Below are 72,060 nucleotides of genomic sequence, written 5' to 3'. Positions count from 1 at the left end.
CAGGTGTACTTTTAGGGGGTGATATTACTTGTTAAGTTAGTTACCGGGTGCCCACTGTGACGACCCGGAAATTTCCGACCAAATTTAAACTTAATCTATATATGTTTCCGACACGATAAGCAAAGTCTGTAATGTTGAGTCTCGAAAATTTTGAACTGTTTCATATATTCAATTGACCTTCGACCATTCCTAATGATTCACGAACCATTATTTGTAATTAAATGTGTATACATATAAATATAAATATAACTATATGAATATATATAATAACTTAAAATAATAATATACAATATAATTAAATTATTATTAAAATAAATCTATATATATATATATATAATATATCAATTATGATTGTTTAATAATTGTAACGATTATTATTTAGAGAAGTTTAATTCGAGCTTATATGATTTTAAAATAAACGGTGATCCGAAAATGAGTTTTATAAATTTTAAGCTTATTAAAAATGTATTTAGGAACTAATTGTTGAATTTTAAAACTTTTTATATTTTACTTGGAGTTGGAAGTGAAAAATTAATGTAATTTTTATTTAACAAATTAAGGATCAAATTTTATACCATAATGACTAAAATAAATAAATATAGTTAATATAGAAATATGAGATTTTTCTGAACATTTTTATTCACCACTGAGTTAAACAACGGAGTACGAAATGATATTTTTAAATTAATCATGTCGGCAGATAAGTTAGTAATGTGAAAGGTTGCTATACTATTATTACTTTTGAAGGCACGTTCTTTTTATTTAGAATATTATATGAGATAAAAGTATGTGATCATCCACTACCATAATATTATACATATACATATAATTGAAAGAGTCACACTGATCAAAACTCACTTGAAAGACTACTTTCTATTTTAATTACTGATCCAATTTTTGTTTCGGTTTACCCACCACATCCATCTAAACCATGTTAAATCACTGCAAAATGTTCGATCACCAATCTCTTTATAGCTCTCTAATCTTTCTTCGTGAACAAACAATAATCACCACCACCTTAATCCATGAACACCCATCTTCATCACCACCGGAAACAATCATAAGTCTGCTGTAAGTCTTCTGTTTTCCTCCTTGTTGTCACGAGATCACAAACCCCATCACCATATTCATTTTGATACCTAGTGTTATTCCGGTTTATGTTTATGTACAACATTACCCTCGAACACCCCAAAACAAATCTACCATCTTTATTAATCACTAACGGCCACCACCATGTCACCTTGCATCACCCCACCATCGAACCATCATCAAACCCCGTCATCATTAAACATCACTTGCAAGCACCACCTTGAAAACTCACGATCCAACACCATCATCAATATTTTTTCTTCTTCTTTTCTTTTCGAACCAATAAAACAAGAACCACCATTCGATTGCAACCCATATTAACACCGAAAAACAATCGCCATCACCATGATTGTTCTTCCTTTCTTTCTTTCGCTACTTTGCAACCCACTTCTGTTTTTTATTGATACTCCTAACTAGTTGCTGCTAAGCTGTTTAAATTATACTTCCTGGCACCATATCCTACTTCAAACCGAAACCTTTATCACTCCTCTTAAATATGTAAAAGATGTCCACTTGATTGAATTGAAGTTATTACAAGTTGCATTATAAAATTGGCCCATGTTGTGCATGTGGGGCAACCACAAATTTCATGGCAGACATCTACAATCAAGTGACTTCCACTTTATCTATATGGTGTAATATATTACTTTATTATTCACGCATGCTCATTAGACCCATCGAAAGGGACGTCCTTTTTATTTTTCTTGTAAGGTTATCATTGAGCAATGAAAAAGTGATGAGAGCTACGTATTTTTCTTCTCCTCTTGCATCGGGCTACTAAGGAATACGGCGTAATTTTGTTCCTGCCGTTTCATATTATCAATACCACAAATGGTATTGGGCCATAATCTTATACTTGGGCCGAGACCCAGTTGGTACTTGCTGTTAAAAAAAAAAAAAAAAAAAAACCGATTCAATGATGATGATAGTTTGATTATTAGCGTTGATGATGATATTGATAAACCGATGAGGAAATTGAATGATTATGATTATGATTATGATTTAGATGATGGTTGTGATGATAATTAGGATAAATGAGATGATGATAAAATGGGTTTTAGGTTTATGAAGAGAAACATAACACGGGTTAAAAATAATCAGTCAGGGTATTTAGTCAGAAAAGTAAAAATGGAAAGGTGGTTAGGAGTGTTGATAGTTAAGCGAGAGGTCGTGGGTTCGAGTCCATGCAGAGGCGTTTATTTTTTTAAGGGCTTATACATAAAGGTAGCCTTTCTAATATTTTTACTATTATTATTACATAATTATTATTATTATTATTATTATTATTATTATTATTATTATTATTATTATTATTATTATTATTACTACTACTACTATTACTACTACTACTATTATTATTATTATCGCATCATTATTATTATTATAAATAAGTATTATTATTACCATTAACATTATTATTACTATGAGTATAAGTATTATTATTATCATGACTATTAAAATTATCATTTTTAAAACTATCATTTGTATTATTATTAGAATTATCATTTTATTTATTATTATTTTGTAACAAATAAATATTTTGTATATAAAATATACTTATAACATATACTATATTACATTAATATTACACAAATTGTTATAAAATATTATTATCCATAATTTTATATATAATTAATTTACATATAGTATAAATATATTTTTTTAACATAATCATACATATAAATATACATTTTGATACACTATATAATATTTTTAAATATATATATAAAATTTATAATAAATGACATATATATACTCTAACTAAAATATTTTAATAAGAATTGAATATATATATATATATATATATATATATATATATATATATAAATATTAAGTATAATAATAATATTTGTTTACTATCATTATATGTGTTAATACTACTTGAAAAATAATTGATATAGATTCGTGAATCCAAGGCCAACCCTGCATTGTTCCGTATCGTCGTATGAATATTTTTATGAAAAAATATTGTATTGTGAGTTTCATTTGCCTTTTTACCCTTTATATTTTTGGGCTGAGAATACATGTGAAATCTTTATAAATGTTTTACGAAATAGACACAAGTAATCGAAACTACATTATACGATTGAATGATCGAAGCCGAATATGCCCCTTTTTGCTTGGTAGCCTAAGAATTAGGGAACATCACTAATTTTGAGAATTAGTGCACGCCTAATTGACGTGAATCCTAAAGATAGATCTATTGGGCCTAACGAACCCCATCCAAAGTACCGGATGCTTTAGTACTTCGAATTCGTTTATATCATGTCCGAAGGATTTCCCGAAATGATAGGGGATATTCTTATATGCATCTTGTTAATGTCGGTTACCAGGTGGTCAATCCATATGAATGATATTTTTGTCTCTATGCATGAGACGTATATTTATGAGAACGGAAAATGAAAATCTTGTGGTCTATTAAAATGATGAAAATGATCGATTATGATAAACTAATGAACTCACCAACCTTTTGGTTGACACTTTAAAGCATGTTTATTCTCAGGTATGAAAGAAATTTTCCGCTGTGCATTTGCTCATTTTAGAGATATTACTTGGATTCATTCATGACATATTTCAAAAGACATTGCATTCGAGTCGTTGATTTCATCAAGATTATTATTAAGTCAATTATAGTTGGATATATTATGAAATGGTATGCATGCCGTTAACTTTCGATGTAATGAAAGTTTATCTTTTAAAAAACGAATGCAATGTTTGTAAAATGTACCATATAGAGGTCAAGTACCTCGCGATGTAACCAAATGTAATGTATTCGTCCAGATGGATTAGGACGGGTCCTTTCAGTTGGTATCAGAGCGATGGTCTTAGCGAACCAGGTCTTGCATTAGCGTGTCTAACTGATAGTTGTTTAGATGCATTAGTGAGTCTGGACTTCGACCGTGTCTGCATGTCAAAAGTTTTGCTTATCATTTCTAGTCGGAAATCATCTGCTTATCATCCTTAGGAAATTACCTGCTTATCATTCTTAGTCTAGACATGTCTTAGTGCCTCTATTGCATAGACAGTGTATAGATAAATTCATATCTTTGCGTATCTGTTATAGTTACCTTTGCCTGACAGCTTCCGTAGATTCCTCCGTAACTTATGGGATTTTAGTATTATATATGCATATGTAAATTATGTATTGCAGGGTACTAATCTACATCCTATAATCTATTTCTTATCGAAAATACTTCATCTGATCGTACGAGATGAATCCCTCAACCAGTTCGAGTCCCTCAGATTTCGATAGCTATTCCGATAGTTATTCCGACAGCTATTCCGACATGGGTATTCACCTAAGCTCCGAAAGCGGTGTCACCAGAATGAATCAATCAATCAGCCATCCCCAATTCATCTGATGGGTTCGTAGTCGACTTAATCAATGGAGACGCGAAGAAGGCGTCCTTTCCACCAACCAAATTGCCCTCTTGGCGAAGAACCTGAAGCACTTACCGGCGAATCTATCTGAAACACCATATTCACCCTCATTGCCAGGATATCCTACAACGATTATATGATATCCCAAATTCTGAACCTTATCCATCCGCTCGTTCCAACCGTCAATCATTCATGGGTAATAGAAGAAGTCAACGAACTTCGCGCTCGAGTAATTAATTTGGAGAATATGGTGCAAAACTTACCAGCTTCAGCAACATCACCGGCATCAACAGTACCACCAACAACCCAAGTTTCAACATCACATGCCTCAACATCTCATTCTGTACCTCGAGTATAATCATCGTTCTACATGACGTTCTATATCATTTATCTTCGTTCGACATGGCGATTATGTAATCTCTAATATTTTAGAGATTATATATTCTTGTTCTAACGGTAAATCAGATGAGTTAATGTCATAATACCTCATTAAATCCATGATTACATCTGAGGAAAATATATATGTAAGTATATTTTCATAAAGATTGTAATTAAATTTTTTTTTTTTTACAAACTGTTAATGGTGAAAAGATTTTAACGGGTAGGTAATACCCGAGGAATATTTAGATTTCATATTAATAAGTTACACTATACATTCTTCGAATCTGATTCAAAAGTCATTTACTATCCTACTTACAACCACAGAAGTACGAATCCGTTCATCACAGAATAACAATTTTCATTCAATTTCATATTTGGATTTTGATTTATCAGAATCCAACAAGTGGCATAATGAAGAAAACATTGGACGAAATAAAATTTGTTAGAAACAAACAAATTAACTATGAAAAATTTTGTTAAGAATCCACGCTAACTGTTTCCAGCTAACTGTTCCTAGCTAACTGATTACATTTTATTTATCGCAGTTTATTTATCGCAATTTAATTATTGCAATTTTATTTATCGTCATTTAATTTCTGTTTTTTACTTTACGCACTTTATTTATCGTCATTTAATTTCTGTTATTTATTTTACGCACTTTAAATATCAGGACACGTATACAAGGTTTTGACATATCATATCGAAGCATCTATATATATTATTTGGAATAACCATAGACACTCTATATGCAGTAATGCTTGAGTTAGCTATACAGGGTTGAGGTTGATTCTACAATAATATATATACTTTGAGTTGTGATCGAGTCTGAGACATGTATACAATGGGTCACGATACATATTAGTTAATTCGAATATTATATATTAAACTATATATGAATTGTTGAACTACAAATTGTGGACTCCTAACTATGGACTAATGACATTGGACAATTAAAATGAATTAAAATATTGATTATAACATATGAAACTAAACATTTCTTCAAGTTTGCCACTTGATTTCATCTTAAACCTCATTTGTATCTTGACGATTACAATCTGCATTCAAACCTTTCACGATTCTTGAAAACACCTCAATCGAGATGATGAACCAACCGCACTTCATCTACGAAAGAAAAGATTGATGAATATAGTTATGCACCTGAAAAACTCTCGGAAACTGAGTAAACGTTTAACACAAAGCTGTGCTAATTCCTTTAGCGTTATTATTACCAAAAATAACTTTGCAACTTCTGTTCGAGATAGCCATATTTGTCACAGTTCCAGCAAATCAACTTCGACTTTTCGTTCGAAACAACCTTATTATAACTTTGATATATATGCGTGCTCTTGTTACCGGGGAACCTTTTATATTCCACTATATTACCATCAGCGTTTAATCATCTAAAAACACAATTCTCCTGAAACCACCCTCGGATTGATAACCGATGATTCAGATATCGTAGCATTAAATGCAGAGGAAACAGAAAAATCGCTGATGGTCTAAATGGCTAAAAGTTTGATAATAAAGAATGGAATGTTGGGAACGCTCGATAGAAAATTTGGTACTGAAAAACAGATTGAGCTAACCATGAAGGAGACCAAGGACAAATACAAGGACCAAACCATATATTTAAAGAATCCAGGTAATTCGGGATCTGATGAAATCTTTAGAGAATATTATGCTCCGAAGTCATGTTAAAATCTTGCGGAAAATTTTTCCTTATCAACTTTCGAACTTAGAAATTCCAAAATATCATCATAAATATCTTCGATACTTCTGAAGATATCTTCATAAATATTCTTGTCCGATATTAATTATCTCTCCGCTCTATCTGTGTTATATCATAAAAGAAACTGTTTTGGTTTCTAAAATTCTAAAAAATTCGAGTTTAAATTATGAATGTTTTTGAAGTAGTGTTGGGAATTGATGCATGAGTTAGTATAATATAATGACACTTGATCAACGTGATTATATTACAGTAAGTCATGCTGAGTTTCTAATGAAACGTGATAATTCACATATTATAACATCATCATGTGACATGTTACATGACTCTTACATTCTATCTAATCTATAAACACATCAAGAACATATTTTCTTGATAGTCCTATCTTTTTCTTGAATTCTGGTAATTTGACAAATCAAATCCTGCTACTACCTTTCCTTTCTACCTTGTATATTATGATAATTCGAAACTCCATACCTACGAATTCTGGACCATTACTTGCGAAAAGAAAACAAAGGCATGAAGCTCCGAAATAGAAAGGGGGTATAAATTGCAGCAAATAGGAGAGAGAGCATTAACCGTGGATAACAATGATTATAGGAGACAGAAACAGAGACCTCGAAATATAAGGGGAAATATAAAACCCAACAACAACGCCGAAATAACAAACCGTATATATCGATGCATATAGCAATATAAAGACACTGTAGAATTAAGAATAGTATCACCCCAATGTAATTGTAGAAGTAAACAGATTTTTCTGGTGGAAGATTGAAAAGAAGGATGACAGAAATGATAATTAGAAAAATATCAAGGATTAGAACTGGATTAGGCATTTTTACAATCTTTGGGTGTATGAATTAAGGAAGAAAGTGTAGGAGTGGTAAAAGTAATGGAATGGAAGAAGTTAATTTATAGAGAAATAACGGATAAAGGAAACAAGGTAGATTTCCGTATTTAATTAAAAAGGATCCTAATTTCCTTAATTACCGAAGAATCAAATCTTTTAGATTTCGAAGATTTTCTTCAAATCCCTTGAATTCCGGAATTCAACCATGACTACGTCAAAAGTGAAGACGAAACTTTTCACTCTTTTGTGATAGCTTCACTCGTACGCTTCACATAATCGAATCGTTTTATCTATATTACTCAATGATGATAAAACTCTATTTATCAAACTCATATTCGTCATGAAAACATTTTTTATTGTTAGCCATGACCACCCCACTCAAATTTTGAGACGAAATTTCTTTAACGGGTAGGTACTGTGACGACCCAGAAATTTTCGACCAAATTTAAACTTAATCTTTATATGTTTCCGACACGATAAGCAAAGTCTGTAATGTCGAGTCTCGAAAATTTTGAACTGTTTCATATATTCAATTGACCTTCGACCATTCCCAACGATTCACGAACCATTATTTGTAATTAAATGTGTATACATATAAATATAAATATAACTATATAAATATATATAATAACTTAAAATAATAATATACAATATAATTAAATTATTATTAAAATAAATCTATATATATAGAATATATAAATTATGATTGTTTAATAATTGTAACGATTATTATTTAGAGAAGTTTAATTCGAGCTTATATGATATTAAAATAAACGGTGATCCGAAAATGAGTTCTATAAATTTTAGGCTTATTAAAAATGTATTTAGGAACTAATAGTTGAATTTTAAAACTTTTTATATTTTATTTGGAGTTGGGAGTGAAAAATTAATGTAATTTTTATTTAATAAATTAAGGATCAAATTTTATACCATAATGACTAAAATAAATAAATATAGTTAATATAGAAATATGAGATTTTTCTGAACATTTTTATTCACCATTGAGTTAAACAACGGAGTACGAAATGATATTTTTAAATTAATCATGTCGGCAGATAAGTTAGTAATGTGAAAGGCTGCTATACTATTATTACTTTTGAAGGCACGTTCTTTTTATTTAGAATATTATATGAGATAAAAGTATGTGATCATCCACTACCATAATATTATACATATACATATAATTGAGAGAGTCACACTAATCAAAACTCACTTGAAAGACTACTTTCTATTTTAATTACTGATCCTATTTTTGTTTCGGTTAACCCACCACATCCATCTAAACCATGTTAAATCACTACAAAATGTTCGATCACCAATCTCTTTATAACTCTCTAATCTTTCTTCGTGAACAAACAATAATCACCACCACCTTAATCCATGAATACCCATCTTCATTACCACCAGAAACAATCATAAGTCTGCTGTTTTCCTCCTTGTTGTCACGAGATCACAAACCCCATCACCATATTCATTTTGCTACCTAGTGTTATTCCGGTTTATGTTTGTGTACAACATTACCCTCGAACACCCCAAAACAAATCTACCATCTTTATTAATCACTAACGACCGCCACCATGTCACCTTGCATCACCCCACCATCGAACCATCATCAAACCCCATCATCATTAAACATCACTTGCAAGCACCACCTTGAACACCCACGATCCAACACCATCATCAATATTTTTTCTTCTTCTTTTCTTTTAGAACCAATAAAACAAGAACCACCATTCGATTGCAACCCATATTAACACCAAAAAACAATCGTCATCACCATGATTGTTCTTCCTTTCTTTCTTTCGCTACTTTGCAACCCACTTCTGTTTCTTAATGATACTCCTAACTACCTGCTGCTAAGCTGTTTAAATTATACTTCCTGGCACCATATCCTGCTTCAAACCGAAACCTTTATCACTCCTCTTAAATACGTAAAAGATATCCACTTGATTGAATTGAAGTTATTACAAGTTGCATTATAAAATTCGCCCATGTTGTGCATGTGGGGCAACCACGAATTTCCTGGCAGACATCTACAATCAAGTGACTTCCACTTTATCTATATGGTGTAATATATTACTTTATTATTCACGCATGCTCATTAGACCCATCGAAAGGTACTTCCTTTTTATTTTTCTTGTAAGGTTATCATTGAGCGATGAAAAAGTGATGAGAGCTACGTATTTTTCTTCTCCTCTTGCATCGGGCTACTAAGGAATACGGCGTAATTTTGTTCCTGCCGATTCATATTATCAATACCACAAATGGTATTGGGCCATAATCTTATACTTGGGCCGAGATGAAAGGACCCGTCCTAATCCATCCGGACGAAGTCCATATCGATTATAAACGATTCACAACAGTTGATTACATCGCGAGGTATTTGACCTCTATATGATACATTTTACAAACATTGCATTCGTTTTTGAAAAGACAATCTTTCATTACAACGGAAGTTGACGGCATGCATACCATTTTATAATATATCTAACTATAACTGATTTAATAATAATCTTGATGGTCTCAATGACTCGAATGCAACGTCTTTTGAAATATGTCATGAATGATTCCAAGTAATATCTTTAAAATGAGCAATTACACAGCGAAAGATTTCTTTCGTACCTGAGAATAAACATACTTTCAAGTGTCAACCAAAAGGTTGGTGAGTTCATTAGATTAACATAAATAATCATTTCATAAATTTTAATAGACCACAAGATTTCATATTTCCATTTCTCATAAACATACGTCCCATGCATAGAGACAAAAATCATTCATATGGGTTGAACACCTGGTAACCGACATTCACAATATGTATATAAAAGAATATCCTCATCATTCTGGGATCCTCCTTCGGACATGATATAAATTTCGAAGTACTAAAGCATCCGGTACTTTGGATGGGGCTTGTTGGGCCCGATAGATCTATCTTTAGAGTTCGCTTCAATTAGGGTGTCTGTTCCCTAATTCTTAGATTATCAGACTAAAAAGGGGCATATTCGGTTTAATAATCCAGCCATAGAATGTAATTTTATTTACTTGTGTCTATTTCGTAAAACAGTTATAAAAACAGCGCATGTATTCTCAGTCCCAAAAATATATATTGCAAAAGCATTTAAAAAAGGGAGCAAATGAAACTCACCTAATGTATTTTGTAGTAAAAATACATAGAACGACATTGAACAAGATGTAGGGTTGGCCTCGGATTCACGAACCTATATCATTTGTATATTTATTAATATACATAATCGTAATCGATCAATTTTATATATATATGTAACTTTATTTGTTATATTATTTTTATATTTATATATATATATATGTCTTATATTTTCATTTTGTATATAAAAATATTAGTCTTGTTATGTTATATGTATTAAATATTATATACATATATATATTTTTATTTGTTTGTTAAAATAGTAATTATAATAATACCAAGATAATATTAGTAGTGATAATAATTATGATATTACTAGTGTTAATATTAATGATAATAATAGTTTGTTTTATTTTCGTAATGACAATAATAATAATAATAATAATCATATTCATAATAATAATAATATACTTATAAAAATAATGATAATAATAATACTATTACTACTTAGTGATATTACATAATAATAACTGAAATGATAATAATGACATTCATAATATTAATATAAACATAACAACAACAATAATTAATAATACTCATAATATTACTAATAGTACTAACAATGTTTATGATACTTCTAATTAAGATGATAATAATAATAATTATAATATTAGTAATAATGATATAAATATTAATTTTAGTAGTGATAATAATATTCATAACATGTAATAATAATAACAATAATAAAAATAATAATAATAATAATAAAATTGAAGACTACCTCAAATAAGCCTTTATTAGAAAAAAAAAATGCACCAAGCAAGGATCGAACTCAAGACCTCTCGAAAACTCGTTAACACACCAAATCAGTTGGGCTGTCGCCCATTATCCGAAATTTTACTAAACCCATTAATATATAAACCGTAATATTCCTGTCTCACCTTATTCTTCTTCTTCACTTAATCTAATTCGTCCATAACCATCATTCTACCCGAATCCTAAATATCATCATTATCTAGCTATCAATCAATCTTAATCGTCATGAACATACACGTGATCATCATCATTATGTCATTATTGACATAATCCCAGTATTGTTATTTAACACAATCACTCCTATATCATCTTCAAATATAGCGAGCACCATCACCATTTTTCCTTGTACTCCCTTCGTATAATGAATAAAATATATTCTGCTGCAAAACAAATGGAAATGATCATATCCTAAGCTTCATCGTCCCAACAGGAAACAAAACAAAGGATCGGCCAAAATTACCAATAACCACGGCCCAAGTAACAGTTTTTCATTTGCCAACCCACTTAATTAATAGGCCCAACAGGAAACTCATGAGATAGCCCAACAGAAGAAGAAGACGTGACTTATGGTGATCTGGTAACATCATTCGCGAATAGCAGAAACAATAACAATTAACAAGAAACCCTACACACCTCACTATTTCATAATCAATACTTCACTATTAATTAGCATAAAGCAATTCGCTGTCTCCCATGATTATAATATGAGTCTTACGGTTTTTAAAAAAAAAATAAAGGATTCCTTTTGGCCTACCACTATGGAGAAGTAATCAAAAGCATGTAAGATGTCTTCCATGGAAATTTAACTTGTCCCACTTGCACGCCTTGATTCCGAAATTCCTCAATGCTTTCATAAAGTAGCTTTAATACACTCAAATATATTAAATTTCGGACGTCCTAAACATATTATATAATTCGAATTCTTGACCCACAATACCACTATACTTTCCCACTAGCATATTAGAATAGAGAACCCAATTCCTTTATATAATCTATTCGGTCCAGGTTGTAGCAACAAGGAGGGAGTATGTATAATGGGGTGGTCGATGGTGGTGTCGAGTTGTGTCGATTTGGTCGTGATTTGAACACAAGAGAAAGGAAAATATCGTGGTGTTGGTGAAGACGGTTGTTATGGTGGATGGCAATGGCAGTGAGCTGTGGTGGCGTTTTGATCACGATGATGAGTGTAACATCCCGCCTTTTTCCATTTACTTTTCCGTTATACTAATATAAAGTCCGTTATATGTTTATAACATCTCCCGTTGATACGCGTTTTAAATTATCTCGTTTAGGTAATTCCCGCACCCGAACGAAAGTTGAGGGACTAAACTTGACAAGGGATCAAACCCTTGACTAGGTCAAAGGGTCAAACCCCTTTCACCCATTCATTATCATCTCCATCTCTCTCTCTTTCTCTCTAGCAAGAACACACACCCAATTTCCAAATTCATTCAATCATCATCTAAATTCGATCTAGGAGGCTTACAACAAAATAAACTACATATTTGTGATCCTCTCTTCATCCTCTTCATTTTGGTACCAACTTCATCTCATTTGGGTAACTTTCTAAAATCACTAGATTTTGTGTTCTTGATGTTTTTAACTTATAAAAGTGTTAATTAGTGTCTATGGCTCAAGTCTAACATGAATATATGATTTATATGCTCGATCTCGTTGTTTTAGTGTAACTAGCATGAACTTGAATTTTGGTGTGTTGTTCTTGAATTTTGGATGATCATATGTTGTTAGATGTTAAAAGTTGATGTTTTAATTGTGTTACTAACATCACTAGCTTCAATTTGATGTGTAGGTTGCCTTAGAAAACTTCATGAACTTGATTATTGATTTTGGTGAATTTGGGTTAGGATTTGATGAACTTGAAATGGACTTTTGATGCATTGAATGCCATGGATTATTATTGGTAAGTGTTTAGTTGGATTGTATGCTTGATTACCTTCGAAACGGCATATCATTCATGTAAATTGGTTGCCCGAATCATTGAATTGCATTTATGAACTTGTATGCGGTTAATGTTAAGCATTAGATGCGGTTTTGGTTGTTGTAATAGGTAGATTGATTGATGAAATGTGTTTAGTTGTTTTCCTCGTCAAATTACCTTCCCAACGGTATAAGATACTTGTCTTGATTGTTTGCGGATCATAAATGGTGATTGTTTGAAGTTAGGTTCGTGCATAAAACTTAAAAACTGCCAGAATTCTCTGCACAGGTATTGGCGCGGCGCGCCATATACCCGCGCGGCGCGCCGTTTGGGTCTGTCCAACTTGGTCAATTTTCGAATAATGTTTGCTATGCTACGCACCTCCGATTCACATGTAACTTGTCTTAACATGCTCATACATGATTAAAAACCTCAGAAAAATAGTTCGGGACACGAACCGAACGTGTTGACTTTTTCGTTGACTTTGACCGACCGAGGTTTGACTTTTTGTCAAACTTAACCAAATGATTATGCAACCTTCCTAACTTGTTTATATACTTGTATCTTGCATGAAACTTGACAATTTGATTTCACATGCTAAATAATCGAGTCGTAACGAGCCATAGGACTAATTGAACATCTTTGACCTATCGTGTTTACCGTTATTGATACGACCTATTTGTTTAGGTCAAGACTAGCACTATCCTTCGCACACGTTATTTTGTGAAGTACTTTTCGTACGTGCACTCAAGGTGAGATCATAGTCCCACTTTTACTCTTTTTGAACTTACATTTGGGATGAGAAAACATAAACATTTCTTTTACTAAGTGAACACAAGTACAGGAAAACAAACATTCTACATACGAGTTTAGAACAAAATCCTCAATTCGATTATCATTAGTTACACTTGCCGGGTGTAAGCGAGAACTTATGTTGTATGGATCCATATGGGTTTGACAAACCCTCATTCAAACGGTTCGCTACCGTTTACGAATGAAATATATTTTCGAGAAACAGTGTATGTTCTAGCACTAAGTGATGGGGTTCAATGGGAGAAATGTTAAGCATTGATAATTGGGTGCTCGTGAAACAAACTTTTGGAATGTATTACTATTATTTCATTGATGCAAATCTTGTGGTTCACTTGTACTTACTTACTTAAACCTATGATTTCACCAACGTTTTCGTTGACAGATTTCTATGTTTTTCTCAGGTCCTTGAACGATACATGATACATGCTTCCGCTCATTATTTTGATACTTGCATTGGATGTCGAGTATATATGCATACATGGAGCGTCTTTTGGATACTTTTAAATTGTGTCGCATAAGTTTCATTTGTACTTAAAACTTTGTATCGTAACTTGTGGTGGAACTATTCTTGTAAACTTGAACAACCTTTACATTTGAAATGAATGCGACATATCTTTTGGTCAAACGTTGTTTTAAAGACTTATGACCACGTAACGGGACCTAAGTAGACGGCGCCGTCAATGACGATTTGGTCGGGTCGCTACAGATGGTATCAGAGCGTTGGTTGTAGGGATTTAGAGTTCATTGGTGTCAACCTCGAGTCATAGGGTACATTGATGAGTCTAGACTACAACCGGCATATAGACTTGAAGTAGGAATTACTTGACTACTTGTGCATTTATACTCGAACGCTTCTACTCATATCTACTCTTAGTTCATCTTAATCTCACGTTGTTTAATTTGATTGACGCGCCACCTTGACTATATGAAATGATGTCGAATGCACATATGAATCAGGGTAATATAATTTCCGGGATTATATTACGGTGACTCACATGAACGTTCCGACATTATGACATAAAGAATTTAAGGCGAGTCGAGGAAAAACTTCTCTTTATCTTTATTCTATATCACGGTTAGTATTATTGAGAATACTAATCAATGATATTCTTGTGTCTTGAAGGAACAATGGCTCCTCGTCGTGTACGCTGCAATGAAACTCCCGAACAAGCTCTCGAACGGATGATAGCCACCGCCGTAGATGCGGCCATGGCTGGTCACTCATCCAACAACAATAATAATAACAACCACAACAACAACAACAACAACAACAACAACAACAATGGAGCCGGAAACTCAAACGAGGGATGCTCCTATAAAGCTTTCATGGGGTGCAAACCTCACACTTTTGATGGAACCGGGGGACCGGTCGTGCTCACCCGATGGTTTGAGCAAACGGAAGCCGTCTTTAGCATAAGCGGTTGTCGGGACCAAGACAAGGTCAAATACTCCACTCACACTTTCTCCGGAATTGCTCTAACATGGTGGAACACCTATGTTCAATCGGTGGGTACCGATGAAGCTCATGCCCTCTCTTGGGCCGATCTAAAGGAAAAGATGATTGTTGAATATTTTCCGCGCGAAGAAACCCGAAAGCTTGAGGAAGAACTAAGAGCTTTGAAAGCGGTCGGAAACGATCTTAAAGCTTATAATCAACGCTTCGCCGAACTATCCTTGATGTGTCCTAATCTTGTTAACCCCGAATCTCAAAGGATTGAGCTCTACATGCTCGGTCTTCCAAAAAGCATCAAACAAGGGGTGATGTCATCCAAACCCACTACTCATCAAGCCGCTATGAACATGGCTCGTCAACTAATTGAAACGGTTGACGAAATCGTAGTTCCGGCACCTAAGGCCGAGGATAAATCGGGCGGCAACAAAAGAAAGTGGGAACCCTCCCAATCAAGCAACAACAACAACTTTGCTAAGAAGCCTTACACCTCCGACGGCAAGAGGGGTTATGCCGGGAACCTACCTCTTTGCAACAAATGCAACAAACATCACTTTGGCGAATGTAGTAAGTTAATTTGCCACCGGTGCCAAGGAGTTGGTCATAAGGCCAACGATTGTAAAAGTGCCACTCCCGTCGCTCGAAAGTGGCCCAATGCACCAAAGACGGGCACTTGTTACGAATGTGGCCAAACGGGTCATTATAGAAATGCATGCCCAAAGAAGAAAGATAACCCCAATACGCGCGGCCGAGCTTTCAACATAAACACCGAGGAAGCCCGGGATGACACTGAACTAGTCACGGGTACGTTTCTTCTCAACAATTCTTATGTCTCTTGCTTATTCGATTCAGGTGCCGATAAATGCTTTGTATCCAAGACTTTGACTCCTTCTTTTAGCACTCCACCTCTTCCATTAGATACCACAAGTGGCTAACGGGAAACTATTAAGTGCCGACACATATTACCGGGGGTGTACGATAAACATTTTGGGTAAGAAATTTGAAATTGACTTGATACCCATGGAACTAGGAAGCTTTGATGTAATAATCGGTATGAATTGGTTAGTCAAAACGAAATCTCACATTCTTTGTGATCTTAACGCAATCCGAATTCCTATCGAGAATGGTGAACCTTTGATCGTCTATGGCGATAAGAGTTGCACCGGACTCAACCTCGTTTCGTGTATTAAAGTTAGAAAACTACTCCGTAAGGGTTGTTTTGCGATCCTTGCTCACGTTAACAAAGTCGAGTCCGATGAGAAGCACATCGATGATGTGCCAATTGTTAGTGACTATTCCGATGTATTTCCCGACGAATTGCCGGGTCTTCCGCCTCATCGACCGGTTGAATTCCAAATCGATCTTATTCCGGGAGCCGCACCCGTAGCACGTACACCGTATAGACTTGCTCCATCCGAAATGCAAGAATTGCAAAGTCAAATCCAAGAACTACATGATCGTGGTTTTATCCAACCTAGCCATTCACCTTGGGGCGCTCCGATTTTGTTTGTTAAAAAGAAAGACGGATCCCTACGAATGTGCATTGATTATCGTGAACTAAATAAATTGACGGTTAAGAACCGATATCCTCTTCCTCGCATCGATGACCTCTTTGATCAACTACAAGGGTCTTGTGTATATTCGAAAATCGATCTCCGCTCGGGTTATCATCAATTGAGGGTTAAGGGGGAAGATGTCTCCAAAACCGCTTTCCGAACTCGTTATGGTAGTTATGAATTCCTTGTCATGCCATTTGGTCTCACTAACGCACCGGCGGTGTTCATGGATCTTATGAACCGCGTGTGCAAACCGTATCTCGATAAATTCGTTATTGTGTTCATCGATGACATATTGATCTATTCTAAAAATGAAGAAGAGCACGAACAACATCTCCGACTTGTGCTTGAACTTTTAAGACAAGAACAACTCTATGCCAAATTCTCCAAGTGTGAATTTTGGTTAAAGGAAGTTCAATTTCTTGGTCATGTTGTAAGTGACCAAGGTATTAAAGTCGATCCAACGAAAATCGAAGCCATTAGCAAATGGGAGACTCCTACTACTCCTACTCACATTCGTCAATTTTTGGGTCTCGCCGGGTACTATCGTAGATTCATCGAAAATTTCTCTTTGGTTGCACGTCCTCTAACCGCATTGACTCACAAGGGAAAGAAATTCATTTGGGCGACCGAACATGAATCCGCATTCCAAATCTTGAAAACGAAGCTAACCACCGCTCCTATCTTGTCACTTCCCGAAGGCAATGATGACTTTGTTGTATATTGCGATGCCTCAAAACATGGTTTTGGGTGTGTATTGATGCAACGAACGAAAGTCATTGCTTATGCTTCTCGACAACTCAAAATTCATGAACGAAACTATACGACACATGATCTCGAACTCGGAGCCGTTGTCTTTGCACTTAAAATGTGGAGACACTATCTTTATGGAACCAAGAGTACTATCTTCACCGATCACAAAAGCCTTCAACACATTTTCGATCAAAAGCAACTAAACATGAGGCAACGAAGGTGGATTGAAACCTTAAACGATTACGATTGCGAGCTTCGTTACCATCCCGGGAAGGCAAATGTAGTAGCCGATGCCTTAAGTCGAAAAGAAAGAGCGGTGCCTCTCCGTGTCCGAGCTTTAAACATCACCATTCACACCAACCTTAATAGCCAAATTCGGGTAGCCCAAGATGAGGCTCTCAAGGATGAAAACATCTCTCTCGAACACTTGAACGTCCTCACCTCTCGATTCGAAGTTAAAGAAACCGGACTCCGATATTTCGCCGGAAGAATTTGGGTGCCTAGTTATGGGGATCTACGAAGCCTTATTTTAGATGAAGCCCATAAGTCACGATACTCGATTCACCCCGGTGCCAATAAGATGTACCACGACCTTAAACAACTATATTGGTGGCCGAACATCAAAAGGGACGTAGCTACTTATGTTTCCAAGTGTTTGACATGTTCCAAAGTCAAAGCCGAACACCAAAGACCGTCCGGACTACTTCAACAACCCGAGATCCCGCAATGGAAGTGGGAAAGAATAACGATGGATTTTATCACCAAGCTACCAAAAACGACGGGCGGTTATGATACCATTTGGGTTATTGTTGACCGTCTCACCAAATCCGCACACTTCCTTGCCATGAAAGAAACGGACAAAATGGAGAAACTTGCACAACTTTACATTAAGGAGATCGTAGCCCGACACGGTGTACCTTTATCGATTATCTCCGACCGAGATGGCCGTTTCGTTTCTAGATTTTGGCGTACATTGCAAGAAGCGTTGGGAACGCGTTTAGACATGAGCACCGCATATCATCCTCAAACTGATGGACAAAGCGAACGTACAATTCAAACCTTAGAGGACATGTTACGAGCTTGCGTGGTTGATTTCGGAAAAGCTTGGGACAAGCACTTACCTCTCGCCGAGTTCTCTTACAACAATAGTTATCACGCGAGTATTAAAGCCGCACCTTTTGAAGCGCTATATGGCCGCAAATGTCGTTCACCTCTTTGTTGGGCCGAGGTAGGCGACGTGCAAATCACCGGACCCGAACTCATTCACGAAACCACCGAGAAAATCGTTCAAATCCGAGATAGGCTTAGGACGGCCCGAAGTCGTCAAAAGAGCTATACCGACAAACGACGCAACGATCTTGAATTTCAATTCGGTGACCGAGTAATGTTAAAAGTCGCGCCTTGGAAAGGTGTAATCCGTTTTGGGAAACGCGGGAAGCTAAATCCGCGGTATATTGGTCCTTTCGAAATCTTGGAGCGTATTGGAACCGTTGCTTATCGTTTAGATCTTCCGCCTCAATTGAACTCCGTTCATCCTACCTTCCATGTATCTAACTTGAAAAAGTGTCTTGCCGAACCCGATATCGTCATCCCTCTCGAAGAACTTACTATTGATGACAAACTTCATTTTGTGGAGGAACCGGTTGAAATTGTGGACACCTCCGTCAAGACATTGAAACAAAGCCGAATCCCGATTGTCAAGGTTCGTTGGAATGCCAAAAGAGGACCCGAGTTTACTTGGGAAAGACAAGATCAAATGCAAAGGAAGTATCCTCATCTATTCGTGAATTCGGAAACGCAAGATCTCGAGGAAGAAACAACGACTACTACGCCTACTTAAATTTCGGGACGAAATTTCTTTTAAGGAGTAGGTAATGTAACATCCCGCCTTTTTCCATTTACTTTTCCGTTATACTAATATAAAGTCCGTTATATGTTTATAACATCTCCCGTTGATACGCGTTTTAAATTATCTCGTTTAGGTAATTCCCGCACCCGAACGAAAGTTGAGGGACTAAACTTGACAAGGGATCAAACCCTTGACTAGGTCAAAGGGTCAAACCCCTTTCACCCATTCATTATCATCTCCATCTCTCTCTCTTTCTCTCTAGCAAGAACACACACCCAATTTCCAAATACATTCAATCATCATCTAAATTCGATCTAGGAGGCTTACAACAAAATAAACTACATATTTGTGATCCTCTCTTCATCCTCTTCATTTTGGTACCAACTTCATCTCATTTGGGTAACTTTCTAAAATCACTAGATTTTGTGTTCTTGATGTTTTTAACTTATAAAAGTGTTAATTAGTGTCTATGGCTCAAGTCTAACATGAATATATGATTTATATGCTCGATCTCGTTGTTTTAGTGTAACTATCATGAACTTGAATTTTGGTGTGTTGTTCTTGAATTTTGGATGATCATATGTTGTTAGATGTTAAAAGTTGATGTTTTAATTGTGTTACTAGCATCACTAGCTTCAATTTGATGTGTAGGTTGCCTTAGAAAACTTCATGAACTTGATTATTGATTTTGGTGAATTTGGGTTAGGGTTTGATGAACTTGAAATGGACTTTTGATGCATTGAATGCCATGGATTATTATTGGTAAGTGTTTAGTTGGATTGTATGCTTGATTACCTTCGAAACGGCATATCATTCATGTAAATTGGTTGCCCGAATCATTGAATTGCATTTATGAACTTGTATGCGGTTAATGTTAAGCATTAGATGCGGTTTTGGTTGTTGTAATAGGTAGATTGATTGATGAAATGTGTTTAGTTGTTTTCCTCGTCAAATTACCTTCCCAACGGTATAAGATACTTGTCTTGATTGTTTGCGGATCATAAATGGTGATTGTTTGAAGTTAGGTTCGTGCATAAAACTTAAAAACTGCCAGAATTCTCTGCACAGGTATTGGCGCGGCGCGCCATATACCCGCGCGGCGCGCCGTTTGGGTCTGTCCAACTTGGTCAATTTTCGAATAATGTTTGCTATGCTACGCACCTCCGATTCACATGTAACTTGTCTTAACATGCTCATACATGATTAAAAACCTCAGAAAAATAGTTCGGGACACGAACCGAACGTGTTGACTTTTTCGTTGACTTTGACCGACCGAGGTTTGACTTTTTGTCAAACTTAACCAAATGATTATGCAACCTTCCTAACTTGTTTATATACTTGTATCTTGCATGAAACTTGACAATTTGATTTCACATGCTAAATAATCGAGTCGTAACGAGCCATAGGACTAATTGAACATCTTTGACCTATCGTGTTTACCGTTATTGATACGACCTATTTGTTTAGGTCAAGACTAGCACTATCCTTCGCACACGTTATTTTGTGAAGTACTTTTCGTACGTGCACTCAAGGTGAGATCATAGTCCCACTTTTACTCTTTTTGAACTTACATTTGGGATGAGAAAACATAAACATTTCTTTTACTAAGTGAACACAAGTACAGGAAAACAAACATTCTACATACGAGTTTAGAACAAAATCCTCAATTCGATTATCATTAGTTACACTTGCCGGGTGTAAGCGAGAACTTATGTTGTATGGATCCATATGGGTTTGACAAACCCTCATTCAAACGGTTCGCTACCGTTTACGAATGAAATATATTTTCGAGAAACAGTGTATGTTCTAGCACTAAGTGATGGGGTTCAATGGGAGAAATGTTAAGCATTGATAATTGGGTGCTCGTGAAACAAACTTTTGGAATGTATTACTATTATTTCATTGATGCAAATCTTGTGGTTCACTTGTACTTACTTACTTAAACCTATGATTTCACCAACGTTTTCGTTGACAGATTTCTATGTTTTTCTCAGGTCCTTGAACGATACATGATACATGCTTCCGCTCATTATTTTGATACTTGCATTGGATGTCGAGTATATATGCATACATGGAGCGTCTTTTGGATACTTTTAAATTGTGTCGCATAAGTTTCATTTGTACTTAAAACTTTGTATCGTAACTTGTGGTGGAACTATTCTTGTAAACTTGAACAACCTTTACATTTGAAATGAATGCGACATATCTTTTGGTCAAACGTTGTTTTAAAGACTTATGACCACGTAACGGGACCTAAGTAGACGGCGCCGTCAATGACGATTTGGTCGGGTCGCTACAATGAGTTCTAATCAAGGTATTATAAATCAATATAGGTTCCTTGTTTTTGGTTTTGAATAGTAACAGAAACCGCAGGTTTTTAGTAAGTTCTTTGTTCGTTTGTCAATATGTGGAGATTGAAAACCATTAATGGTTGTAGCAGGTTAACAGTAAATGAGTTCGTGGGTTGTTGTTGCATTTGAATCAAAAGCAGGAAAAACACGAGGAGATAGAGAGTAAGTTGGTGGTGGTTTGATTGACGAGCTAAAAGAAAATAAGAAGGTATGATAGCAGTAAATGTTGAATTTGATGATGATAAATATTGGTGTTCCACAATGGTTGTTTGAGTGGTGGAGATTATGGTTCAATTATGTTAGTAGAGAAAAAAATGTGGGATCCCTCCCCTAACAACTATGATGATTCGTTATTATGTTGATAGGAAAAGTTGTCAGGAAAAATTGAACAGAGAATGAAGACAGGAGGAAGATTTAAAAATCAAATAGTGGCATGTAACAAGAATTGTACGTTCGATTGAGATGTGTAACAAATTCAGACAAGTAAATCAAATAAAGGAATCAAACAAAAATAAGAGAAAAAGTAGAAACAGATGGATACTGATTTCTTTGTTAATCTACTGATTTGTACCATTTCTACTGCTATACAACGATTTCTAAACAAGAAGCCAAAAATAAAAACAGTGGATGAGCTGGATATATAAAATATATATTCTGTGCATATTATAAATATAGATGTCAATTAGATAAGGTGATAATATATTATGATAATATTATTAATAACAAAAAATATGATAATTTTTAATGAAAGTAATAAGTTTAATAATAATTAATAATAATGATAACTATAATATTAGTATTAATATCATTATAATAAATAAAATGTATCAGATTTCATATCTGTAAATTAATAAATAATACTGATAGTAATATTACATTAATATTAGTAATAAAAATAACAATGTTAATATACCAACTTATATTTACATTTAAGATCTTAATATTACAATTTATAAATTATATCCTATTTACTAGCTATATAGTATATATTATATAATAACATATATTGAATATTTAGTATTTATAAATTTTTATATATCACCCTATACTTATTTATATATATTCATATTTTAACAGTAACTTAATTATCCTAATTATTAAATTCTAATTAATTAAAAGTATACCTTATTAAATCATAATCTTATATATTCCTATATGTATCTTTATATATATATTTATTTACGAATAATTGTTCGTGAATCGTCGGGAATAGTCAAAGGTCAGATAATTTCATAAACTAGTTCAATCATTTTAAGACTCAATATTATAGACTTTGCTTATCGTGTCGAATTCATATAAAGATTAAGTTTAAATTTAGTCAGAAATTCCCGGGTCGTCACACGAGACCCAGTTGGTACTTGCTGTTAAAAAAAACGATTCAATGATGATGATAGTTTGATTATTAGCGTTGATGATGATATTGATAAACCGATGAGGAAATTGAATGATTATGATTATGATTATGATTTAGATGATGGTTGTGATGATAATTAGGATAAATGAGATGATGATAAAATGGGTTTTAGGTTTATGAAGAGAAATAGAACACGGGTTAAAAATAATCAGTCAGGGTATTTAGTCAGAAAAGTAAAAATGGAAAGGTGGTTAGGAGTGTTGATAGTTAAGCGAGAGGTCGTGGGTTCGAGTCCATGCAGAGGCGTTTATTTTTTTAAGGGCTTATACATAAAGGTAGCCTTTCTAATATTTTTACTATTATTATCATCATCATCATCATCATTATTATTATTATTATTATTATTATTATTATTATTATTATTATTATTATTATTATTATTATTATTATTATTATTATTATTATTATTATTACTACTACTACTACTACTACTACTATTATTATTATCACATCATTATTATTATTAGAAATAAGTATTATTATTACCATTAACATTATTATTACTATGAGTATAAGTATTATTATTATCATGACTATTAAAATTATCATTTTTAAAACTATCATTTGTATTATTATTAGAATTATCATTTTATTTATTATTATTTTGTAACAAATAAATATTTTGTATATAAAATATACTTATAACATATACTATATTACATTAATATAACACAAATTGTTATAAAATATTATTATCCATAATTTTATATATAATTAATTTACATATAGTATAAATATATTTTTTAACATAATCTTACATATAAATATACATTTTGATACACTATATAATATTTTTAAGTATATATATAAAATTTATAATAAATGACATATATATACTCAAATTAAAATATTTTAATAAGAATTGAATATATATATATATATATATATATATATATAAATATTAAGTATAATAATAATATTTGTTTGCTATCATTATGTGATGATCGCTCCAAATCCATATGGACGAACACGTCATTCATCGATTTCATTGCGAGGTATTTGACCTCTATATGATACGTTTTGTAAACATTGCATTCTTTTGAAAAGGCACACCATAAATGAATATTTAAATCAAAGATTTTCGACATCTGATGATTTCTACATATAGACAATCACTGTAAATAATAGTTTACAATAGTACTTCCGTTGACAATGCAGTTAAAATAAGATACATGGTGATGATTTGGTGAATGCAACGTTTCCTTGAAAAATATGCCATATACGACTCCATGCACATAGCTTGTCTAACATATAAGCAAACAGCAGAAGACTTCTAGGAAACCTGAGAATAAACATGCTAACAAGTGTCAACACAAAGGTTGGTGAGTTCATAGTTTTAATGTTTCGTATAATCTGTATATAAAGGTGGATCACAAGATTTCAGTTGTTTTATCCAGAGACGTTTATCAAAATATTCTACGAAATTGAGCACCCTGGTAACTAAACTTAACGTATATATAATTTGTACCCTTTGTATAATCATCTTAATAATACACGCAAACCAATGTGTACGCTTCTCAAATAGCATACATCCGTTAAAAGGCTAGTGCTCTAGCTCGGACGGGGATGTCAAGCCCTATGGATCCATATACTGTTATTCGCGCCCGCCAGTCCATATCCTATGTACTGGCAGCTACTAGTTACCAAAGCTAAGGGATTTTCGGTTCAAACTTAGTGTAGAATTAAGTATGTACTTGTATCCATTGCGTTTAAAATAAATTGCATGTATTCTCAGCCCAAAAATATATATTGCAAAAGCAATTAAAAAGGGAGCAATGAAACTCACCTTAGCAGCACATAAAGTTGTTCATCGTAATGTGACCGAAACTCGGTATATCAAATAATCGTAGATCTCAACCTAGAGAACATATGTTGGTCAATAAATGTCTATCAAGCTAGGTCAGGTCATAGTGTATCACAATGCTAATGCTCGAAATTGACATACAAAAGTTATTTAAAGTTGTTTCAAAAAGTCAATTTTGACAATAGTTCAACAAGCGAGACGTACCTTATATAAGGATTCATTTACTCGGTTGGTAATATTCAAAAATCCATTTTATCAATCTCGTAAACAAGTTGTTTAAGTATTAATTGCATATTCAAAAAGCAATTCCAATTAATGTCAATTATAATTCAGTTGACCATATCTTTTGATTCGTTCCTCGAAACTATTCGATATCTAAATGAAAAGTTATTGATTTTTCGCCAGCTTTCCGAAAACATGTATATCATATACCTTTTACCCGTAATATATGTATTTAATTCATGATTTATTATAAACTGTTTAACGACGAAATTTAGCATACAAGTATGTATAAATATATACACTCGAGCACTAGTATGTATATACTATTAATTGATAAAATATAAAATATAAATTCTTACGTATTAATATTGAGATTGAATATTGTAGAAAAGTATGTAGACGCAACAGAGATGATAAACACTAGGTTTGATTCACAAATATACCCCCGAATATTACCCATAACCTCCTTGACAATAACCCATAATTTCCTTAGCTCTAGCTTGCTCGAAAACCCGTTTCGAAATCATTTGGACATCCCTCCGTCGTGATATTATATATATATATATTATTATTTTTGTATCGTAAAAATAATAATAGTAATACTATTAATAATAAGATTAATAATAATAATCTTAATATTAATAATAATAATAATAATAATAATAATAATAATTATAATAATAATTATAATTATAATAATTATAAATAATAAATTAAATAATTAACATAAGTAATACGGAGTAATATAAAGAGTGTGATAAAACTGAACCAGAATCGTGCAATTTATAGAACCTTTTCTGAAAAAGCACCCCATGCGATCGCATGAGATTTGTGCTTCAAGGCCATGCGATCGCATGGCCCTCTGATCCAGCTCACAAACTTTTGTTTTCTTGTTTGTCGACATATTATTTAAATATATATATAATATATTTAATTTATATAATTAATTATATATTATATTAAATTCATGTGTATAGTTGACCTGTAATTTTTGTTCCGATGACTCGTACGTTGTTACTCGACTTATGTCCCGGTTTCGATTTCTCGAATGTATTTTCGTACACTTAGAAAACTTGCATTTTACGTTTCGTGACATGTACCTTTGTCAAAATATAGCCTTAAATTATCTATAAACTATATCACTCAAAGTATATCTTAATCTTTCGAGTGTTTTGGTCATTTACTTCTATAAATCATTGTCTCGTTATTTATTAATATAATAGTATTTATCAAACGTTTCATAACCAAGTTAATATCTATTCTCAATATTTTTAAACACGTTTTAAAATATACGTCGCAAGTTATTCATACAATTAATATTCTAACTTATCATATATATTCAAATAAATATTTAAACCAATAAGTTTAATGTACGGTATCAAACAATTAATACATTGTTACGTTTTTAAGTTATAGTATATATATATATATATATATATATATATATATATACATATAATTGTTCGCGAATTGTCAAGAACAACCTAAAGGTATTTGAATATATGAAAGTAGTTCAAAAATTTTGAGATTCAGTTTTACAGACTTTGCTTATCGTGTCGGAAATGTTAATCATACAAAGATTAAGTTTAAATTTGGTCAGAAATTTCCGGGTCATCACACATTATATGTGTTAATACTACTTGAAAAATAATTGATATAGGTTCGTGAATCCAAGGCCAAACCTGCATTGTTCCGTATCGTCATATGAATATTTTTACGAAAAAATATTGTATTGTGAGTTTTTATTTGCCTTTTTACCCTTTATATTTTTGGGCTGAGAATACATGCGAAATCTTTTTAAATGTTTTACGAAATAGACACAAGTAATCAAAACTACATTATATGGTTGAATGATCGAAGCCGAATATGCCCCTTTTTGCTTGGTAGCCTAAGAATTAGGGAACATCACTAATTTTGAGAATTAGTGCACGCCTAATTGACGCGAATCCTAAAGATAGATCTATTGGGCCTAACGAACCCCATCCAAAGTACCGGATGCTTTAGTACTTCGAATTCGTTTATATCATGTCCGAAGGATTTCCCGGAATGATAGGGGATATTCTTATATGCATCTTGTTAATGTCGGTTACCAGGTGTTCAATCCATATGAATGATATTTTTGTCTCTATGCATGAGACGTATATTTATGAGAAAGAAAAATGAAAATCTTGTGGTCTATTAAAATGATGAAAATGATCGATTATGATAAACTAATGAACTCACCAACCTTATGGTTGACACTTTAAAGCATGTTTATTCTCAGGTATGAAAGTAATCTTCCGCTGTGCATTTGCTCATTTTAGAGATATTACTTAGATTCATTCATGACAAATTTCAAAAGACGTTGCATTCGAGTCGTTGAGTTCATCAAGATTATTATTAAGTCAATTATAGTTGGATATATTATGAAATGGTATGCATGCCGTTAACTTTCGATGTAATGAAAGTTTGTCTTTTAAAAAACGAATGCAATGTTTGTAAAATGCACCATATAGAGGTCAAGTACCTCGCGATGTAACCAAATGTAATGTATTCGTCCAGATGGATTAGGACGGGTCCTTTCACCCACGGATAAGCATATACTTTATCATACTGTTTTGAAATGCTGATTTGAAGCACTGAAATCTCGTGGTCTACATTACATTACTGATTACAAACAAACTATAGCTCACCAACATTCGTGTTGACTTTTTAAGCATGTATTGTATTTCTCAGGTGCTTAGACGTTGTTGCTTCCGCTGTTAGACTTGCTGTATTAGTCTTGGTGCTATAGACTTGCTGTTACAGACTCGCTGTGTTAGACTTCCGCTGCATTGTTTAGAGATGTCTCAATCATTGAACTTTTATTTTGCATTCACAGCTAATGTTACATTTGAACAATGACTTTGTAATGACCTTTGTGTCACGTACTTATGTTAATGCTTTCTATTCGTAGAAGCACGTTACCTTTTATAAAACATTTGACGTTGGTAAAGACGTCACCTTTTGTAAAACATTTGATGTTGGTAAAGACGTCATCTTTTGTAAAACATTTGACGTTGGTAAAAACGTTACCTTTTCATGAATGCAAAACTTGTTTTAAAACAGCATATAGTATTATACTGTGTAATGGACCTGTTGTTGATGACCCGTACATGATGGTTTTGTACGGGGCGTCACAACACACGTTACATTTTCTCATAAAACTTTGTAAAGAATATTTAACTCTTTCTTCAACTATTCTACTAGAACTCGCTTGTTTCGTTTGCATATGTACACATATTGTCTTTCATATATATCTTTGATCAAGTCTTCGCGTTCTACTCCTACGTGTTGCGCATTAACATCCTTATAGACATGAATAAAATTGCATCCCTCCTCTTGGAACCACTACTAGAAACGAGGTCTTCCCGGATGAAAAGTCCAGACGATAAGTCGTCCCCGAAAGTGATCCCGAATGACTTTTCGTCCCTGAATGGTCGTCTGGGAAAGTCCGTCCTTGAAAGTATTCCCGGACGAAGATTTTTTTCCCAGACGCTTACGTGGGCCCCACTTTGACTTTCAACACTGCATTCGTGGACGGTTTTCCCGGACGACTTTTCCCGGACGAGAAATCGTTTCTCCCTTTTAATATTAAACTAATATTTATTTTATTCAATCATTAAACAATGCTGGAATAATGACGCATAATGGTTTTCCCGGACGACTAATCCCAGACGACTTATCGTCTGGGAAAGCCAGTATCTGCAGTTTTAGCAGATTTGGTTCCTGCATTTCCAGACTAATAAAACAGCACAAATTCTGCAGTTTCCAGCACATTTACAAATTAAAAACCTGCTATATAATAACGATTACGAATTCACAAAATACCATAATAACACTAAACAAAAGTCTTGAAACATACACTTATCCAAACATGCATTACAATATCCGAAAAACTACAAAATAAAATATCGTTTACAAAACGTACCAACCATTTCATAATTGTCTTGACGCACACCAAACAAATTACAAACCGTCAAATCCATCATTATACAAATCGTTATCAAAGTCATCGTTCGAGCTCGGGTTACCGGAAGTGGAAGTACCGGTATTGGAAGTACCGGTAGTGGAAGTACCGGGAGGATAGCCAAATCTTAGTCGAACATCGTCCGGGATTTGCATATTATTAAAAGCAATTATTCGTTCAATGTCGGCCGCCGTGTAGTATGGTTGTGGTGGTATTTCGGGTTGACGACTCCGACCGGTAGACGATGAAGATTCAGAATTAGTTACCGACTTTGGCATCTTCGGGCCCAATCCGCGTTGGTGTCCCGGTCGTTCGCCCAAAACTTGTTCCATGATAACTTCCTCGTCGGTGCCGGGAAATTGTTTTAACAACGTCTTCATTCGTTTCTACAAAGTTAAAAAAATATAAATATTACTAACATATCATTATTTATATATACATACATACGTATAAAAATGTATCACTTACAAGACCATTATATTATATTTATATTATATATATATATATATATATATATATATATATATATATATATATATATATATATATATATATATATATATATATATATCTCTACAAAGTTAAAAAAATATAAATATTACTAACATATCATTATTTATATATACATACATACGTATAAAAATGTATCACTTACAAGACCATTATATTATATATATATATATATATATATATATATATATATATATATATATATATATATATATATATCGGGAGTACACCAATTGACTTATACTTATATTTATAAGAAGTACACCATAATCTATAAAAATGTATCACTTACGTAATTAATTTTCGGTATGAACGAATCATTCCACTTGGTACGATCCTTGGGTTTGTGCAAGATCTTGTAATTTTTTATAGGACCGATTTCCGCATTCTTGGCTTGACGTTCGTTCTACAAACACACAAATAAATAACTTAAATGTATAAAATCAAATAACTCATTTTCTTACATTTTATCATTTATATAAAACATTAAAAACAAGTAGGTGTAAGTAATTTACCAAATGTTTAACTATCGATTTGGCACCATGCAAACTGTTGTATTTGACTTCAGCCCGGTTTTTTTTATTTTGAGCACAACGCTTTCGATATGCTTCGTCAAGCATCATGTCAACAAAAGGCTCCCATTCTCGGGCTATCCTCGGGTGGGTTCGCACGAATGAAATTTATATCATCCGGATGTTCTTCTTCGAGGAATTCGTAATAACCAATATACTCACTTTTTGCGTTTTTCCATCGTCCCGCGGCAATCTTGTTAATACCCGTTCGGATTTCAGCTGCATGCTCACCTTCTAGCCATGTATCAATTTGAAAGTAATTCTACGATAAAAAGTAATAAATATATTAAAAGATTATATATAAGAAACGCATATACATACATATATATATATATATATATATATATATATATATATATATATATATATATATATATGTATATATATATGTAGTAATTAATTAAACTTACGCGTATATCAACCCAGACGTCGTCTTTGAAAGATGATGGCACATCCGCCCAACACTTGTAATATTTTGGGAAGCTTGGTTTCCGAACAACACTAGATATTAAATTAACAAACATTGAACTATTGTCGCCTATCGGATTAATGGTTTTCAACTTAATATCAAAGTCAATCGTGAGTTTTCCATGAGCATTCCTCAACTTTCGCAAACCTATGTTTTGTGTTTTTCCCCGTTTACCCCGATTATTTTGGCCCCCGTCCCCCCCGGGGCCCCGGGCCCCCCGACCATCCCGGCCATCATTAGGAAAAGCAGAGCAAAGAAATTCATCTGCATAAATACAAAATAAAAGTTAATAGAATAATGATATATACATATACATTTATACAAAATAAAGTGAATAGAACAATGATATAGGCAATGATATATATTCCTACATATAATGTATGTATATATATATGGTCGTGAAAAAAAAATACATAATTGAAAATTTACAACAACAAGCATAGAAATACTTATACTAATGCGGAAAATGATATATAGTCATATATATAATATATTTACAACAACAAGCATATATATATATATACACACACACATATAAATATATGTGTATATATATACATATGCTTATACTAATGCGGAAAATTTAAAAAGACGTTCATAGAAATATAAATCATTTGATTACAACAAGCATTTTTATATAAACGACAAGAATTACACATCAATATTCATCATCATCGCTAGAGAAAGCTTCATTTCGAGAAATTTGGGGATTTAGATCATCGTCAGCCACCACATCATCATCATAATCACATATGTCATGAGGAAGGACAAGAGGGTCTAATTCTACTATATCATCATCATCATCATCATCATCATCTTCATCATCATCATTAACTTCATGTATTGGTCGATTAAATTGAATTGGTGTTGCTTCTCCGGGTACACTCATACTTGTATAAGTCATATTATCTAAATCAGCATCAAGGCTAAGATCGGATGAATTGGTGTCGTGTACAACATCCCCTATGGTGTCTTCGATAATGTCTCTATCCCAGATTTTTCGATGATTTACCTCATGAACTACCTTCCAGCTGGTAGAAGTTTTGGAAGGATCGTCGATGTAAAAAACTTGTTGAGCTTGTGTTGCAAGAATGTGTTGATCATCTTGGTACCACTCATCTTTCGTGTCAATACTAGTTATGTTATTGACTGTAACTAGGCGTTTATGTTTCCGGGTGTTCTCAGTGTTGAACCACCGGCATCTGAATAACACAACACTAAATGCACCGGCATAATGCAACTCAACAATATCTTCTAACCGACCATAATACTTAGAGACAGGACTACCTTCATCTGCGAGTGTCAAAATTCCACTATTTTGTGTGGTGCGTCGATCATCGCGATTGCTAACCACAAACCTGACACCATTCACATGGCAGGCAGTGTAATGGTTTGAGCCACCCACCGGTCCTTCAGCTAGACAGATCAATTCATCGCTATACTTCGATCGGTCAACTGACCGTAGTTCACGTATCTATCAAAAAATAAAAAAATGTTAATAAAAGTTTGAATAAAAATAGTTATCATATGTAAGTCTAATATATATATATATATATATATATATATATATATATATATATATATATATATATATATATATATATATATATATATATATATATAATGAGTTTACCTTGTTGGTGAACCAACTTGGAAAATTTGTTTTCATGTCCATATTGGGGTACTCTGTTTTAAATTGACTGTAAATGTTCAAAAAGAATTGTTAGTATGAGCAACGTTTACGTAGTTAAGTCATTATAAACTCATGTTTTAGTAAAATGACTTACTTTTTGTATTCGTCGATGTCAGAACAATTGTTGAGTACATACCAGTGAAGTTTATCCTGAATATCCCGGGCCAGAGATTTGAACACACCTTTACTGATAAAATTACATAACGATTTGAAGACACGAAACTCACATGACCTAGATGGCCCGTCAGCATATCTGTCAGGATGATTAAATCTCGTTTGTATACCTTCAAGGGACATTGAACATGCAGTTAATGCTTCATCGGCAACGTACCCCTCAGCTATACAACCTTCAGGCTTAGCTTTATTTCTAACATAATTTTTTAGTTTTTTCATGTATCTCTCAATTGGATACATCCACCTCATGTAAACAGGCCCTCCCATTATAGCCTCTTTCGGTAAATGCATTACCAAATGAATCATTATGTCAAAAAAAGCTGGAGGATAAATTAACTCGAAAGTACATAACAATTTAACCACTTGTTTTTGAGCTTTCAACATATCTGATACCATTAACTCTCGAGCACAAATTTGCTTAAAGAATGCACACAACTGCGTTATTGGTGTAGAAATAGTAGGGTGCAAAAACGCGTTAACTCCGACCGGTAATAATCGTTGCATCATGATATGGCAATCATGAGATTTCATGTTTGTAATGTTGTTATTATCCTTGTTCACTTTATGCCTGAAGCTTGATCCAAACCCATCTGGAAGTTTAACTTCTTTAATGAATTTACAAAAACTTACCCTGTCTTCGGAATTTAAGGAGTATTGTGCATGAGGTTTCAAGAATTGCCCATCCTTTTTACCGGCGGTCTTAGGTTTGAGCCACAAATCTTCTCGAATTCCTAATTTTTCCAAGTCAACTCGTGCATTGTGAGTGTCTTTGGACTTGTCATTCATTAATAAGGTACCCAAAATAGCCTCCAACACATTCTTTTCAATATGCATGACATCTAAGTTGTGTTGTAGTGGAAGATATTTCCAATATTCAAGTTCCCAAAAAATAGAAATTTTAGTCCAGTTGTGAGGACACTTAGGGGGACGTTTTCTTTTTAGTCCATTTGTATGATTCTTTCCGGCATTACCAACTGGCAACAAATCTTCAAGTTGTTTTTCGATCTCGTGCACTTTGAAATTTCTAGGTTTTGGGGTATGATCAACCTTACCATTGAATTGTAAGTTTTCTCTGTATGGGTGATTCGGTTCAAGTTTTTGTCTGTTACTGACATAAACAATTTTGTTTTCTACACGCATAGCAGGAGTGTCCTCGTTACATGTAGGGCATGCTTTATAGCCTTGGCCACTCCAACCGGACAAACTACCACGGGCAGGATAATCATTTATGGTCCAAATAAGCATTGCTTTCATTTGAAAATACGTGTTTGTAACTGAGTCATGCGCAACAACTCCTTCGGACCATAAAATCTTCAGTTCATCAACTAAAGGCCTCAAGTAAACATCAATATCTTTTCCAGGTGATTTAGGACCAGGAATTAACAGAGTCAACATGAGAGAACTTTCTTTCATACATATCCACGGCGGTGTATTGTACGTTGTCAATATTACTGGCCACATGCTGTAAGCATTATTCATGTTGCCAAATGGATTGAAACCATCAGCAGCCAACCCTAATCGAACGTTTATGGGTTCACGTGCAAAATCCGGATATCTTTTGTCAATTTCTCTCCAAGATCGACCATCTACCGGATGACGCATCTTACCATCTTTAGTGCACCGCCCAGTAGCATGCCAAATCATATCTTTTGCAGTGTATCTAGAACTGTACAAACGTTTTAGTCTTGGAGTTACTGGAAAATAACGCAAAACTTTATTAGGAACTTTCTTCCCCGATGTGCGTTCATCTTTCCATCTACTCGCTTTACATATTGGACAGTTTTCCAAATCTTTGTATTCTTTATAAAACAAACAACAATCATTCTTACAAGCATGTATCGCTTCATACCCTAAACCGATCTTTCTCATCCACTTCTTGGTTTCGTAAAATGATTTCGGAATTGTGTTATCTGGAGGATGTGATTGTACGAGTAATTCTAACAATTGGTCGAATGAAGTATTCGTCCATCTATTCAAGACCTTAAGGTGTGTTAACTTGGCTAAAAACTCTAATGAGGACAACCTGCTACCAGCATATAGCTCGGTTTGGGTGGAGTTAATTAAATCCTCAAGAAGAGTTGCGGTCGTGTCATCCATAGTCTCATCGTCATTCGGATCTTCAGCTGCATAATTAGGTTCTCGCTCCAACTCAATATCGTGCAAGAAATTTCTTAGAGGGTTCGTTGTGTTGTATATTTCGGGTGGTTGTGGTAGTTCACCGTGATACCGCCACATAGTATAAGAGGGTTCAAACCCATTTAAAATAATATGTTCTTTTATATGTTTAGGTTTAAGAAAAACTGTATTACCACAATGTTTACACGGGCAACTACACTTACCGAGCGAATTCAAATTGTTTTCACACCTCTCAATAAATGCATCAAGACCACTGGTAAAGTCAGGATCAAATGGATGTCGTATTTTAATCCAACTCTTTTCAATCGTCATAACAATTACCTAATTAAAGCAAGTTTAAAGCAACAAAAAACTTTAAAATTAATAACACTTATTATATTTTTAATCAAGGTCGGGTAGTCCAACTATGGAAAGCAACCTAACCCACTCTCTGAATGTTTTGTCTCAACTATGGATGCGTACAACTAATTTACCAGTAAGAAAAAATTCGGCAGCATTTCCCCTAAACTCCCCAAATATGTCGTATTAAACGCATATTTGTAGGAGTAAAGGGAAAATGTTTACCAAATTTTTCGTAACTAGTAAATTTGTAATACGCATCCAAATCCTAAAAGAGACAAAACACACAGAAAGCGGTCCCAAAAAGGGGACCTTCTAAAGTTAATTTCTAATAAATTAACCTTGGACGGATATTCTATAGGATTGGTTAATTTCGAACATAAGGTAGAACTATTTCGAAATTAACCACTAAACCTAACAATAAGCATACAACAATAAACATAAACATAAACATAAACATAAGCATAATCATAAGCATAAACATAAACATAAACAATAACATTTATAATTATATACTTATACTTGTATACTTATAATTATATACTTATACTAATTTTTCTAATTAAAAATGTACATAACATTTTCTTCATCAAACCTATCAATTTACTAATTAAAATTGGATTTTAGGACCAATTATAATCAAAACTTAAGCAACTTAACAAACTAAGCATGAAATTCATGAACCTAAACATATTGTCATACAACAATTTCATGTTCTTGACAATTTCATCACAAAACCCACCACTTTACTAACTAAATTCGGATTTAAAGCCTCAAAATATTCAAGGAATCATCAAACATAAGCATAGTAACAAACTAAACATGAAAATCATAAGCTAAAACATATATAATCACAACAATTATCAAATGTTAACCCCAATTTTCGGATTTGGGGTTTTAACAAACTAAACATGAAAAAGAATCAAAATTAAAAAAGAAAAAAGTGAAGAACATACCTTGGTAGTGATTGGGATGAAAGATTGTTGGATTTGGTGTGGAAGAAGCAGGAAATCGCCGGAAATCGCTCGATATCACCGGAGTTGTGTGAGTTTTTTTGGTAGGTGAAAGTGAGAAAAAGGTAGCCAAGTTTCAGCTTTTCTGCCGAAACTTTTCCCGGACGACCCATTCCGGACGATTTATCGTCCGGAAAGAAAAAGGCGCCCAAATTTCCACATTTTGGAGCCAAATATTTTCCAGCCAAAAATAATAATAATTAAATAATATCTTCCGGGACGATTTGGAGTCGTCCGGGAAAGTGGGTCAAACATGCAGGTGCTAGTGGGTCCGTTTTTTGGCGTGTAGTAGCTCTTCCCGGACGATGGCCATCGTCCGGAAAAACCTCCGTCCATTAAAATCGATTTTCTAGTAGTGAACCAACATAAAAAATTAAACTAGGCTAATGTATATTCGAGATCTCGTCCTTCCAGCCAGCATGTAATCCTTTTATCATAGTCATTTATCTAAAGCATTTCTCCACGTGTAATTAGAAAATTAAAGTATAATTTTGTTACACACTGTGGATAAACAAAATCATCCAGGTTAACCAAGGTTTTTAAACTTGATGCCTGCAACTTTTACAGCACCGATTGTTGCTCTGTGGGAATATACCATTCTCTGAGCAAGCACGCTCTAGTATGAATTGATGTTTTAAGATCTATTTTTCTTAAATTGTGTGTTTTGAATTTTTTTTTTTTGGCAATTCCCAAATATTGAGAAAGGTTATGCAAGATAAGATGAAGGGTTTTTTTTACTTTTTTTCCTGAATTTGTCTCGATTTTCATTTGACTCTTATTCTGGAGGGGTGTCTGATTTCATGTCTCTTGGAAACAGACCAGATTTCAGATTAAGTGACAAAGAAACAACAATTTTACTTTCTGAATTAAGAGCGGTTCAGAAACAGATCATTAAGTAGAAAGTAAACAAGCCCGAAGTGTTTTTTTCTTTTTTTTTTTGTAACGTATTGATCATAGGGCAATCCATTTAAAGTTTATAAAATGTTATCCCGAATTTTTTTTGAAAAGGTCGGAAAATCTTATCCTGAAAATTTGATCTTATCCTGAAATTCTGGTACCTTTCAGGAATGAAAATTTTGTGTTTTGAATTTCGACCTAGAACTGGTTCCATTCAGGAATGCAAATCATAGGAAGATACCCAAATGATGCCTGTTTGAATGATGAAAATAACTGATAATAAGTCATTGTATACAAGGAGATAAATGTTATCCAAAAAAAATTGAAAAATGTGAGAAAATTTAATCCTGAAATCTTATCTTATTTTGGGCACCATACACAACGCACCACGCACCGTGCGTGTTGCTTATTGCGCGTTGCGTCCGACGGTGTAGCCGGTAAAATAAGCCAACGGTCATGGGAACACGCACCACACACGGACTTGCACGCATCATGCGTGGTGCGTGGATAGGAGGTTAAAAGGGAATTCGAAAAAATTTAGTGCATATCGTTAAAGAATTTACGACATTTTGACCATATTTCTTATTTAAAAGGTAGGGAAATTGTTCAAAATGCCTCAATTTCTCAAAGTGTTTAACAATATGTCCACAAAAAATCGTATTTGCAAAATGCAACCTTCCATACACCACACACCGTGCATGGTGCTTCGTGCGTGGTGCGTTTCACCGACGTATTCATCGAGACAACCTATTTTCATCGCAACACGCACCAAACATGAGCGCAATGCGTTGTGCGTGGGGTAACTTTTAAACCTACTTTGACCGCTTATAACTTACTATAGAACATTCTAATTGTAATTCGTTAAATTTATCACCAATGTTGACTAAAAGTACATGAAAATCCTCAATCAATTTGAATAAACAACACATTTCGCAAATCGAACATTTTCTACGTCAACGTAAATCGCAATATGAGGTCTAATTTCAAAATTATTTTTGACACTTCATCAGCTTTCCAATGAATGAATCTCGAGAAAATACATGATGTAAGAAAAAAACGATGACAAAATCGGAGCATGAAATCAAAAGATACGGCCATTTAATATAATAATGCAACAAGTACCACACACCAAGAATGGTGCGTGGTGTTTAGTGCTTATTGCGAGGATAATAGGTTGTCTCGGTGATTATCTCAGTAACCCGCACAGGTCATCATGCACCGTTCGTGGTGCATGCTGTGTGGTCGGAGGACACTTTTACAATTATGAATTTTGAGAACATATTGTTAAAATACTTTGAGAAATGAGAATATTTTAACCAATAAACTTATCATGCTAACAGGGTAAAATACTCCAAAAGGCCCAATAAACTTGATAGTCAAATCCATTTTGGCCCAGCCAAAATACTCCTACAGGCCCGATAAACTTAATAATCAAATCATATAAAACCCAAACTCGTGTATAATCAAACTTAACATGCAAATTGATCCATACAACTGTTTCGTGGTCTACAATCATCCTTGATATCTCGAGAAGCTGCCGGAATTTTAGGTACATATGATCGATGATCCATTCATGTTATCTGCTCCTCGTTATCTTCTATGAATCAGATCTGCTATATGCGTGCAGTTTAACATTACTACCGTTATTGATTCCAAAATCAAAATTGTCATGTGATGTACTTAATTTGATTATAGTAAATCAAGCATTTGTAATTGTGTAGATATATGAAATCACAATCATAGTAATTTTGCTATTTGTGAAATTTCATATGAATTATATCTATGGAAATCGCATCTCATAAATCATAATATATATAAGTTGTAATGAAATTTATTGAGTACGGGTCTCGTGTAAATCTCAATTTACTAACAAATACCCACCTTTAATCAGTGTCGTTTTAAAATGACATATAAGTAATTCTTTACAAAAATGTTTTTAATGTCATTTTTGATATGTTGAGGGGCAGGGGTACTTGCCCCCTTCTCGATCCGTCGGTGCCTACAGTATCCATGTGTAGGGGTGGGCAAAACCGGATATTCGAAATTTCGGATATCCGAAAATTCGGATAGTGAATTCGGCTATCTGAAATCCGAATCCGAAATTTCGGATATTTGAAATTCGGATATCCGAAATTTCAGATTCGGATACTGGATTATCCGAATATCCGAACTGTATCTAATACGATTATCCGGACAGTGAATTCGGATATCCGAAATTTCAGATTCGGATATCGTAACAAGCATAACAAAGTTCAAAATACGATTAACACATCAGCGTAACACAAACATAACAATTATCTAGTTAGCTGTTTATATAGAGATATTCATACTAATTATATGCTTAACCTGTACTATTATATTTCTTATAACTTTGGATGTACTGTGATATATTACTAATAATAAGTGTATTTTATTTCGGATATCGGATTATCCGAATATCCGAAAAATTTGAATATTCTGTCCGATATCCGAATCCAAAAATCCGGATATCCATTTTTGGATATCCGAATATCCGAATTTTCGGATATTTTCGGATCGGGTTTTCGGATAATTTGGATTGCGGATTCGAATTCGGATATTATGCACACCCCTATCCATGTGTACGTAGAAACTCTTTCATTAGATTATAAAGTGAATATTTGATTTCATGATATGTTGTTTATACAGGTAATTTTTTTTCTTGCTTCAATGGAAAAGAAAACACCATTTTTTCTTACTAATTTATTAAAAAGAGGGGTCCAAAAAGATGAATCTAGTGAAGGAAATGGATGGGGAAATAACGTAGATGACACCAAGTTTAATGGTTGGGGTTCCTCTCTTGCTTCCACTAGTTCTAGCCCAATCACTAACGGGTGGGGTGATGAGCCCGATCCACCCGACAGCCATTCCAATGTTTGGGGCTTTAGCTCATCATCCAAACCTCGTTTTCTGGAAATTAATACCAATGGATGGGCTTACGAGAAGCCGAATGATGAGTATAACGGATGGGGCTCGGGCTCGAGTAAATTTCAAAATCCAGAAGCAAGTAGCAATGGTTGGATGATGAATGATCCACATGAAGATGGGCTCAACGGGTGGAGTACCGCTCCAAAATCTACAACTCCGAAAGAAAGTAGTAATCAAAGGGTAAATGGGCAGCCCGAACATGAGTCTGTTTGCAAAAAAGTGGACATTAATAAGGAACAAAGACCGTTTGAAGTAGAATCTTGGGCCCCTTCTGCGCCACCACTTATTGATGACAGTTTTATTGAAGACCACAATCTTACTAATGTTTCGGGTAATGTTTTGGTTGCAAAGAGTGAAAGTAAGAGTGGTGATGCGTTGTGTGTGGTGTGTTGGGAAGCTCGGGTTGAGGGAGCTTGTGTACCATGTGGACATATGTCTTGTTGTATGGCGTGTTTAGATAATATAGAATCTAAACAAGGAACTTGCCCTGTTTGTCGGGCCAAGATTGATAAGGTTATGAGAATTTATGCCGTCTCAACACAATAAACATGGAGTATCAAGGCATTTCATGTTTTTCTCAATATTGTAACATGATTACGAACAAACACATACCTCAGCTGTCGACAGTGGTCATTCGGGTATTATTGCATACTTGGCTACTTGCGTCCCTTCACACATTCGGTTTATAGTTTTCTACAAACACATATGTATTTGAAGTGACAAGAAATTTGTGTAGTAAATTCAACAATCACTCATAATTTACTGACATCCATAGAGTTCATAATACATGTTCTACTAATAATACGGGTTCTAGCATTTCCATTTTCTACTGATAAATTACGTTTTTTTTTAACGGCGATATCGACATCACTCAGAGGAGACTTAACCATCTTCGTGATCATATGCCACCACACGCACGTTAGAAGGAAACCCAATTTGCGACGATGTTGGCTGTACCATTGAAGGTTGAGAAAACCCCGGATGTTGGCTGTGTTATCAAAGGTTGAAAACTCCCGTTTAGGTTGAACGAGATACTAGGGCCTTTGTTTACATGATGGCAGTGTATCAGTCGGTTTCGTGAATAATGCACCATAGTTAGGTTTGTTACAGTTAGACTTGCAGGTCTGGTTTTTACATTATTTAGAGTACGTGGAACATTGAAACGAAAGATTATGTCTCATATACATGAGAAGTTTCAGAGAAAGATCGACAAATGCTTTCTCCAAACCGATACTGAACTTTGCGCTTGCTGATTCATCCAACCCACATTATATCATATCGACATTCATGCCAAACAAAACATAATCATAATAATGAATCACATGAGGATGGTCATCATGTCCAGATGTTTGCAACATTTTGCTTTTCAAATAAAAAGGTATACAGAACTACCAAAACAACCTAGGGTCACAATTTGTCCAAGATTCCAAAAAAACTTGGAACTTCTATGAAACTTTTACATCATCATAAGAATAAGACAATATTTAAAGAATACAGACCCTCTGTCCCTCTCAACTCATTTGGTCTTTGTTACAGTATAACTACATGTAACCTCATGACCAGAAAACTCATTTGCATAAGTTTAGCCGTTTATAATCACATTAAATAACTCGATCAACACATCAATCAGAGAAAGAGGTTACCGATAAGCTCACCAAACTAAAAGATGATAACTGCATGATAACATCTGCAGCATGCTGTAAATACAGTACACCACTTACTTCATTGCTCAAGTGGAATCCTGCATATCTTCACAGTAATTGTGAAACCTGTGACGAAAAAGTCATCAAAATCATAGAATTTCACTTGTGATTCTGAGTGTTGAAATTGCTTCATCACAACGTAGAATTTACTATAAATTGTATTTAGATAAATATATATGCAATTGGCGAGGACTACCGCTTACTTAGAGCCTAAATTGAATTTCAGGCAGATGGAAATTTGATTATACCATTTCCATGGCGTCTCATCTTTATTTTTATTTTTATTTTTATTATTCTTTATTTTTGTTTATTTATTTATCTTTTTTTTATTATTGGCCTGAGGCACCCACGGAAGCAATCTCTCTACCCTGGAGTAGAGAGAGGGATGACTTTCTCTTCCTGTGGTTAAAGAAACGACTTCTCCTCTATTCTCGGGTAGAGGAAGGATTGTCTACATCTCACCTACCCATACCTCGCATGTGCGGGATTGGGTCTTGTTGTTGTTGTATATATGCAATTGGCAAAAGGTTAGCATGTCTTCAGACTTTAGTGGTATTTGGATTTGTGTTTAGAAACTTATTATTAGCAAGTTGAATCTGGCAAACCACACTAATTAGTTTTTTGATGTTTGGATAACAATTCTGTGTTGGTTCGTATGATTATCTAGGATTTGTGGTGATAACAATACTAATTTTAGAAGCATAAAATATTTAAATAACATACATTCTTTTAACCTAACTAAGCTTTTACTCTATTTTATAAGATGCATTTTAACTAATAATAGGATGCATTTTACTAATAATAGAATGCCATTTTAGCCATTTCACTTGTTAATTCCCGAACAGAATCAACTTCCCATGCACTCTCTCATATCGGTAAAGCTTAAAAAACAATAAGCACATCCAAAAACTTCTACTACGATTTACTTACAGCTAACTACCTGTTTATGATCACATAAACTCATACAATCACTTAAAACAACGCCTAAAAGAATAGGAATCTTCCAAGTATTTACAAATTTGAGATGATTCCCCAAAAAAGTATACACGAGAAGTTCGACAAGGCTGTGACTCATGAGGGTAAACAGAAAGAACTAAATACCACACCTTTTCTATTATTTATTAGAAACACACACTTGCATAAATTAAGACAACTAGCACAAACGGAGAGGTTAAGATATAATTGGATAATAACAGATTTTATGCTGGTGAGTTTATTAGCTAGACGAAGATTTATTTTAGAACTAATGAAAAACCTCTGAAGATGTTGATCAAGAACTATTGAAAGCATAATTGTTTTTACGTTAAAGGAAAATAATAGAAGTGTAATAAACGCATAATATTGTGCTTACCTGATTTTAATCCTTTGAGACTCGAATAACTATACCACTAGGTGTGTGAACGGTTTTGAGGTGGCCAGAGCCAAGAAGATCGCGAAGATGAAATCTTATATCCAAAGGCGATAAACGTAGACGGCTTTTTTCTAGAAGAGCTAGCATCATCTCTTTGTATTTTTTACGGTTGAGTAGAGACAATAGCTCCTTTCTTCCCTGAAAATAACATGACCCATTCATACAAATACAAATTTTTACCCATAAGGTCGTACTAGAATTCTAGCATAATGTAAGAAAAGTGCTGCAACCATGCTTATATAAATGAATATGAATTTATATACATGATAACTATTTTTAACTGTAAAAACTTCTTTCGTACCATACAGAGAAGAACCATTTCTAAATATAAGCAGCAGTGAACAAGTTTTTGGTCCAAATTTCAAAGAAAGTAGATGCAAGAGAAAATAGGAAGCGCCATTCATGTACAATGTTGTCACGTAAACTAAGAAATAACGTTTAACTAAGATCTTCTAACTTTAAACCATATGTGGTGTTCCCCTCATATACTTTATTTCTTTTTCCATTCAAATGTTATAATACTGTTATATGACCAAAACCACTCACATTAGTCTGTCTATTGCAATACTAGATTAGTATGATGTTAAAGAAATACACATACAAGAACCATTATGTACCTGTGTGAGGCCCTTCAGTACAGAACCAATATATGGGATTGCAAACCAGTACATATCGGGATCAATAAGCTGACGAGTCTGAAAAAGGTAGCACCATAAATTAAGAACAGAAAGTTGAAAGTTGATATTGTGCCAACCAAAAACAGAGCCAGCTCTGATTAATGGAATACATTCAAACATTATTGCAATGCGAAGTTAAGAAAAAACCTAAGTGGCACTAACAAACCAGACATGTATCTATAGATCAGATGTTATTTAGAAAAAATATTTGCATCCTTGGGAATACGTACAACCACCAACAGTTATTTCCTCATACTCATGCAACATTACATGAAGCTTGCAGTTTGGAACAATTAACTTATAAATGTGTCAATTTAGGATACAGTTAATCTCTATGGGTCAAATGAGTAAAATTGTAGCTTGAAAAGAAGCGATTAAAAAAGGTCAAAAGTGTCCCAAACAGTACATTTATTGCATAAAACCTCCTTGTTCATTTGATACAAAACTTTAATGTCATATTATGGATGAGACAAATTTAGCAATCATATTAGAGGCCCTAACCATCAATAAGAAAATAACGGACAAGAATTGTGTTTTGGGACCTCTACTCAACACAAAAGTATACCTGCAAGAACTTAAGTGATGATTACCAAATTTACTTACCAGAAGACCCGCGTTTATCAAGAGAGATATGTCTCCGTCTTTGACTTTTCCTCCTATAGACAAAAGTGACCACTACAATGTAGCACAACCAACAACTTTAGTCAAGAGAATTCTATTTTAGAAGTTAGTTCAAATAAACACCCGCATAGTGAACAATGTATATATATTATGACACATAAATATATTCTTTATCACTCTTTACTTTACGATACAGTCAAACTTAATTTATCAAAAATAAAGATCCAGTCAATTCAGATAACGCACTAGCTCTTGATGTCCGATACAAGGTTCAAGCTTGCTATGAATGACATGCACTTCAAACCACTTAAAAACATCAAGAACGCATTGCTTCTTTGTTTCCATGCTTTTCACGGCTCGCTTCATCTATAAACAACGTAACGTTTTTTCATTCATATACTGTGTATAAATGTAATAGGACTACTAAAATGCTAATTTAGAAGTCTTATTAGATTATATATAAAGATAGTCCTTACAAAATAAATCTACTAAAGAGACATATCATTATTAAAATGTTAAAAAATATAATAAATATCCAAATCAACTCTAGCAAATGAGAAACAATCATCAAACAATGTCACTGACCTGGTTCAAATAATCTTCCATAAATATAACAGCATGATCATCCTGTCCGGTATTTAATTTGAAAATGCGCACAACTTTCTCCCTCCTCAACGACTGAGCATAAAATGCCAAGCAGGTATATAATTTCAAGTACACATGATAATCCCAACTATCAAAGCAGAACTAACATTCCACACATATATGCAAATCAAGTAACATTGCATACATTCATGATTCATATATAGAAACTAACATATAGTAATATAATCATTTCAAGCCGATAGTATAAAACACAATACAGCAAACCTCTAATTCTCTATCAACTTGTGTTCTATCCTTAATACTGCTGTATAATTGTGATCGTAAGATAAACGGCTCAATAGTAACCTATAATAATAAATAAGTTCGGATTAAATTAAAGTGACTGCGAACACAATTTCACCATACATTACATATAATTAATCGAAAATGTAATTAGTATAATACCTTATCATTACGAGGAAATTGTGCACGCATCATGTTAAGAGCAGCCATAGTATCACTGAATATAAGAGAACTTTCTACATTATAATTGACATTATCAATTCAATTATTCATTTATTCATATTAATTAATTAACGATACAATTAATAAAGAACGAAATAGAAATTAACCTAACGAAAGAGATTGGGCGGGATCATGAGATTCAGGTACGGTATCATCTTCAATTCGTTGACGTTTCCGTGGTGTTGATGAATTGTTGTTACTGATTTCCATTAAATTGTATGAATTCGGAAGTTTTTGTTTGTATTTTGTTAGGGTTTTGCGAATTTTGATTTCTGTTGTTAACCGATTTTAACAAGTAGAAATATGAAAATGAGTTGCCTAAAGAATTGCAATTTGCAAACAGCCAGGTATTTAAAGGTAGTATTTGTTAGCTGGGAAATAAGCTTTTATTATTGTCCATGGTCCTAAATGGAGATAGATCAGACTATTTACAACGGTGAATGTGACTGTGACGTCAGAGTCGGATTGTGCACTTTTTGGTGAAAAAGTTGGTTTTTGACTGTGACTGTATCTAACCCTCGTTAACCCAAAATATCAAGTTTTTGTGTCAAATATTTGAAGGGTGATGTGATAAAATCTGATTGGAAATTGGGTATGAAAAAATAAATAAATAACAAATATATATTCTCTCTCTCAACCTGATTGGTCCCCTCCTAGCCTCACACTCCCTCTCTCTTCCATCAAATAATCGATTGACGCCCTCATCCGTCACTTTCTGACGCTGCGATGGAGGCGTCAGATACCGTTAGACGCTGCTACCTCACTTGACGAGATGAAAGTCACGCCGCTTTATTACCAGTCTTAGTTTAATTGAGATTTTTTTATTGATTTGTACTTAGGTCATGAAACAATTTTTTATTGTAAATAATAAATCTATATATAATTTCCTAGGTTTTCGCCCCGCTTTATAAAACGTGCAACCCGAAGTTATCGTGAGTGAATCTTTGTAGAAATGAGAGATTAATTTTTTCAGCTTCAAGGATTTTAACTTATAACCTTCATTCTGAAAGAATAGACCTAACCACTTCATGACCACCTGTGGTTACTATATGGTATATATATATTTTCTCCATCTCACTTTAAACGTTGAGATTTCTATTTTGAGATGACCAAATCAAGTCTTCACTTTGTTTTTCAACTAATCAAGAGGAAGGTGAATGGAGTGAACTAACAGTGGCATTATTCGTGATTGTAATATATAGCTGAGAGTAGTTGTTTATAGATAGTGAATCAATGAGTTAGTAGCTCAGTGGTACCCGTGTCTTTGATATTGGGAGCCAACCATGTGGAAGCTATTTGGAGATTGACGCAGGTTCAAGTCTTGCTCGAGTCTGTCACATAGTTAGTTTCCCAGTAGAGGTAATTGTCTGGCATCAGCCTTTCGGGGTGGGTTGGTAGGTTGACAAAGGTAACAAAGGGTCGTCGTGTGCCCGTGTCCCTGCCGATCAGATTTTGAAAAGTTATTCTCTTATTTATAATATCTTTTATAAAGTGTTAAGTGGTATGCAAGTCTCATGATTTTTGTTTTTTATGGAGATGTTTGGCACGTAAAATATTAAATTTTGTGTTTGTTATTATGGTGGTGAAAAATGGTGTTTGAACGGAGTTTTCGGCATTTATGATAATTAAGCGATGAATGATTCAAAATCTGATTGATTTAATTCTCGAGTTTTTTTTTAAGAAAGAAAGGAAAGGGTTTGGAGGGAGAAAAAATTAATTATGCATTCTTGAGTTTTTTTAAGGATGGAAAAGGGCAGAGAGGAAAGGGTTTGAGTGGAGAATAGATGACATTTTTTATTAGATTGCAATCCTCCCAATTTTGGGATGATTTGAGTGAAAAACATGTTTTGCATATTTACGTACGACTAGTGTGTCATGTGTATCTCCCTCATCCGTCATCTGTGTTACTCCATTAATTTTGTAACATCTCTCACTCACCCACAATTAATGCATCTAAACAAATCATAGGATATTAGAATTAGAATATTATATTAGACAAAATTTCATTTCTCGTCCCTGAACTTTATATCAAATTTGACTCCATGTCATTTTTCTTTTTTTTGTGCATTCCTTGTCCCTAATGTATCAAAAATCTACATCCCTCGTCCTCCCGTCTAAATTCTGTCAATTTCAGCCGTTTGTTCAGTCATGTGCAAAGCATGTGAAGGTAATTTGGTCTTTTTATATTATTTCTTTTCTTTATTATTTAACTTATCTTTTTACCTTCATCCTCATCATCTAATGTTCAACATTCTCAAATTAAAAACCCTAGTTTTATACTTTTATAAAATCAACAAATCAAATTAAAACTCCTAATTTTGAGAGTATTTTCTGTCTCAAATTCAGTCACTTTCAGATCTTGGAGATCTAGATCTGAAAACCTTTAAGCTTCTCCACCACCACGCCACCACCATCCCTAATTTCAAACTAAACCATAAATCTACATCTTTTTCTTTTCAATTACCAAACAAACAATTAAATCAAAATAATTTCATTTCAATAATTCACTTCATCTTCGTGGTTTACAATGACATCACCACCACTTGTCACCATCAGGTTTAAAAACAACAATTATGATGAAAATGTTTTAACTACAACAGAAGGGCTGACGGTTTGGAAGAAGAAAAAAACAACAGCAGAACAGTTGTCCGAGTTGGTGTTTACGAACAGTAGCGGCAACACCGTTACCGGTGCCGGATTTGGTGCTGTCATCAGTGGCGTCATTAGCGATGTGGTGTTCACTCCTCCATTCCAATCATATGAGCAAAGTTTTTCAAACAGAGGCCGGCTCCTCAATACCTGTGCCCGTGTTTCATATCTGCTATTTGACTTTGTAAGTGGCCTTCAAAACAATATATGGGAATACAGTACACTTGTAATTTAAGCAAATTGAAGGTATGTGTAAAGTCTAAAAACCCAATTCGTTCTTTTAGATTTAAGCAAATTGATTCGTTCTTTTAGATTTAAGCAAATTGAATATGGTGAAATTCTTATAAAAGAAGCATGTCAGTTTGGATTTGATAATATTGTGAGTTTGTGTTTGTTAATTAAAGTCTTTGAAAAAAATTAAAAATTAGAATTTGATCATCTTTTTTTTTTTATGAATCTATGGAGATGAAGTTTTATAGTTTTGATCGAGTTATAATTTTGATGGGTTTTGGGTTATAAGATGTACTGTAGCCATTTGATGAAAATCAAGCAGAGATTGGGGAAGAAAACATTGAAAAGACAAAAATACCCCCACATGATATGCACGTGATATGAGTTAACGGAAAAATTTGACAGAAAATAGACGGAGGACGAGGTATGTATAATTGTGATACATTAGGGACGAGGAATGCACAAAAAAAAGAAAAAGGATATGGAGTCAAATTTGATGTAAAGTTCAGGGACGAGAAATGAAAAATTGAAAATTCATCCAAAATTTATTTTATGTACCCTTGCTATTGTTTGTTACGGTATAAATAAATTATATATATATATATATATATATATATATATATATATATATGTGTGTGTGTGTGTGTGTGTGTGTGTGTGTGTGTGTGTGTGTGTGTGTGTGTGCGTGCGCGCGCGCGCGCGCGCGTGTATTTGGAGTATTAGTTTCCTTTCCTCTCTTTTACTTCCCTCTCAACTCGAGAATACATGTAATATAATTTATATTACATTCCTTTCCATCCTTATTCTCTCATTCTCATTCCTTTCCATTCCTCTCCCCTTAAAAAAAACTCGAGAACACAGCGTAAAGGTTCTGACAAATGGTATTAAATGTCGTGTTTATTATTATAGAATGATTAAGCACTGAATAATTCAAAATTCAAATGATTTGAAGTTATGTTTTTATTAAAACTAGATTAAGCGTTAAATTGTTCAAAATCGAAAGGATTTAACAGTTTAAATTGAATATAGTTATGAATGATAATGACTTGTTTGATAGCGATTCTAAATGAACTATATCGATTGTTTCCGTGACAGAACTATCGTCTCTACAGACCATGATCAATATTTATCAAACTTCGGCAAGCAAAAAAAAAAAAAAATTTGAACAGCGATTGGGATCAGCCGAGGGGGACTAAACCACCCGTTGCGATCATCTCCCGTTTCGACTATGCCGATGCAGCGATAATAACCCCGCCTCCATCGCTGCCCGGGAGGAAACTATGAAACCGATCCAAGGGCACGACCAAGTAAAGTTATTTTTGAGCTTGAGAATGATTTAAAGGTGCAGCTGATAATGTATATGAGGAAGAAGATAAAAAAAGGCCATCCACATTGAAATTACACGCAGGCATGTGGGGTCGCATTGTGGATCTAATAATCTGTGTAAGAACACTCTTATCCATCTCACTTGTCATGGACAGTGGCGGAAGCAGGATTTTACTTCACTTGGGGCGAATTTTTTTTTAAAACTATAGCAACTTTTTTGGAAAAAATACGTAGTTTTTGGGGCAAAATACTGAGGTTTTTGAACAAAATTTGAAAGCTTTTAGGCAAAATTTGAAGGCTTTGAAGCAAAATTTGAAGAATTTTGGGCAAAATTTGAAGGTAAAAAAACACAAATCAAAGCATATAATGCAAAACACCATTTTTGAAGAAGCACAAACATCTTCAAAGTTATATTCTAAATCTCAAAACGAAACAGAAGAAACAGACGCAAAAGTTTTAAAATTCTTAAACGATATTCTCAAGACTCGTACATTGACAAGAGAGGCAACAAATGGGCAATTCATGCAAAATCAAACAACGGGTTTAAGTTCTGGACAAAATATGGGATACAACAAAAAGAGAGTAGTCTAACTCCAACTCCAACTACACTCTTCTCAAAATCAAGTCAAATTATCAAGTTCATATTGTCAAAAGAATTTTAAAGTCATGGACTCAAAAGTACAAATGAATAATTCTTCAAATGAACTTTGAAAACGTAAGCTAGAAGAAACATGGAAAAGAATTTCCCAATTAACCAGAAATATGAAAAGTTACAAAAAATATCTAGAAGAAGAAAGAAATACTGAGGAAAGACCCTTAAAAATAGAACTTGTACTCTCTATAAAACTCTCTCCTCCTTACCCCCAAACGATATGGGAAAGGTGCCATAGGTGAATACTTTATGGCAGATATGAAATTGTGTTTTTAATATGTAGCCAACTAATTGGTAGATGATTCTTAACCCTTGACAACTATAAAATGAACCTTCACACAATAATGACTAATAGACGCTTAATCAATAGAAGGTTGTAAAAGTTGACTGACAATTTTGAGTCCTACCCAACTAAGCCAACTTGGTCAGAAGTCGGACAGTCAACACTAAAGTGTATTTACTCGTTCAAACTATGTCAAAATCAGTAAACAGTCATAGTTGGTCAACAACCGGATAAGCATCGACCTGACCGATCAGTCACTACAAGGTCCCGACAAACCAGTTCCCAACAAGTGACATTCACAGCGCTGCACAAACGAATATATTATCTTCATTTTCAAAAGAAAACAAGTAGTCAGATTGGGGATACATAACATAGTACTCAACAAATGAACCATGACATTATATCTTCTTACTAGTAAAGCATTATCTTAGTCACTAATAACATCTGCTAAGCAAGCCAAAAGATGTACAGCGTCTCATAAGAAAGAAAAAACTTCCGTACTACTAGAAGTTGCACTAACGAAGCTAAAATCATACAAGATAACAACGTAACATGATAACAGTTATCACCATCTACTAATCAATACTTCCTTGCTGGTTTTTGGGTAGGCAACAATCCAAAACGCTTCTTCAACAGAACTCTTTGCCTTGAGAACTTGTCATCAGGTGAAAAACGAGCTACAAATGAAAAAATAATAATAATTATAATAAAAATTAATAGATGCACCACATGAATTCGAGAGTGTGTATTCGCATTGGTGGTTCCACGAACGATATAATTAGAAGAGGGGTAAAGAAAGCCATAAAGCTTATACTCGGATTAACCATTTAAAATAAAATATATATATATATATATATATATATATATATATATATATATATATATATATATATATATATATATATATATATATATATATATATATATATATATATATATATATATATATATATGAATAAAAATTACATACCAGGATGAGCCGACTGTGTGGCTAGTCCAAGTGGTGACTCTTTCTGCACATAAAATATTTGAGAACACAAATGAAATCGAGTATTTGTTTTTTTAGCAGTTATAAGAAAAATTTGATCGATTGTCCATGCAGTCTATTTACAAGTAAACATTAAGCATAAGGTATGCAATATTTGAAAAGCGCAATTACTGGGAAACCAAGCAACAGAGCCTTTGAGGAAATCTAACAACAAAAGAATACTTTCAAATAACTAGATCATGCCAATATTATTACCCGTGATAACTGCAACGATGGGTGGTATAAAAAATAGTTATATTTTCGCGATTAAATCAGGCATGATTCTAACAAAGAACGGGTCTAAACATGTAAACTAACAACTCATGTTGAATTTACAACATGTCTCAACTAGTTAGTGAGTGAACAATCCAAAGTCACAAATATCGTTAACTTGGACATTGGCCTATACAGAAAGCTACAATAACCACTTCCTAGGATTGTTAACTTAGACGATAGTGAAGCTACGAACCACTACGATTGTAAACACATACACACTACCAGTTACCATGCACCCTCATAATCGCACATCAACAATATCCATCAACACCTACATAACCTAATGCCACTAAGGCAGAGGCAGAAACAGAAGGGAGCCGGGTGGGGCGCCGGCCCCCAGTGGATTTGAAATTTTTAGCCTTAAATTTTTTGATTTTTCTATTTTGCCCCCAAAACCTCATTATTTTACCCCCCCAAAGTCTTCATATTTTGTCCCCCAAAGTCTTCATAAGTCTTCATATTTTGCCCCCCAAAGCTTCCATATTTTGCCCAAAAGCCTCTATATTTTACCCTTAAACCTCCATATTTTGACCAAAAGCCTCCACATATTGCCAAAAAAAGTTGCTACACTTTTAAAAAAATTTAGCCCGGAAAAAAAAAAGTTTCTTATTCAGCCACTGCACCAAGGTACATATCTAGTGGCACGCATTGATAATTGGTGCTTGTAGTTCAACATTCTTTAATACTAGAAAAATATTAACGCCAACTTAAAGGACTTGTTCGGAATTCAGCTTATTTTTTAAGTGTGCCCATTTAAAGCCGTTTACACATAAAATTATGAATAAAATTTCAACCAGGCCAACCATTTGTACTACCTTGGGTCAGCTCTGCTACAATTAAGTTCTCCAACGAAGTACTTATAATAATAAAATCAGAATTATAGTACTCGTCTCATTCTAATAGTACACAGACAAAAAACACGCAGTTTTAGGAAATCCCACTAATTTCATTCCTCCACCAATGAAATATCTCCTCTCTCCAGATCCACCAATGAAATATCCACCAATGAAATATCTTCCTTCCTTTCTATTTATGAAAGTGGACTATGAGAATGGGACATGCCAAAATAGAATACTACCCTATTGGAATGAAACGGAGGTAGTATTATGTTACATAAATAAAATGCAAAAATATGTAATATCTAGTGATATTTAGTAGTAATAATTCAAAAAGGACAAACCTTGGTGGTGTAAACTTTGTCACCGTTTTCATTAATGTAAAACTGGAGATACATTCTGGTTCTGAACAAACTGTAACAATCAAAAACAATAATTTGGTGGATTAACATGAATTGAATACACAGCTGAATCTAGATATCTACTACATCTATAAATAAAATGAAGTATAAAACAGAAAAGAAATTATACGGCTAGAGAAAGTTGATATGGCTGAAGAAATTGGCTAGGGTTTTGATTTGGGTTTTTAGGGTTTTTGTATTTATAATCTAGTTACACTTATAAGCTAAAGACCCCATACTTTAGATTAATTGCAATGTGCATCCCTAGTCTTTACAATCAATGCAATAAACTCCCCAAATTTTGGTGTGTAATTTAACTATAAAAGATGTTCTTTGTTAATCTTAACTCTGTCACACTTTTATTTTGAAGAGAAACGAGTTAAGATAACACATGTATTACTACGAAAAATAATTTCGCTTTATATTTAAAACACTGTTTGAATAGTTTATAACTAAAGTACGCACATCGATTATTATTAAAAATATTTATTAAATGAAAAGTGAGTTGTAATCACTTGCATCCATTAATTTGCTTGAAATCCAAAGGACCAATGAGAGCGCGACATGTGACGCGAAAATCACATGTGATTGAAAAAAAAAATTACAAAAAAAAAAAAAGTTTTCGCAATTTTTTTTTCGCGAAATTTTTTTTACAATCACATGTGATTATGCATGTCAAATCCGATCACATGTGAGTCAATCACATGTGATTATGTATGTCAAATCCAATCACATGTGATTGTACAATTCAATCACCTGTGATTGTGCAGTTAAATCACACGTGATTGTAGAAAAAAAAATTCGAAAAAAAATTTCGAAAAAAAATCACATGTGATTGTAAATTTTTTTTTCTACAAATTTTTTTTTCAATCACATGTGATTTCGCGCCAAATGTTACGCTTTCATTGGTCCCTATGATCTTAACTTAATTTATGGATTCAAATGAATATTCCTCAATGAAAAGTAAGAAATTGTATATTTTCTGTTTTTAATAAAATAGTTAAAAAGACGTTTCACTAAAAAATAAAGAACATTTTTTAAAGAGGGTTTTAAAGAGGAAAAAAGGAAAATATAATTAAAAAAAAAAAAAAAACCTTGCTAGTGTACAATTCAAAACGACATTGTTCGGGTAAAACAATAAACAATATTGGCAAGTTTTAGTATATATAGATTGATAGATTGATTCGAGTGCTATTGCATGAAAACGTTTATAGAAATACGTGATTTCACTATACATTAATATTAATTTAATAATTTACAGTTACAATCTTTTTGAGTAAGCAAGGAAACCCTCATATGAACGAGCACATTGGCTCCCCCATAGAAGGTAACACCTCGTGTAATCAAGCCTCCCGAGTGCGAGACCTGGTACCGGGTGAATTGCGCATTATGCGCACCCTCTAATCACACTCCCTTTTTGAACAATTTGGCATAGCCAGGAATTTAACCTGGGTGGTGTGCTTCATTGGACAACTCAGTGGCCACTCAGGCAAGCCTGAATGGTTCAGTTACATGTTCAGTTACAATCTTTAAATTGACGATTATAGCTATTAAAAAACACAATATATTACCTTACTCACAAGTTGAGTCCCAAAATAATTAAGGATTTTATTATGACAAAACAGCAGTTATGTACACTAAAATATCATGTGCAGCCAGCATATGTTTAGTTATGTATAGACAATAATTGTTGCTGTATCGAGTGTTTCAATATGCTGCCTAGTCTACCAGCACAAGATAGACAGTATTTTTCATTTAGCACAAGATGAGTGCCCAGTAAATCATGAAGATCAAGTGACTCAGCATAGAAGAATCAGCATAGCTGGTAAGCAGCATACTACACGAAGACAGCTATGCTGCATTACAAGCATAGTGGTTTCCTGAGTGGTCTACATCAATTGTACTATTCAACAGAAGGCGAAGACAAAGTTGAACAGAAAAGGACACGTATCGGCGGCTGACAAGTGACCTTACAAGACCACGTGGGAATACAGAAGTTTAAAGCATGTGCAGACATGTGTAATACTTTGCCAATGCATAGGGAACCCAACATTCTATTTGATTAATCAAATAGTGGTGTCAAACCAAATTGAGGTGCTCCTGCAAATAGCTACAAAAGAGGAAAGAAGAGAGCACGCTCTCTGATGCAGTTGTCCCTACAAGTACAGAAATCCTGTGTACCAATGGACAATGGATCAATTACACGGATAAACGGATTGCTATAAATAGAAGTATTCACTATTGTAGCAACTACTGGTGTTAGTTTATTTAAATAGAGTCCAAAACGTGTAATAGCTTAAGATATCCTCTCTAGCTAATTTAGGTGTAATCTGTATTCAACCAACTGTTATTCCGCCAAGAACAGTTGTGATTCTTTGTGATTCATTTCAATAAAGAATAACCGTTGAAAATTACCTTTGACTCTTATTTAAACTGCATGCTTGAATACTAAACTGTGATAACACTTAAGTTATTTAAAAGAATTGTATTCAACCCCCCTCCCTTACAATACTCATGTCGTTAATCAAAGGACCAACAACTGGTATCAGAGCATCAGTCTTGATAATCTCATATCTTGGATCTGAATTCTCTCATGGCTGCATATTCAAACTCAACTTACCTTGAAAATGGTTCAACCAATAGACCACCTAAATTTGATGAAGATGAATATGAAACTTGAAAAGCTAGGTTCATGTTCCACCTTGATTCTATTGACCCACTCATGCCTGGTATTGCAACAGATGGTTCATTCATCCCTACTGAAACACTTAATAGTGTTCCTGCTACAGCAGATACCCCTGCTATCCCTGGAAGAGAAGTTGTTCTTCCCCCATCTAGATGGGTGGATGAGGACAAACGTCTTGTTGGACTTGACCCTAAGATCGAAACCATGATAGTAGGGATGACATCGGGCCGGGTTTGGGCCGGGTTTGAGTAATCCCGGACCCGGACCCGATAAGGAAAACTAGTCTCAAACCCGGACCAAATACCCGACGGGTAAACGGGTTTACTAACTAGCGGGTAAACGGGTTTACCCGCGGGTAAACGGGTACCCGTTTACTCTTTTTTTTAGCAAACAAATACATTACTAAAAGCATATACAATCTATAACTCTGTAAATTATATGCTTTATTTATATGTGTATATTTGTACAGTATATATTATTTCTTATTTTCAATTATTATCAGTTATCACTATCAATATTTAAATATTTTTATAAATCAGATTCTTGATTTGAATGCAGATGAAAATGTGAAGTTGATAGATGATAAATAAATATATAAATTCATATTGACCTTGTAATCAACATATTTTTTAATTTAATTTTTGTTATTATTCATTTTAAATAATATTGTTGTTATTATTATTATTATGCAGGTATACGGGCCGGGTAAACGGGCCGGGTAGACGGGTCTTTATTTAAACCCAGACCCGAACCCGAATATTTTATGAAAATCAATTTCATACCCGACCCGAGACCCGTAGACCCGGACCAGACCCGGCCCAATTATGTCGGGTTTCGGTTTTCCCCATCGGTTTCGGGCTTTTTTGCCATCCCTACATGATAGCTATAACTTTACCTAACCATGTGTTTAAACTGATTAAGGAAAAACCAACTGCTAAGGCCATTCTAGACTATCTTGATGTAACATATGATGGTAAGGATGAGGTTAGAAAAAATAAGATCATCGCTTTAAAAAGAGAATATGAAATGTTCTTTGCCTATAAGAGTGAGACCCTTAAGCAAACCTTCATTAGGTTTAACTCCTTAATTGCTGACCTGGATACCTTAAAAATTAAGTATACTGATTTTGCACAGGTCAACAAATTCATTGACTCAGTGCCTGCTAAATGAAAACCTATTACTGACCATTTAAGAACCACATAGACTTTAAAGAACTTTGACATGCCATCTCTGTATGGTACACATTAAAACCATGAGAAGGCAGAGGCAAAACTTGAACTTAATGTAAAAGAAAATTTTAAGTCTGCCCCCACCACTTCAAAATCTGTAAAATCAGATGATACTGCTCTTGTTGCTGCTTCTAAAAAGAAAGCTAAAAAAGCTTTACTGGTTCAAAAGTTGATGGCAGAAGAAGAAGCAGTTAAAGATGATGAGGGTAGTGGTACTAGGTCTGAAGAAAGCAGTGATGATGATGATGTTGAAGGGTTTGCTGAAGGTATGGCTTTGCTGACTAGGCAGTTCAAAAAATTCAATCGTAATAGGACCAGCAAGCCATACAAAGTGAGTAAGAAACCAAGTGCTAGGTATGGTAGAAAATCTGTCAAGGGGCCTAAATCTGAGTGTTACAACTGTGGGAAGGTAGGACACTTTGCATCTGAATGCATGTCCAGAAAATCTTCATCACATGCTCACTCATTTTCAAAAGCCGAAAAGTACAAGAACAAGTACAAAGCTATGAAGGCCCAAATGAAGGAAAACTCAGAGGTTGAGAAAAATGAGAAGAAACTGAAAAATGTGCTAGTTGCTGAACATCATGACTGGGATAAGACCGGCTCATCTTCATCGTCTGATAGTGAAACTGATGAAGAGTGTGCTGGTTATGCTACTGGTAAAAAGTTGTGTTTAATGGCCAGAGAGGTAGAGGAGTTGGTAGAGGAAGAAAGTGGTAGCACATTTTTAGCTGATATGAGGGAAGCTGATCTAAAAAGGGATTCACCTCAATGGAAATCTGAAATATTATATAAGGTTGATAACTTTCGAACTTATACTGATGATGAAAAGGCTGAAATTTAACTACCTGAGAATTGATTTAAGCAGAGGCAGTAAACGTGAAGAAGTTTTCAAAACTGAAATTAAATCTTTAAATGAAAATCTTAAATGCAAATTTGATAAAATTAAGATTTTGAAAGATGAAATTTCTAAACTTGAAAAGCAAAACTATGCTTTAAAATCTCTTCACTCAGATGCATCAGTAGTCTAGAACCAGCTTACTGACCTTAAAAAGGTGGTAGCCTCTTGGTGTACATCTGCTCAACGCACAACAAAGTGCATTAGTGAGCAGGTGCCTGCCCAAGTTGAGGCATTCTTTGATGGTGACTATGCTGCTACTTCTGCTCATGCTGAAGTCGCTTTCATGGACTCTGTGCTTGAAACTGATCCTAATGTTGTCTTGCCAAATACTTTTGCTAAGATAGTTGATGGTAACAAGGTCTTCACAAATAAGTTTGTGAGATCAACTGCTATCCCACCACCTACCATGAAAGAGATTATGGAGGATGAAGAAAGAGCAAGAGAAGCCAGTACCTCAACTGATGAGGTTACTGACTCCTCTAGCATATACTATATGACTCCAAAAGAAAGACGTATAAAAAGGGAAATCACTGAAAATACTCGAAGAAAGTTAAAATCAACTGATTCCCCTTCATGTTCAAGTTCCACCAATGCGGATCCAGCTAATGAAAATCATACTGGTCAACCAGTATCTGCAGACAAGCTAGCAAAATGCAATAATGGCAAGTCCAAGGCAGCAATTAAAATTCATACTAGTCAACCAGTATCAGCAGACAAGCCAGTAACTTCCCACACTAGTGTAGCGACCCCGACAAATCGTCAAATGACGGCGTCAGCTACCTACGGTCCCATTACATGGTTATAAGTATTTATAACAAGGTTTGACTGAAAATATGTCGCATTCATTTCATAAAAGGATGTTTCAACGTTTACAAAGTAATTCCCAAGACAAGTACACAACAAAGTTATAGTTCATATGAAACACGTGCGACATAGTTTAAAGAAGCCAAAAAGACGCTCCACGTATGCAATTATACTCGACATCCAAAGCAAGTATCAAAAAGTATGAGCGGAAGCATGTATCACCTAAGTTCAAGGACCTGAGAAAAACATAGAGAATCTGTCAACGAAAACGTTGGTGAAATCATAGGTTTAAGTAAGTAAGTGAGCAAAAGTAAGTAAGTCGAACCACAAGGTTTGCAAAGTTGAAATAATAGTAAATCATTCTAAAAGTTAATATTCACGAGCACCCAATTATCAAAGCTTAACATTCCATCCATTGTATACCCCATCCATAGTGCTAGAACAAACACTGATTCTCGAAAATATATTTCATCCGTAGACGGTAGCGAACCGTCAAAGATGAGGGTTGTCAACCCATATGGCCATATAACATAAGTTCTCGCTTACACCCGTCAAGTGTAACTAATGATAATCGAATTGAGGCTTTTTGTTCTAAACTCGTATGTAGAATGTTTGTTTTCCCGTTCTTGTGTTCACTTAGTTCAAAAGAATCGTTTATGTTTTCTCATCCCAAATATAAGTTCAAAAAGAGTAAAAGTGGGACTATGATCTCACCTTTGATTGCAAGAGTGAAATAGTACTTCAACAAGTAAACGTGCAAAGAACAATGCTAGTCTCAACCTAAACAATTAGGTTGTATCAATAACGATAGTCACGAAGGGTCAAAGATGTTCAATTAGTCCTATGGCTCAATACGACTCGATTAATATAGCATGTGAAGCAAATTGTCAAGTTTCATGCAAGATACAAGTATAAAAGCATGTTAGGAAGATTGCATAATTAATTGGTTAAGTTTGACAAAAAGTCAAACTTGGTCGGGTCAAAGTCAACGAAAAAGTCAACATGTTCGGGTCGGGTCCCGGACAAATTTTCCATGCTAATTATTCATATACAAGTATATTAAAACAAGTTTCATGTGAATCGGAGGTCGGTAGCTAGTCAAACATTTCACGTTAAAAGGGACATGGAGGTCAGAATCTGTCCAGGCCATTTGGCGCGCCGCGCGGGGTAGGGTGCGCGCCGCGCGACCTGTAGTTCAGCTATTTTTCTATCTTTCAAACTATGCACGAGCCAAAACCAATTCTAACACAACTCTTGACCCGCAAACACTTATAACGCCTATCATACATCGTTGGAAAGGTATTTTGACGAGGAATGCAACTAAACACATATCATCAATCAAACTTCCACTTATAACAACCAAAAACCACAATTAATGTTCCCCATTCAATGCATACAAGTCATAAATGCAATTTAATGATTTGGCAACCAAATTACACGAACGATATGCCGTAGCGAAGGTAATTAAGCATACAACACAACCTAACACTTACAATCGACATTTTCAAGCATTTAAAGCATCAAAAATCCATTCCTAGTTCATGAAACCCTAACCAAAAATCACCAAATTTCATAATCAAGTTTAAGAGGTTTCTTTGATAAATCTTTACATCCAAATGAAGCTAGTAACACTAGGAACAAGATTAAAACATGAACTCTTAACATCAAACAACATATAACCACTTAAAATTCAAGATTAAGCATGTGAACTTTCAATGTGAACTAGTTACATTAAAATAGCAAGAACAAGCATACAAAACACATAATCAAACTAGACTTGAGCCATAGACACTAATTAACAACCTTTTAATTCAAAATTCTCAAGAACACATAAAATTAGTGATTTTAGAAAGTTACCCAAATTTGATGAGGTCGGTATGGAATCGAAGAGGAGATCACGAGGAGTTCAAATATGTAATTTGTTTGGCAAGATGACTGCTAGCTCGATTTTGGATGATGAATCTTTGTATGGAAGTTGAGAGAAAAGTTGAAGTAGTAAGAGTGAAAGAGATGAGATTGAATGGATGAGGATGAGGGTTGACTCTTTGACCTAGTCAAAAGTTTCAACCCTTGGCAAGTTTGGTCCCTTAACTTTAAAACGGGTGTGGGAATTACCTAAACAAGATAATTCAAACACGTATCAACGAGACGTGTTATAAACATATAACGGAACATAAATAGTTAAACGGAAAAGTTGACGGAAAAAGGCGGGATGTTACATTACCTACACCTTAAAAGAAATTTCGTCCCGAAATTTAGGTAGGCGTAGTAGTCGTTGTTTCTTCCTCGGAATCTGACGTTTCCGGAACCGGGAATAGATGAGGGTGTTTCTTTCGCATTTGATCTTCTCTTTCCCAAGTAAACTCGGGTCCTCTTTTGGCGTTCCAACGAACCTTAACAATCGGGATCCGGCTTTGTTTTAATTCCTTCTCGACGTAGTCCACAATTTCAACCGGTTCCTCCACAAAATGGAGTTTGTCGTTAATAGTGAGTTCCTCAAGAGGAACGACGATATCGGGCTCGGCAAGACATTTCTTCAAGTTAGATACATGAAATGTAGGGTGGACGGAGCTTAGTTGCGGCGGAAGATCCAAACGATACGCAACGGCTCCAACACGCTCTAAGATTTCGAAAGGGCCAACATACCGCGGATTTAGTTTCCCACGTTTCCCAAAACGAATGACACCCTTCCAAGGTGCGACTTTTAACATGACGCGGTCACCGACTTGAAATTCGAGGTCTTTGCGTCTTTTGTCGGTATAGCATTTTTGACGACTCCGGGCCGTCTGAAGCTTATCTCGGATTTGAAGAATCTTCTCGGTTGTTTCGTGAATGAGTTCGGGCCCGGAAATTTGCACGTCACCCACTTCGGCCCAACAAAGAGGAGAGCGACATTTTCGACCATACAACGCTTCAAAAGGTGCGGCCTGGATACTCGCATGATAACTATTGTTGTAAGAGAATTCGACGAGAGGTAAGTGCTTGTCCCAAGCTTTTCCAAAATCAACAACACAAGCTCGTAGCATGTCCTCCAAGGTTTGTATCGTACGTTCACTTTGCCCATCGGTTTGAGGATGATATGCGGTGCTCATGTCTAAACGCGTTCCCAACGCTTCTTGTAAAGTACGCCAAAATCTAGAAACGAAACGACCATCTCGGTCGGAGATAATCGATAAAGGTACACCGTGACGGGCTACGATCTCCTTGATGTAAAGTTGTGCAAGTTTCTCCATTTTGTCGGTCTCTTTCATGGCGAGAAAGTGCGCGGATTTGGTGAGGCGATCGACAATGACCCAAATAGTATCATAACCGCCCGACATTTTCGGTAATTTGGTGATAAAATCCATCGTGATCCTTTCCCACTTCCATTGTGGGATCTCGGGTTGTTGAAGTAACCCGGACGGTCTTTGGTGTTCGGCTTTGACTTTAGCGCAAGTCAAACATTTGGCAACGTATCTAGCAACCTCCTTTTTAATATTCGGCCACCAATATTGTTCTTTAAGGTCATGGTACATCTTATTGGCGCCGGGATGAATCGAATATCGTGATTTGTGGGCTTTGTCTAGGATGAGGTTTCGTAAGTCGCCATATCTAGGCACCCAAATTCTTCCGGCGTAATATCGAAGTCCGTCCTCCTTAACTTCGAATCGAGAGACGAGGATGTTTAAAAGTTCACGTTCAATGTGGTTGTCTTTAAGAGCCTCCTCTTGGGCTACACGAATTTGGCTATTAAGGTTTGAGTGGATGGTGATGTTTAATGCTCGGACGCGAAGAGGCACCGCTCTTTCCTTTCGACTTAAGGCATCGGCCACTACATTTGCCTTTCCGGGGTGATAACGAAGCTCGCAATTATAATCGTTCAAGGTCTCAATCCACCTTCGTTGTCTCATGTTTAGTTGCTTTTGATCGAAGATATGTTGGAGACTTTTGTGATCGGTAAAGATAGTACTCTTGGTACCAAGAAGATGATGTCTCCATAGCTTAAGTGCAAAGATGACGGCACCGAGTTCAAGATCATGTGTCGTGTAGTTTCGTTCGTGAACTTTGAGTTGTCGAGAGGCATAAGCAATGACTTTCTTTCATTGCATTAGTACACACCCATAACCGTTTTTCGAGGCATCACAATATACAACAAAATCATCATTGCCTTCGGGAAGTGACAAGATAGGAGCGGTGGTTAGCTTGGTTTTCAAGATTTGAAAAGCGGTTTCTTGTTCGGATGACCAAATGAACTTTCGGTCCTTGTGAGTTAACGCGGTTAAAGGGCGAGCGATTAAGGAAAAGTCCTTGATGAATTTACGATAGTATCCGGCGAGACCCAAGAATTGACGAATTTGAGTAGGAATAGTAGGAGTCTCCCATTTACTAATGGCTTCGATTTTCGCGGGATCGACTTTAATGCCTTGATCACTTACAACATGACCGAGGAATTGAACTTCCTTCAACCAAAATTCACACTTGGAGAACTTGGCATAGAGTTGTTCTTTTCTCAAGAGTTCAAGCACGAGTCGGAGATGTTCTTTGTGTTCCTCTTCGTTTTTAGAATAGACCAAAATATCATCGATGAACACGATAACGAATTTGTCGAGGTAAGGTTTGCACACGCGGTTCATGAGATCCATGAACACCGCCGGTGCGTTAGTGAGACCGAAAGGCATGACAAGGAATTCATAACTACCATAACGAGTCCGGAAAGCGGTTTTGGAGATATCTTCCCCCTTAACCCTTAGTTGATGATAACCCGAACGGAGATCGATTTTTGAATATACACGAGAACCTTGTAGTTGATCAAAGAGGTCATCGATGCGAGGAAGAGGATATCGGTTCTTAACCGTCAATTTGTTTAGTTCACGATAATCAATGCACATTCGTAGGGATCCGTCTTTCTTCTTGACGAACAAAATCGGAGCGCCCCATGGTGAATGGCTAGGTTGAATGAAACCACGGTCGAGTAACTCTTGGATTTGACTTTGCAATTCTTGCAATTCGAATGGAGCGAGTCTATATGGTGCACGCGCTACGGGTGCGGCCCCTGGAATAAGATCGATTTGAAATTCAACCGGTCGATGAGATGGAAGACCCGGTAGTTCGTCGGGAAACACATCGGAAAAGTCACTAACAATCGGCACATCATCGATGCGTTTCTCGTCGGCCTCGACTTTCTTAACGTGGGCAAGAATCGTGAAACAACCCTTGCGAAGTAGCTTTCGAACTTTAAGGCACGAAACGAGATTGAGTCCGGTGCAATTTTTGTCGCCATAGACAATCAATGGTTCACCATTCTCGATAGAAATTCGGATTGCGTGAAGATCGCAAAGAATGTGAGATTTATTTTTGACCATCCAATTCATACCGATTATTACATCAAAACTCCCTAGTTCTATGGGTATCAAGTCAATTTCAAATTCATTACCCAAAATGTTCAAAGTACACCCCCGGTAATATGTGTCGGCACTTAAGAGTTTTCCATCGGCCACTTCGATGGAGTAAGTAGTATCTAAAGGGTGTGGTGGATTGCAAAGAGTAGGAGCCAAAGTCTTAGACACAAAACATTTATCGGCACCCGAATCGAATAAGCATGTAACATAAGTGTTGTTGAGAAGAAACGTACCCGTGACTAATTCGTTGTCATCTCGGGCTTCCTCGGTGTTGATGTTAAAGGCTCGGCCTCGGTTGTTGGGGTTGGCTTTCTTCTTCGGGCATTCGTTCCTATAGTGACCCGGTTGACCACATTCATAACAAGTGGCCGTTCTTGGAGGATTGGGCCCCTTTCGAGCGACGGGGGCGGCGCTTGTGCAATTGTTGGACCTATGACCAACTCCTTGGCAACGGTGACAAACTAGCTTGTTACATTCGCCGTAATGATGCTTGTGGCATTTGTTGCAAAGAGGTAAGTTTCCGACATAACCCTTCTTGCCGTCGTTGTTGAAAGGCTTTTTGGTGAAGGTGTTGTTGTAGTTGGTTGATGGAGTGGCTTCCCATTTCCTTTTGTTGCCACCCGACTTGTCCTCGGCCTTAGGAGCCGGCACTACGATTTCGTCAACCGTTTCAATTAATTGGCGAGCCATGTTCATAGCGGCTTGATGAGTAGTGGGTTTGGATGACATCACCCCTTGTTTGATGCTTTTTGGAAGACCGAGCATGTAGAGCTCAATCCTTTGAGATTCGGGGTTAACAAGATTAGGACACATTAAGGATAGTTCGGCGAAGCGTTGATTATAAGCTTTAAGATCATTTCCGACCGCTTTCAAAGCTCTTAGTTCTTCCTCAAGCTTTCGGGTTTCCTCGCGCGGAAAATATTCAACAATCATCTTTTCCCTTAGATCGGCCCAAGAGAGGGCATGAGCTTCATCGGTACCCACCGATTGAACATAGGTGTTCCACCATGTTAGAGCAATCCCGGAGAAAGTGTGGGTGGAGTATTTGACCTTGTCTTGATCCCGACAACCGCTTATGCTAAAGACGGCCTCAGTTTGTTCAAACCAACGAGTAAGCACAACCGGTCCACCGGTCCCATCATAAGAGTGAGGTTTGCACCCCATGAAAGCTTTGTAGGAGCACCCTTCGCTAGAGTTACCGGCTCTTTGGTTGTTGTTGTTGTTGTTATTATTGTTGTTGTTGGACGAGTGACCGGCCATGGCCGCATCCACGGCGGTGGCTATCATGCGTTGCAAAGCTTGTTCGGGAGTTTCGGGAGGGGCGCGTCGACGAGCCATGTTCCTTCAAAACACAAGAATACCGTTGGTTAGTATTCTAAATAATACTAACCGTGATATGGAATAAAGATAAAGAGAAAATTATCCTTGACTTGCCTTAAATTCTTTATGTCATAATGTCGGTATGTTCATATGAGTCACCGTAATATAATTTCCGGGAATTATATTACCCTAATTCATATGTGCATTCGACATTACATCATATAGTCAAGGTGGCGTGTCAATTAAATTATACAATGCAAGATTTAGATAGAATAAGAGTAGATATGAGTGAGAGAGTTCGAATATAAATGCACAAGTAGTCAAGTAATTCCTATGTCAAGTCTATATGCCGGTTGTAGTCTAGACTCACCAATGTACCCTATGACTCGGGGTTGACACCAATGAACTCTAAATCCCTACAACCAAGGCTCTGATACCACTTGTAGCGACCCCGACAAATCGTCAAATGACGGCGTCAGCTACCTACGGTCCCATTACATGGTTATAAGTATTTATAACAAGGTTTGACTGAAAATATGTCGCATTCATTTCATAAAAGGATGTTTCAACGTTTACAAAGTAATTCCCAAGACAAGTACACAACAAAGTTATAGTTCATATGAAACACGTGCGACATAGTTTAAAGAAGCCAAAAAGACGCTCCACGTATGCAATTATACTCGACATCCAAAGCAAGTATCAAAAAGTATGAGCGGAAGCATGTATCACCTAAGTTCAAGGACCTGAGAAAAACATAGAGAATCTGTCAACGAAAACGTTGGTGAAATCATAGGTTTAAGTAAGTAAGTGAGCAAAAGTAAGTAAGTCGAACCACAAGGTTTGCAAAGTTGAAATATTAGTAAATCATTCTAAAAGTTAATATTCACGAGCACCCAATTATCAAAGCTTAACATTCCATCCATTGTATACCCCATCCATAGTGCTAGAACAAACACTGATTCTCGAAAATATATTTCATCCGTAGACGGTAGCGAACCGTCAAAGATGAGGGTTGTCAACCCATATGGCCATATAACATAAGTTCTCGCTTACACCCGTCAAGTGTAACTAATGATAATCGAATTGAGGCTTTTTGTTCTAAACTCGTATGTAGAATGTTTGTTTTCCCGTTCTTGTGTTCACTTAGTTCAAAAGAATCGTTTATGTTTTCTCATCCCAAATATAAGTTCAAAAAGAGTAAAAGTGGGACTATGATCTCACCTTTGATTGCAAGAGTGAAATAGTACTTCAACAAGTAAACGTGCAAAGAACAATGCTAGTATCGACCTAAACAATTAGGTTGTATCAATAACGATAGTCACGAAGGGTCAAAGATGTTCAATTAGTCCTATGGCTCAATACGACTCGATTAATATAGCATGTGAAGCAAATTGTCAAGTTTCATGCAAGATACAAGTATAAAAGCATGTTAGGAAGATTGCATAATTAATTGGTTAAGTTTGACAAAAAGTCAAACTTGGTCGGGTCAAAGTCAACGAAAAAGTCAACATGTTCGGGTCGGGTCCCGGACAAATTTTCCATGCTAATTATTCATATACAAGTATATTAAAACAAGTTTCATGTGAATCGGAGGTCGGTAGCTAGTCAAACATTTCACGTTAAAAGGGACATGGAGGTCAGAATCTGTCCAGGCCATTTGGCGCGCCGCGCGGGGTAGGGTGCGCGCCGCGCGACCTGTAGTTCAGCTATTTTTCTGTCTTTCAAACTATGCACGAGCCAAAACCAATTCTAACACAACTCTTGACCCGCAAACACTTATAACGCCTATCATACATCGTTGGAAAGGTATTTTGACGAGGAATGCAACTAAACACATATCATCAATCAAACTTCCACTTATAACAACCAAAAACCACAATTAATGTTCCCCATTCAATGCATACAAGTCATAAATGCAATTTAATGATTTGGCAACCAAATTACACGAACGATATGCCGTAGCGAAGGTAATTAAGCATACAACACAACCTAACACTTACAATCGACATTTTCAAGCATTTAAAGCATCAAAAATCCCTTCCTAGTTCATGAAACCCTAACCAAAAATCACCAAATTTCATAATCAAGTTTAAGAGGTTTCTTTGATAAATCTTTACATCCAAATGAAGCTAGTAACACTAGGAACAAGATTAAAACATGAACTCTTAACATCAAACAACATATAACCACTTAAAATTCAAGATTAAGCATGTGAACTTTCAATGTGAACTAGTTACATTAAAATAGCAAGAACAAGCATACAAAACACATAATCAAACTAGACTTGAGCCATAGACACTAATTAACAACCTTTTAATTCAAAAATCTCAAGAACACATAAAATTAGTGATTTTAGAAAGTTACCCAAATTTGATGAGGTCGGTATGGAATCGAAGAGAAGATCACGAGGAGTTCAAATATTTAATTTGTTTGGCAAGATGACCGCTAGCTCGATTTTAGATGATGAATCTTTGTATGGAAGTTGAGAGAAAAGTTGAAGTAGTAAGAGTGAAAGAGATGAGATTGAATGGATGAGGATGAGGGTTGACTCTTTGACCTAGTCAAAAGTTTCAACCCTTGGCAAGATTGGTCCCTTAACTTTAAAACGGGTGTGGGAATTACCTAAACAAGATAATTCAAACACGTATCAACGAGACGTGTTATAAACATATAACGGAACATAAATAGTTAAACGGAAAAGTTGACGGAAAAAGGCGGGATGTTACAACTAGCTCGTCAAATGACAAAGGCAAATCAGTATACCATGATTATGGTACTGGTTCCAAGAAGAAAGTTGCCCATAAAGAAAAAGCTAAAGTGGACCAAATTGTGGACTCATGTGCTGGTCTATCTATCACTGAGATAATGACTGTTAAGCTAGACCAGATTATTGAAGCAGTATCTCAAAGTCGACCTGATCTTACTGCACCTATCAGATCTGTGTATGACCAGCCACCAAGACCAAAAGTGAGAAAATGCTACAAATGTAGCAGCAAAGCTCACTTGGCTAACCAGTGTACTCAAACCCAATCCCCATCTGCTACTGCCTCTTCAAACAAGCCAGCAGAAAGGAAGAGATCATCAAAGATGACCCTTCCAGAACCTATCCTCGGATGAGTTCTCAAAAAGAACTAATCTCTTAGCTACTGTGCTGGGCATTTGAAACAAGAAAAGCTGGTATCTCGACAGTGGATGTTCGAGACATATGACCGGATGTAAGTCCCTGCTAATGGACTATCAAGAAAAAATGGTCCAGTTGTTTCATATGGAGATAATTCGTTGGGTTACACAAAGGTTTTTGGTACTTTAACAAATGGAAATGTTACATTTTTAAATGTGGCATATGTCATTGGACTTAAACACAACTTACTTAGCATAAGCCAACTGACAAGCAAAAGTAAGATAGTCCAATTCAGAAGGAAAATTACCACTATTTTTGATAAGACGGGAAAGCCACTGCTGACAGCAAAAAGACATGAGAACATGTATCAAATTGACATGAACGCAGCAATCACAACAACTGATACTTGTTTTTACTCAAATACAGCAGACAACCTAAAGTGGTTATGGCACAAGAGACTCTCACATCTCAACTTCAAAGATGTTCACAAACTATCAAGTAAAAGTTTGGTGTCTGGGCTACCCACAATATCTTATGTGAAGGACAGATTGTGTCCAGGTTGTGAAAAAAGGAAGAATCATCATGTATCATTCAAGTCAAAGCAGATTTCCTCTGTTGAGAAACCATTTCACCTACTTCATATGGATCTTTTTGGTCCTGTCAATGTGGCCAGCTGTAGTGAAAAGAAGTATACACTGGTTATTGTTGATGAATATTCCAGATACACTTGGGTATTCTTTTTGAAGCAAAAGAGTGAAGTTACTGATGAAATTGTCAATTTTATCAAAAGAATGGAATTAGTGAATGAGGAATTGATGAAGCAGCTGAGAAGTAATCATGGTACAGAATTCAGAAATGCAACATTTGAAGAATTTTGTGCTGACAAAGATATTTCACAAAACTTTTCTGCTGTGAGAACACTTCAATAAAATGGTGTTGTAGAAAGAAGAAACAGAAATCTCATTGAAGCAGCAAGATCTATATATGTTAACTGAGTCTGGGTTGAAGAATTTATATTGGGCAGAAGCTGTGAATACTGCCTGTTTTACCCAGAATAGATCTTTAATAGTGAAAAGACATCAGAAAACTACTTATGAAGTTCTCAAAGGAAGAAGATCCTCAATTTCATTTCTTCATGTATTTGGCACTCCCTGTTACATTCTAAACAATAGGGACCAGCTTGGCAAATTTGATGCTAAAGCTGATGAAGGAATATTTCTTGGATATTCCAACATGTCAAAGGCATATAAGGTCTACAACAAAAGAAGGGGTTGTTTTGAAGAATCCATAAATGTCACATTTGATGAAACTGCCCCCACTTCATCTTCTGGTCAAGAAGATGAGGAACTACTGTTTAAAGAGCCTACTCAGCAAGCCTAAATGATGAAGAAGAACCAACAGCAACTCCCTCTCCAATCCATGCTGTTTGGTTCTCTGATTATGAGATGGAATATTCTGCTCCATCTGTGTCAAAGCCTAGTGGACCTTCTGGCTCTACAGAAGAACTGCAACTTGAACAGAGGTCTACTGGTTCTGAAGAATCACCAATTGGTACTGATTCCACTAATAATGAACAATAGTCTCCTACTGATGTGCATACTGCTGAATCAACTGATGATCAAGATGTTATGTGTTCCACAACAAGCTCACATGTTCATAACAATAGATGGACAAGGGAGAATTCAATTGAGCAGATTATTGATAATCTGGCTAGTGGTGTTAAGACAAGGAGACATGCAACCAGCAATTTCTGTATGCATGTGAATTTTATGTCTACCATTGAATCTACTTGTCCTGAAGAAGCAATGAAAGATCCTAGTTGGGCAGGAGTTATGCAAGAAGAGATCTCCCAGTTTGCAAGAAGAGATCTCCTAGCTGGGCACGATATTATGGCGGGGATTTGCATGTAAGAATACAAGTTAACAATAATCTCACGAAGTTGCATATCAAAAAGTTTAGGCACTTGTGTCTAAATTGTAAATCATTTAAAAGCAAGCATGTGTCTCACCCCAAGATTTATAAAATATATTAAAATATGTAAATAGCGGGGCTATGAGTTCACCTTAGTAGCACAAAAGAAATATTCCACAAGAGTAATGAATTGAACGGAAGAATATGATCAGAATCTCAACCTAGAGATAGAATGTACGATTAGAGATATAGCCTAAAAGACTTAAGTATAACAATTATACTAATGATGATGGTTTTCTAAAATAATTTCCATTTTTGGAAAGTTACCATTTATGGAAAGTTTCCACTTATTGAAACTTTCTAATTACAGAAAGTTCGGGTTATAATCTATAACAAGACTTTGTACACCTTTCCCCAAATCTCGTTGCTATTATACAAGTCACTCTGATAGTGAGTTGTTACCGGGCGCCCATGATTCTTGACCAAAATCTATGTCATGGCATTCGAAATCCACAAGCGGTTCCCATTAGGCAACAAGTACCACCCTAGGCCATATGTAGCGGTGAGGTTCATATATAGTGCACATTATCTCAATTATAACCTTCACTTATTTAAAGGTGTATAATCTTTTATTATATAGTTAAGTTAATTATATATATATATAGTTAGTATTAGTATTATATAACTATTAATAGTTTATAATTATACATGCATTATTACTTAAATCATAATTATTTCTTAGATTAATTAATTTTTATAATGTACTAACCATTATCTCATATTATATATATAATATAATTAGTTACATTATTTATTACTTAGTTACAAAATACTTATTAATATAGTACATAATTAATTCAATACATCCCATAAATACTCTAATAATTAATTAAATACCTAATAACAATATAAATAATTTTTATTGCCTTAGTTAGTTATACAAATCAGTAGAAAAATTTAAAAAAATAATTTTATTAAAATTTTGTATTTAAATTCATTTTTATTCTTAATTTAATCACAAAACAAGTTTAATTATACATAAAATACTAAATAAACATAAATAAATATTTTTAAAATTTTTATATGTTCCATACAGTAAATAAACCTGTATAAAATTATTAAATAAAATATTTCTTTACTTTTATAATTATTTCCTTATTTACTTCCTATTTACATTACAATAGTGTTTAAATATGTAAAAATTATTAATTCGACCTATAAATTAATTTTTATATTTTTTCCAGATTTAGACAAAGTTTAGGAACTCAGAAACATT

General features: G+C 34.9%; 3 protein-coding genes across 4 annotated transcripts; 1 reads left to right on the top strand and 2 right to left on the bottom strand.

The window, feature by feature from the left end:
- Window positions 1-38,763: 38,763 nt before the first annotated feature.
- LOC139843271 (uncharacterized) lies at window positions 38,764-41,400 on the top strand. The gene is made up of 2 exons (XM_071833341.1): window positions 38,764-38,834; window positions 39,953-41,400. The coding sequence occupies exon 2, from the start codon at window positions 39,974-39,976 to the stop codon at window positions 40,775-40,777; it is 804 nt and encodes a 267-aa protein (XP_071689442.1). The 5' UTR covers window positions 38,764-38,834; window positions 39,953-39,973; the 3' UTR covers window positions 40,778-41,400.
- A 187-nt stretch (window positions 41,401-41,587) lies between these two features.
- LOC139843270 (uncharacterized) lies at window positions 41,588-46,035 on the bottom strand. 2 transcript variants are annotated; one of them, XM_071833339.1, is made up of 9 exons: window positions 45,861-46,035; window positions 45,694-45,767; window positions 45,514-45,594; window positions 45,229-45,321; window positions 44,890-45,009; window positions 44,626-44,697; window positions 43,963-44,040; window positions 43,286-43,483; window positions 41,588-42,000 (listed from the first exon to the last, which is right to left on the bottom strand). In XM_071833339.1, exons 1-8 carry the CDS (start codon window positions 45,961-45,963, stop codon window positions 43,292-43,294), a joined length of 813 nt encoding a protein of 270 aa, XP_071689440.1. In that variant the 5' UTR covers window positions 45,964-46,035; the 3' UTR covers window positions 41,588-42,000; window positions 43,286-43,291. The 2 variants fall into 2 exon arrangements, with proteins under 2 accessions (XP_071689440.1, XP_071689441.1); XM_071833340.1 differs by having other exon boundaries at window positions 45,694-45,748; window positions 45,861-45,993.
- A 5,223-nt stretch (window positions 46,036-51,258) lies between these two features.
- On the bottom strand, window positions 51,259-53,616 carry LOC139844404 (H/ACA ribonucleoprotein complex subunit 3-like protein). Its single transcript, XM_071834630.1, has 4 exons — window positions 53,565-53,616; window positions 53,378-53,447; window positions 51,865-51,907; window positions 51,259-51,571 (listed from the first exon to the last, which is right to left on the bottom strand). Exons 2-4 carry the CDS (start codon window positions 53,429-53,431, stop codon window positions 51,474-51,476), a joined length of 195 nt encoding a protein of 64 aa, XP_071690731.1. The 5' UTR covers window positions 53,432-53,447; window positions 53,565-53,616; the 3' UTR covers window positions 51,259-51,473.
- Window positions 53,617-72,060: the final 18,444 nt, after the last annotated feature.

Source organism: Rutidosis leptorrhynchoides, chromosome 4 (genome assembly GCF_046630445.1).
Source record: "Rutidosis leptorrhynchoides isolate AG116_Rl617_1_P2 chromosome 4, CSIRO_AGI_Rlap_v1, whole genome shotgun sequence".
In the NCBI taxonomy this organism is placed as follows: domain Eukaryota; kingdom Viridiplantae; phylum Streptophyta; class Magnoliopsida; order Asterales; family Asteraceae; genus Rutidosis; species Rutidosis leptorrhynchoides.
This window is presented reverse-complemented; position numbering and strand designations above follow the sequence as displayed.

Coding starts and splice junctions, on each gene's coding strand:
- LOC139843271 (XM_071833341.1), top strand. CDS start 39,974: ATGGAAAAGAAAACACCATTTTTTCTTACTAATTTATTAAAAAGAGGG.
- LOC139843270 (XM_071833339.1), bottom strand. CDS start 45,963: ATGGAAATCAGTAACAACAATTCATCAACACCACGGAAACGTCAACGA. Junction 45,595..45,693: donor AATTTCCTCGTAATGATAAG/GTATTATACTAA, acceptor TTATTATTATAG/GTTACTATTGAGCCGTTTAT. Junction 43,484..43,962: donor TACTGAAGGGCCTCACACAG/GTACATAATGGT, acceptor TGTTATTTTCAG/GGAAGAAAGGAGCTATTGTC.
- LOC139844404 (XM_071834630.1), bottom strand. CDS start 53,431: ATGTATCTCCAGTTTTACATTAATGAAAACGGTGACAAAGTTTACACC. Junction 51,908..53,377: donor ACAAAGTTTACACCACCAAG/GTTTGTCCTTTT, acceptor TTTTATGTGCAG/AAAGAGTCACCACTTGGACT. Junction 51,572..51,864: donor CACACAGTCGGCTCATCCTG/GTATGTAATTTT, acceptor TTTCATTTGTAG/CTCGTTTTTCACCTGATGAC.